Below are 70,689 nucleotides of genomic sequence, written 5' to 3' on the forward strand. Positions count from 1 at the left end.
GCTCTGTCATGTCTTTCCTTGTCTCTCCCCCCTGTGTCACGGTGTGGGTGCATCTCACTGCAGTCAGGAAACGTATCAGAATACCCTTATTTTATTGGCTAAACTGCATCACGTGACGTGATTTACAACGCATTGGTCGGTGTTTTTCCTGCACCGCTGAACAAGTGCCGTAAATGCTGGAAAGGAGCGTGAATAACTCCGCTGCATAAAGCAAAGTCCCGCGACCCACTGAAAACGGGTCCGCGACGAACCACCAGTTGAGAATCACTGGTCTACAGGATCGTGACGAGCAGTGAACAGCTGTTTGTGTGGCGTGTCTTCCGTCTCTTCCTGTTTCCTTCACCTACATTCCCCTGGGTCCTAAGCCCCTCCCTGTACAGCTTATTATCACCCTCTTTGCACCAATGTACATTTATAACAAATACCACGCATATTACACGGTAATCAGCGTTGCATATGTGTCAAACTCTATCGGTGCATCTCCGGTTCTTTAATGTAACTTAAGTGGAGCGACGAGCCTCTCCCAGCAGACTGTTGTGCTAGCAAGCAGGCTCGCTCGCGAGCTGTACCCAGCATGCAGTTCGGCGGTGAAATTTTATAAATGTACAATTATTAGTGTTACAAATTGTTTATGTGTCACAGACTGTTGTGTGCTGTTGTGTTTTTCTCTGTTAAAGAGCGTTAGTTGTGGGTTGTTAATTGTTGTGTTATAAAGTTATGACCATGACTAGGGTTCCCTCTCAATACATATAAGACAACTAGCGCTGACCACTGTACAGAAGCGGCAAAGAATACATTTAGCTGCCTGTTGAAAGCAGACAGCAGTTGTTTCGGATATGCACCAGTATAATGGTGTGTGAAGAATTCATATCATACGGGAAATTAAAACCGGTATACCACCCAGCCCTAGTCTTAATTATAATATGGACAATTTTGTACCAATATCTGACGGGCCGGATTAAAACGCCCAACGGGCCGTATCCGGCCCGCGGGCCGTAGTTTGCCCATGCCTGCTCTACCCCTACCCTATATCGATTTCATCCCTCGACCCCTTCCGCTTCTTGAATCTAACAATCATTCCACTATACAATAAACCTCTCAAAACTCATACTGTTATTGGCGTGGTCCTTGTTAGTGAAGTATAATTAAGGGGCCCAATCCCAATCTCCACATTAACGGACTCGCAGACTTTGAGGCAAATTCCCACAAAGTCTGTGAGGCTTTAGTTCTGTCCCACTGTTAAATCTTTGAGTGTTTGAGTCTCTCACAGACATGTTGAGCTCTTTATGAGCATTTCCCATAAGTCCACAATCCCACAGTCCAACAATTCATAATGTTGTGATGTTAAACACATGGTTACCAGGAGAAGCTAGCGACTTAAAATTTAAAAAATTTAAAAACGGTAAACTAAGAGGACGGCACATGGGTGTTCAGCCTAGCCTGGCATATTAAATTTACACAAACATTAATATTTGAGATGGAACATAACACATGAAATTAGAGGAATGAAGCACAAACTGTTTTACACACCTGGCTTGTTCATCAAATATTTCTTAAAATTTGTTATTAAAGCTGTTTTGACAAAAACGAGTAAATAGATTATTTGACATTAACGTCTCAACTCGTAAGGAAGGAGCGTGGAGAAATATTGACAATTTGTATAATTTTTTATTTCTATTTTCTATTTTCTGTGTCTCAAGGGGGGCGCCTTAGTGCCCTCTATTGACCAGTTGCCACTGGCTCACAATGTGTTTTTGTGATGAGATGAACTGAACTTAGAGGATCTCTGATTGAACCGTCTCCACTGGGGTGAATTTAATTTATATCTAAAGGTTTAAAGATTAGGGTCACATTGTGTCAAACATTAATCACATGTCAATACAATACACAACAGTGACAGATTTACAATACTTTATATATTTTGGGATGTTTTTCTAGACTTGTTGGAGAGTTCTTGTTCCAGGTTTTGGACTAAAGTCTTTTATATCTACTGTTTGAGATAATAAGCTGTACTAATAGAGTTGGTTTGACTTTACTTGAAGCAGTAGAAGAAGCAGCAATAGTTGTAGAAGAAGGAAGTGTTTGAAGCAGTGAGTTGAGCAGCCACTAGAGAGAAGCATTGTACAGGTTTACATCCTGACAGCAGCAGCTGTCTGTATATTAATATGGATATAAAGACAACAAAGATACAGCAGAACAGCATGGAGATATTTACCAAAGACACGTGGTAATAAACTAGACAAGAAACTCACAGAATCTATACAGGTTGATTTGATGAGGACAACATGTATAGAGGTTGTAGTCTGGTTTGTAGAGTAACGTGAACGGATCCCGCCCCGGGGAAAGCGGGACAGGCTTGCGCACCTAACACGGTGGTTACTCCTGACTGCTGTCCTTCCCGCGTGGGTTCGTTTCCTCACAGAGGTATCAGAACAGTACCATAGGCCTTTTATCTCACCCCGTGATTTCGGAATTATTGTCTTCCTGAGAGTCTTGTACGGCTACACCCTAGGCTCTCCCAGTAGGATGTAACCCTAACACCCAGTATGAATAGTTATGTTGAACGTCTGTACTTTACTATTGCCTATTGTGAACTTTTCACCATTTTATGACTAACACTACCAAGTCTTCACCCAGGGTACTCACCTTTTAGTTCCTCTGGTAGAGTCGGTCGTCACATCTGTATCACACGGATGATGGACAGGGGAGAGGGTCAAACTGTTCTATAGAACCTAGTCTCTAGTTTGTGTCCAGTCACTTACAAATGGTAAGGCTGTGGTTTTATTAAAGTTTTTCCAAAGCAATCACATAGAACAATTTAAATTCAATGAAACAATCTCAGTGGTATTAAAACTAGTGCTGACAATCCTGTTTGTTTTTCAGAGTCTCTCAGTCAGCTCTCACTGTGAGTTATTTCTTTTTTCTTCTTTTTCATGCTGTCTTCTCTCCCATCTCTGAGTGGGGAAGACAGCAGAAGGGTGTTCTACTCCCCGCTCAGGGGGCAAGACCCCTAAGGGTCTATTAAGGAAGTCTCTCCCAGTCTCTACGCTGGGGAAAAAGGAAGGGCAAAAAGGGCACATCTCACAGTTTTTCTGCTTCTTTTATGCTATTCTGACGAGTACCTCCCCTAATCACATGCGTCACACATACAGGAGGCATCTTGTACCAGAGTTAACAACAGAATGTAACTGGTTGTAACTGGTTTGGTCCTGTTAGAACCAGAAGTGCTTCATAAGGCTCAAGTGACTATGTTACATAAAGTGTCTCAGCAGTTTATATTCTAAATCACATTTAATATGAAATAAAACAGTTTATATTTTACGATGGTTATAAAGAGTAAGCAACTTCTATGTGGTGACAGTTATAAAAAGTGAACAAACTATATGTTGTAATGATTATGCTTTCATATTTTTCTACGGTCTCTCAACAGTATTGTAAAGTAAAGCAAGAGTGTGTGGAATACATGGAATAGTCTATTGATGAATAGATTTATATTCACAGTGTAGTCGTGTGTCTCTTCGTAGTCGTTTTCTGTCTTTTTGTAGTTTTGCTTTTGCATCTCTTTGTCGTCGTTATTTTGTAATCATATTTAGTCTCTTTGTAGTCATTTTGAATCTCTTAATATTAGCTTTGCATCTCTATGTGGTTTAATCTCTGTGTAGTTTATTTTGTAGTTGTTTTCTCTTTTTATGGTTATTTTGCTTTTTCATCTCTTTGTAGTCCTTTTGACTCACTATGTAGTCATGTTGAGGCTCTTCATAGTCATTTTGAGTCTCTGTAGTCATTTTGTGTCTTTTGTGCTAGTTATGAGTATCGTAGTTGTTTTGCATTTGCATCTCTTGTTATTGTGAGTCTCTTTAGTAAGTCTCTTTGCAGTTGTTTTTAATCTCTTTGTAGTCGTTTTGCTTTGACATCTCTTTTGTGGTCGTTTTCAATCTCTTTGTAGTCATTTTGCATCGTTGTGGTTTTGATTGTATTGTTGTTGTTTGCATTCACATCTCTTTTGTGGTCATTTAGAGAGTCATTTGGATCCCTCCCTACTGGAAAATCCAGCTTGAGCTGAAAGCTGGTCACCAGCTCAATACATTTTAAAAACTCACCAGTTTTTAAAATGTGTGGTGCACTCACCACACATGCACACTCATTGCACCTGAAACAATAAATAATGTGCTTTAATAATACAATTATTCCTGGCTTGAGATCTGGGCCCCGTTCCTCGTATGTGGCTAACTGAGTTAGCCGGATAATTTTCAGGATAAGATTACATAGATCAGGCTTTTCGGTTCCACGAAGCAAGTTTGCCAAAATCACCATGGCAACACATCCATAAGCTTGAACCTGCTCCAGCGCAGGCTAACGGAAGGTAGCTGGATAAGCTTGCTACTCCCCCGGAAAAAATGGCAGCTCCTGTCATATACGGTAGTCTAATGCGCTTGCGCATATACTGGGGGTTATACGGGAGTTCCGGAAATGCATGTAAAGTGAGACACACAGTGATCCATTAAAACCAGCTGAGCAAACTAAGAAGCCTCTATTGCATTAATGTACAGCTCCCTTCCTCAGAGATCCCACTGATGAAGGAGCGATATTAGTTAGATTACCGTTTTATAGGGAGAGAGTTCTTCCACATCGCCAAGATCCATTATCACATCATGATGACTTCTTATACGAGCACTATCGATTCTGCCGACAAGGAATCATTTATTTACAAGACCTTCTCGAGCCATACATTGAACACCACACGCCGCAGCCGAGCATTGACTGTCTCACAGACTGGATGCACAGCCTTGCGCTTTTTTGCGAGTGGTACATTTTTGTACAGTGTCGGCGATGTGGAGAACATGCATGCCGTGCTGTTCGTAAAGTTTATTTGGCACTTAATAAACTTATGGATGTGTTCATTACATTACCATGGCACATATTGTACTGACTCACCATTCTGAATAATGTGTTTGTGCTTAGTGTTTACTTGCTCCCATGTCCTCTTGATGGCTGGGTTGCAACTACATGGGGGTTGAAAGCACTCATAATTATATGACAGTGTTATTAGTATACCACAGCATATCATTATTGTAGAAAATGATTAAGGTGGACTCATGATAAGAATAGAGAGAATCACACACTATCTTTTCACTGCTTCAATTGATTGAATTTCTGATTATGAATAATACAAACATACATACTGATCCGCCCACACACAGATTCACACACACATATTCAAACTCCTAGTTCTATATGGTAATCTACACATACATGTATATACACATATATAGTAGGCTACATGATACATACGTGCATACAGTACATATATCCTCATATTAATTCGTATCAATTAGATACTCTTTGGGCTTGTTTTTATCTACTTATTCTGAAAGAGTTGAGATAATTATTTTCGCTATAAGATCTCATTGGATGATGCATTCCATTAAGTCTACTGCCAGCAGGCACATTTAAAGAAATATAATCTGATTGATTGGGGTGATGAGGCACTTAAAATTAGCCTATACATTTGCCCAACACTTACGCATTTAACTTGTTTGCGATATTTTGCCGTCTAGCCCTCGCAGCGGTGGCAGTGTCAGATTTTGCCGTGATTATGGTCTTGAATTCCTCATATGCGTTCATGATCATCTCCTGCTCGTCAGCGGAGTAAAAAGAGGCTCTTTCTTTGAGTTTATTTGCCATTATACTGTTAGAAAATCATGGTTTTGGTGATCGACGCTTCCCCCTTTTGAAGTAGGACGGACACGCGCAATTATCCTGATCCTGATCGTCTGGTTCGAATTAACGAGACTGTTTGAGAGCGGATCAGCCTTGGAGAAACCGAGATAGCCTGACATCAATCATCGGGTTAATTTCAGCTGGCTAATAGAACATTTGATCGACTTAGTTGAACCACGTACGAGGAACGGGGCCCCGATGGCCTAAAACAAATTGCTGCTTCACCTGCTAGTGCAAGCAACCAAAATAATACACAGGTGCAATATTAGTTTGTACTCATAAGTCCATGGGATGTGACCTGCAGGATGGGAGGGAAGACTGACAGCGGAGGAATGGTGGTGAAGGCTGTTTGCAGGTTTCAGGCTGGACGCTGTTTAACAGTCCAACAGGTGATCTGGCTGGTGGCAACAGTTCAGAACGAGGCTGTTTCAGGGGGAGACATGTCCTCCTCACAGGGTCCAAAGAGAGTTTCATGGTCCTCTTTGTCTGATGAGTACAAATGTCTCCTCAGTCTCTTTAATCAACCAGCAGCTCATATACTTTATCGTACAGAGGTAGTTTTAGCTTTAGGTCTCAGCTGACAACACCAAACACTCTCAATCCACAGTAACGTTGACCGATATCACACTGAGCGCTATACTAATGTATGAACATATATAAACCTATATCAAAGGCCCAGTCATGCAATAAAAATACAGTGAAATACTGTGAAACTGACCGATTTTTACCATGATATTGGTTTTTGGTCACAACCTCCAGCACTACAATTGCTCATGTTAATATTAATATAAATGAGTAAATAGGTAAAATGAAAGGTAAAACGTGCAGGTGGTTGGACCAACAAACTGTTTTCTGTTTTTTCCAGATCAGACTGAACGATGGACTCTGAAGGCAACCAGACGGTGGAAGTGGCGGCGCTCGGCCGACCTTTTAGCCTCGGCATGTTGTACGACTGCCGCAGAGATTCACTGGTCCCTGGTGAGGATTGAGATGTAAAGATACTCAATGCATTACAACCAAACGTTCTGTATTTAAAGTTATATTCAGCAATGTTTCATCTCAGATGTACAGTCTTGTAGGACCTAAGAACACCTTCTCCTGTCTGGTTGGTTCTGGAAGCTGAATTAGATTTTTTCTTTTTCTTTTGCAGCAATGACATTGTGGGACCGTGAGGACCTGAAAAGTCCTATTGATGAAAGACCACATAACTATAATGGTTTTGAGATAGTCGCATCTGAATCTATTGCAGATAAATCTTCAGCACTAAATGTTGAAGCATCACTGAAGGCCAGTTTCTTTAGTGGACTCGTGGAGGTTGGAGGATCGGCCAAATACCTGAACGACAGTAAGACTTCCAGAAATCAGGCCAGAGTAACACTGACCTACAAAGCTACCACAAAGGTCAAAGAACTGTCCATGAATCATCTTGGAAGAGACAATGTGAAGCATCCGTATGTGTTTGATAAAGGATTAGCAACACATGTAGTCACAGCTATTCTTTATGGGGCACAAGCCTTCTTTGTCTTTGACCGTGAGGTGTCTGAAAAGGAAGATCATCAAGACATTCAGGGTAACTTGAAGGTGATGATCAAGAAGATTCCCAACATTGTGATAGAAGGTGAAGGTTCCCTGAAGATGGAAGACAAGGACACAGAAAATGTTGAGAAATTCTCCTGCAAATTCCATGGAGACTTTTCTCTTGAAAAGAATCCCGTGTCCTTTCAGGATGCAGTAGAAGTCTACCAAAGTCTGCCAAGACTGTTGGGAGCCAACGGAGAAAATGCCATACCAATGAAGGTCTGGCTGTTGCCACTGACAAGTTTAGATTCTTCTGCTGCTAAACTTGTACGTCAGATAAGTATAAGATTAGTTCAAGAATCCCAGAGTGTCCTTGAGGACTTCAGTGAGCTGGAAATGAGGTGCAAAGATGCATTGAGAACCACCACTGCACAGCAGTTCCCACAGATTGGAAAAAATATTAAAACTTTTAAAGAGTTGTGCTCTGAGTTCAGACTGGAACTCCAACAAACCTTGGCAAAGAAACTTCCATCAATCCAAGGAGGAGGAGAAGAAGAGGATGTGCTCGCAGAGATCCTGAAGAAAAGACATTCTTCTCCTTTCAACAGCAACAACCTGAACGAGTGGATGGACTGTAAAGAGAGAGAAATCAACACGTTAAAGTCTTTCACCAACATGATGAAAAACACAAAGAACGTTCCATATCAAAATGATCTTTATGAAGAAAGTCTCAGTGCAGAACATGTGATGTGTTTTGTCTTCACCTCATTGGGAAGTGCTGAATCGTACCTCTCAACCTTATCAAAGTACTTAAGACAAACACCAGACAACTCTCAAGATGCTCACACTCAGGATGTAGAGAAGGACCAATGGTACGCCTCAAAAGAAGTCGCAGGAGCAATGAGGCATAAAGCAAAGCTCTTCAGTGATTTTGCAGAAGCTAACAAGGAGAACAAGAACATTAAGTTCTTGACCTTGGGATTAACAAATGAGGCACAGAAAGGTTCAAGCATCTACCTTTATAAAGACGGCTTTCCTGTCAGTGAGAACTTTGAGCCACCTTCAAAGCCTGAAACAGGAACAGTAAGTGACATAAACCACAACAGTGTGACGCTGAAGATTTCAACATCCAAATGTGGAGCAGAGAACATCACCTCCTACTCTGTTGAGTACTGTGTCAGTGGAGAGGATGGCTGGAAACAGAAGACAGCATCCAAAGATGAAGAAGTCACAGTGAGCAATCTGAGTCCTAATACAGAGTATGTGTTCAGATGCAGAGCAGTGACCTCAGCAGGTGTTGGGCCAGCCTATGAAGTCAGTGGTTCCATTAAAACCTTACCTTGCAGCCCTCCTGGAAAACCTCGAGTTGAACCAAACTCAAGTGAGATATCAGTCAGCTGGGAGAAACCTGCTGAGCTTGGACAAGATCTCCACATTTTGAGCTACATCATGGAGTACGCCGAGACAGACAACGGGGGGAAAGAGGAAGATCTCCAATGGAACCGAATGACGTCAACGGCTGAAAAGGCGATCATTTCAGGACTTCAGCCAGAGACAGAATATGCTGTCAGGGTCAGATGTGATTGTGGTGTAGCCGACAGAAGCAAAGAAAGCATCACTGTTAAAGTCTGCACAACAAAATATACACGACTCGCAGAAGTCCTCAAAAGAACCAGCGAAAAGATGAATTCTGAATCTCCCTCAGTTTACAAACTGACTCTGAAAGGAGAAGATGTGGATATCGATGGATGCAGAAGATTCAGTTTTGGCGAAGACAACATGAGGCAAAATCGCACTATTGTGCTCTTCAGAGTGACCGGATCAGGAAAGTCTACTCTGATCAATGGAATGATCAACTACATTGTTGGTGTGGAGTGGAAGGACGCTTTCAGATTTCAATTAGTTGATGAGGATCAGTCTAGATCACAAGCTGAAAGGCAGACCTCTGATCCTGATCCTGATTCTGATTCTGATCCTGATCCTGATTCTGATTCTGAAGTCACTGTGTACAAAATCAACCACCAGGAGGGATTTAAAATAGATCACTCTCTGACTATCGTTGATACTCCAGGTTTTGGAGAAACATTTGGCATAGCAAGAGACGAGGAGATCATCGAACATCTATGTAATCTCTTCTCTGCTGATCATGGTGTCAGTGACATTGACGCTGTGTGTTTCGTAGCTCTGGCTCCTTTAGCACGACTCACACCAACACAGAAATGTGTGTTTGATTCTGTGCTCTCAATCTTTGGCAAAGATGTCGCAGAAAACATCAGAATTCTGGTGACATTCGCAAACGGCCAGAATAGATCAGTTCTAGAGGCGATCAAAGCTTCAGGTGTCCCGTGTCCGAGAACAAAGAAAGGGCTGCCGATTCACTTCAAATTCAACAATTCAGCGTTGTTTGCAGACAACAAATTATCTGCAGCAGACGTGAGTGTTGATGATGAAGATGAAGATGCAGGCTTTGATCACATGTGTTGGAACATGGGGACAAAAAGCATGAAGAGCTTCTTTGTTGCTTTGAATGTCATAGAATCCAAAAGCTTGACAATGACGAAGGAGGTCCTCAGAGAGAGAAAGCAGCTCAAGGCTTTAATTGAATGTTTGCAGAAGCAGGTTAAACCTGGGTTAGCTATGGGTGAGGAGATAAAACGGAGAACTGAAAGAATAAAAGAGCGTGTGGGACAATACGGCACAAATTCGTTTATGTATCCACTTTTCATGACTTCTTTTCATTTATCGATTACACAACTGATGGCTGAATATAATCGTGTCCAGGATGATGTGGTGAAATTGATGCAGAGGCCTGCTGAGTGTCTAAACAGACTTAAAGAGATAGCACTGAAGCCAAATGCTCTCTCCACTCCAGAGAACATCAACATGCTCATTGAGGGAGAGAAATCTGAGGCCAAGTTAGGCTGGAAGCAACGAGTTCAGTCTCTGATAGACATGAGAGAAAAGGCAGAGCTCTTGACTAAAGTAGACAAAGGAGAGAAACTCCTCCATCCTCAATAATCTCAAGACCATGACGAGGTCTAAACTAATTCCATCAAGACCCAGAGGAGACCCACTCTGTATATAGAAATTAGAAATACACCAATCCGCCTTTTTCAGGCCCACTACCGATAAACTTATTAATACTTATTCTTGGGCATCGGCCGATGTCGAGTTCTGATCTGATACCAGTTTCTAACTAATAAGATGTATGCCTCACTATGTGGAAGTGACAAGGATCATTCTTTAATGTGTAAGAAACCATCAGGTCTGACTTAAACATTGCTTTATTAACTTTGTAAATCAAATGTAACAAATAAATACATAGATGGAAATGTACTGGATTTCTTTAAATCAACATAATGGTCACTGATACCAACCAGGCCCATTGTCTTCAATACCAGATCCAGCTGTTTGAGTCAGTATCAGACCGATATCACTGAGAGACAAACAAGAAAAGTTCAATAAACTTCACAGGTTTACATTCTGACATTGAAACCTTCAAATAATAACTAAGAGCATAACTAGATCTAAACAGATGCCACCAAGACAAAGAGGAGCTCCATTCAGACACAGATAATCAACAAAGAACCAAACAGGACGGAGATTTTAATGACTTTGATGAAGGAAAGCTAGAAGATGAACTTCAGAGATAAAGACTGAAACTTCTTCCAGTTATTTGCATGTTGTTAAAACCAAAAAGGAAAACACAGATGTACCATGTGTGGTGATGAATGTTTTAGTGAGAACACATTTTGTGCTGCAACCGTTATCTTCCTGACTCCATTATCACCAATGTAAACGTTTAAACCTGCAGATTTATTAACTTAGCCAACCTGAACAGTGAACAGTCATTTTATTTTGTATTACATCATTTAAATATTATTATTTTAACACTGCTTTACATTGTTCAATACAGTTTCTTTAATCATGAATATCAGCTTCTTAAGTGTTTCATTTGTTTTAACATTAAATGCTTTATTATATTGATGTGTATTGAATTACATGTTATTGTCCTGTAATGATAAGGAGGCTCTTACCGAACGATGGAGGAATTACAAATTGTTAAAAAAATATATTAAATCAGGAAAATATTATTGTAAAATATATTTTCATCAGAAGAATAATTTTGAGTAAAAAGAAGTTCAGGGAGAATGAAAGAAAGAAGCTGAACGCCTCAGAGACTAAAGACACATGTACACATGTACACAAGCTTGTAAAGATCAACTCACAACTATTACATCTTGTTGTATTTTTGAATTCTTCACAAAAACAGTTTTTTAATTATATTGGACCCAGTTTACATTGTTTTATCTAATATTAAGTTTAATTAATTGTAGATCTGAAAACATGAATCTTTTATTTTCTCCTCATACTGATGTGTTTTGACTCATATTCTGTTGTCCTGTAATGTGATGACTTCTACTGAAAGATGGAGAAATCATTAAATAATAAACAATAAATAAATGTTATTAAGCAGTTATTACCAAGTGTTGTCTGTTGTCACCTAAAATGTCTTATTCAGCATTCGGTTGTGTTGAGCTCCACCCAACAACATGATGGCGACGGCCAAAAACCAAGAGACTCGTTAGAGATGAATATTTAACGCTAAATTGTTACTATTAGTCTCATGTTGTGCAATGAAGGTTTATTCTGTTAAAAAAAGATATCTTGAGTGGTTGAAAATTATAATGAAGATTATTCATATATAACTTATCAAAACGAGCAGCAATAACAAAGTGTTTCACACAGCAGACATAAAAAGAATAAATGTACAACGGCAGCTACACACACACACTTGTATATGTGTGTATATATGTATGTGTGTGTGTGTACGTGTATGTATGTATATACATAAATCCTCACTGACTCCTGGCAGTTTGGGATTTGATGCTGGACACCGTCCAGTACTTGGCTGAGACCACTGGACATTGTTCGAGAGAAGTATCGGAGGACTCCGTCTCTGTTCACGGCAAAGAGAACACCGCTCGTGAGAAAGGATTGGCTGATGGATATTTTCCTGCCCCCCTGCTTGGAACTGGATGATAAAGGACACGGCTCTCTGACTTTGTACGGAGCCCAGAGGACGGCTAAACAAACTTTGTTGTCCATCGCTGAAGGAGGTGAGACCCAGCCAGGCCTCCACTCCTAAACCACAAAGGATCTATTACTGTTTTACCCAGCCTCGGCACAGTAGGAATTTAAAGTTGTAATAAGACCGTAATGAATTCAAGTAAAGTAGTAGTAATTGTGTGAGCTGTTGCTTTGCGCTTGCTAATTATCTTGCAATAAATATCTAAACTGCATTTTAAAGTAAATATTTCTGAGAGTTCATTCACCAAGTAGTAAAAGTACTCATGGCTGTAAAAAGTTAAAGTATAATTGTGTGCAATAATGATATAATATTGTACAAAGATACAAGCCAAAAGCCCCCACTCCACGAATGACCTCCGCCTGACAGACGAGCTGAACGAGTTCTACTGTCGTTTTGAAAGACAATGGGACAGTCCTGACTCCATCCCCCATGGCTCCATCAACCAGCCCCAGACCACCAGGTCCCCCCTCCCCCAGCCCAGCAGGGGCCCATGCCTCACCAAGCGTCAGCTTCCAAGCGCCAGGCAAAGGAAGGCAAGGGCGAACAAAGGCAACAGGGTGACTTTTTCAAGCCCGACTTCATCAAGCTAAGAATTCTCGAGCGTGTACTTTAGATGTGCTTGCATCCTATTTCTATCCGTTCCTCTGCTCGGTGGTCACGTAGACGTTGGGTCACTCCCAGGTGCCGTGACCCCACTAACCTCATCTATCCTATTGTCTCAGCTCATGGCGAGTAAGTGGTGGCAGGGGGGCTCTGGAATTGCCAGTCGGCAGTGCCGAAAGCTGAGTTCATCTCAGGCTACGCTTCCTTGCTCTCCCTTAATTGTCTTGCTCTAACTGAGACCTGGATCACACCAGAAAACACCACCACACCCACAGCTCTGTCAGATGTGTACTCTTTCTCTCACACTCCCAGAGCTGCGAGGCGAAGTGGTGGTACTGGCCTGCTAATCTCCCCAAAATGGAAATACTCTCCTGTCTCTGTTCCACATTTCTCCCCGTCCTCTTTCGAATTTAATGCGGTTACTGTCACTTATCCAGTCAAGCTCACCATTGCGGTTGTGTATCGCCCACCAGGCCCTCATGGTGAGTTGCTGGAGGAGCTCGTCACATTAGTCTCACACTTCCATGACGATGGCTCCGCACTCATCCTGCTCGGCGACATCAACATCCAGACTGATGAGTTACAACCTCTTCTCTCCTTCGACCTTTACCACTCCTCTTCTCCTCCTACCCACAAGGCCGGCAACCAGCTGGATCTTATCTTCACTAGACACTGCTCTACTGCTAACCTCTCCGTCACTCCCCTCCAGCTCTCTGACCATTATTTCATGGTCTCCCTCTCCTCCCCCCTACTAAAAGAAATACTAATTAAACAAGGTGTTTCACAAAACGACTATTGAGACGTTTGTTTGGGGTTAAATAAGTATGGAAACTTAGATTAAATTGTAATAGTTGATACTGCTATTTAGAGATTATACTGACATATTTAATTACCAGCACATTATAGAGTAGTTGGCATCACAAATATTTTTAATTTAACCCTGGTTGTTTTTGTATTTTCTCCCATTCTTTTAGATTCTAAAATACATGTTGCTCTCCTGCCTTCTGGGTAGCCGTTTAAATTAATACAGTGCCAAAAATAAAACTTAAGATATCCACTAAAGTTGAATATTTTGTTACTATATTGCTACACAAACATTATAAATAAAAACATCATGTTTCAGGAGACTGGTGTCTTCACTAAGTGGCCTGTTAATAGCCCTCCCCCACAACCTGAAAGCCATGCTCTAGGCCAGTGATTCTTAACCATGGGGCCGCGGCCCATGATGGGGCCGCGAACGCCACCTAGGCCGCAAAAAAAACTTTCAGTTTTGCACCTGTGGGCCGCGAGGGCCGCGGGACCGCATAGGTTATCAATTGAAGACACCAGAGATATTGCTGTTCTCCATGAGACGCTCAGTTACAATATAGCTTCCCACCACCCGGTGGCGGTAATGCATCAGTCAGTTGTTTAACAAGCTACAATAAGCAGAAGAAGACACTCAGCTAGCCGCTAGCCCAGACATGGGCAAACTACGGCCGTTGGACTTTTTAATCCAGGCCGTCAAATATTGGTGTTATAGTGTTAAATCATTTAATGAATCATAAACATTACACAATTTAACCACTAGAGGGCAGCAGTGTTCATTAATTTAATGAATCATAAACATTACACGATTTAACCACTAGAGGGCAGCAGTGTTAAATCATTGAATGAATCATAAACATTACACGATTTAACCACTAGAGGGCAGCAGTGTTAAATCATTTAATGAATCATAAACATTACATGATTTAACCACTAGAGGGCAGCAGTGTTACATCATTTAATGAATCATAAACATTACACGATTTAACCACTAGAGGGCAGCAGTGTTAAATCATTTAATGAATCATAAACATTACATGATTTAACCACTAGAGGGCAGCAGTGTTACATCATTTAATGAATCATAAACATTACATGATTTAACCACTAGAGGGCAGCAGTGTTACATCATTTAATGAATCATAAACATAACATGATTTAACCACTACACTGTAATGGTAGAAAAAATGAAGACGACAGTGGTGCCATACCCCCCCCCCCCCCCCCAAAAGTCTAAATGTGTGCGCAAGTACAATCCTGACTTTCTTAACACTTTCAGTGTGTGGAATGTGGGCTAATGCTATCAAACGAAACACTGAAGCCTTCAAAAATAAAGCGACACCTAGCGACGAAACATCCAACGCTCGTGGGAAAGCCTGGTGGGCTTCTTGTTGTGTATGCAGGTTTACATACACATGATAAATAAATGTCTTTGTGATCATCACATTGTATCATCTCATTTATTTGACAAGGGTTTTGCCTGTTCAACTCCGCGAGGACGCCGGCGTCCTCGATCCCCTCCCCTTCCGTTCTGTTCCGTTCCTACGGCTTGCTTGCGCAAACTACGTCACAAAACATGGCCGTGTTTGGTATCCCAGCATGCCCAAAACCCTCATCTTTGCAAAGAAATCATCGATTTTCTTTCATTTCTTATGGATTTTTCACAAAAGGAGCCCAAACACACACTGTCCAAAGTCGCCATAACCGCTGCAAGTCGGATCTTGCAGCATTTCGACGCAAAAAGACACATTACAGACCCAACAATGTGCTAGCGGATGTTACCATGGAGCTAGTAGCTTCAGAAAACGCTAGTACTTAAAGTACAAACTGTATCTTCATCTTCTATAAGCCGTCAACCACCATATAACCTTGCGTAACTGAGCTACCCTCATACTCGATCGTGCGCTCAGTCGCAGCCATTACGCACAGTAAGTCCGCTACTTACATACCACCACGTCTTCGACCATATATATATATATATAGTTCTTGCGAAGGCTAAAAATAAAAGGAAAATAATGTAATATCAAAATATATAGGGAGAAGCACCTTCAGTGTGTCAGAATATCATTTGGTTCCCATGTGTCCATTTGGGTCTCCGAATATCCTTTTAGAGCTCCGCCTGGATCTCTTCATGGAAGAAACACTGTAGAATCGTTATACTTTGTCCAATCTTCTTCAAATTTGAGGCAGTTGTTCACTGATAGTGTAGTTACAGCCATATACTGTCATTTACCTGTACAGATACAGCCACAGGCAGTTATTTATACTGAAATATACTTTTTTATTTTATGCGGACAAAAATCTTCAATTTTTACTGACTCCAAAGGCCCACTGCTCTGTTTCTATATGACCTACAGGTTTTCTTACACTTTTGATGCATATAGTCACAGTGGTTCAGAAGCTACAGCCATTTTAATTTGGGTATGTCATTTTAGGCGGTTTTGCTCCAAAATAGGGGTGGAGTTGAACAGGTAACAATATAGTTATTGAATACAAATCAAACCAAGAGTGAGATCAATTAGTTAAACTAATAGTGTTAATATTTGAATGGGCCCCGGGACACTTTGTACTTGAAAAGTTGGGCCCCGACGTCAAAAAGGTTAAGAACCCCTGCTCTAGGCTGCAAGCCACTCACACACACACTCTCACACACACACACACACACACACACACACCCTCTCATGCATGCGCAAAGCAGTTCAGTTTTCATACACCTCCCCTCCTGGCTCACCCCCCTCCCATACCTCATGGATGTCGCTTCATAGCTTTTTCTTCTTATATTATGAATCAACAAAATAAATTCCTGTAAATAATGATTGAGGACATAGATTCATTGTAAAATTGATGGAAATCCAGTACTTGTAAAATCGTTCAATGGCTAGTAAAAGTCTAAATATATTTTTAGCAATTTATAAAAAATTAAAAGAAAGGGATCCAAATGCTGACCGTTTTATTCCTAATTTCATCCTGTTTTTTGTTTTGTTTTCTCTTTTAGATTTTTAAGTTCTAATTACCTCCATGCCTTCTGAGTAACACTTCATTTTAATAGTGTCGATCTTGAAAATTGTTAAGCCATCCACTACAACTGAGCCTTTATATATATATATATATATATATATATATATATATATATTTTTTTTTTTTTCAAAAACATAATAACAAATCATGTTTGAAAAATAATATAGAATTATTTAGTTTAGATTATTTTTTCACAACTGCTTTTAATTTAGCTTATTTCTTTTCCATACATGGAGTTTTAATGTTACTCCATGCTGTCTAAGAGGGAACTTGTGTCGTTATTTACCAGCCAACGGTGGACCTCTGTCATTCCATAAGTGTGGACCTTTTTACTGTAATGTGAATCCAGAAACAAACTGCATTCCCATAAGTGTAGACTGAGCACACTAGTATATTGAAAAATTGATTTACATCCCGTGCTTGTGCAAATCGGTCAGGTAAGTATTTTAGAAAGGCTGATGACGAATCAGTTTTTAGTGAACTAAAACTGAAAAAAAGAATCTTATTCAGTATTTAGGTAGTGTTTTATTCTTAATTTAACCCTGGGTGTTTTTGTATTTTCTCCCATTCTTTTAGATTCTAAAATACATGTTGCTCTCCTGCCTTCTGGGTAGCCCTTTAAATTAATACAGTGCCAAAAATAAAACTTAAGATATCCACTAAAGTTGAATATTTTGTTACTATATTGCTACACAAACATCATAAATAAAAACATCATGTTTCAAGAGACTGGTGTCTTCACTAAGTGGCCTAATAGCCCTCCCCCATAGCCTGAAAGGCATGCCTTAGGCTGCAAGCCACACACACACACACACACACACACACACACACACACACACACACACACACACACACACTCCCTCTCATGAACGCGCAAAAAAGTTTTCACACACCTCCCCTCCTGGCCCCCCTCTAAGGGTGACACCCAGTGCCTCTACACAGTATGGGTCCCCCTCTGGAGGACCTAGACGCTGTTGCATCCGGACCCAGGACCTGAAACCGATAGATAATTCGGGGTTATACATATTAAGTTGAGAGTTTGGACTTTAACCGGCGCGTGTTATTCAGCCGTTACGGCCCTTGTTCAGCGGTGCATGAAACACATCAGGTGATGCAGCTCAGCCAGTCAAATATGGGTATTCTGACATGTTTCCTGAATCGAGCGAGGTTTACACACACCGTGACACACGGGGGAGAGACGAGGAAATAGAAAGAAGAGCAGGAAGATTGTGCTAATCTAAGAAGATATCTCACATGACGTTCTCCAAAAAGAGAAACGTGTTCAGAGAGAATAGAATTTATAAGCAGGAATGAACAGACTCTTATATGTTAATTCTTACCACAGGCCGTTAAAACCAGTATGTTTCAGAAACCGTAACTATTGATAAAAGAGGCAAATCAAGCGAACTACGAGGCAATGCACAACTCTTTTGAACAAACGTACCCACTCACATCTGAAATAAAGACACAGAAAATAAACCTAAGAGCCCAATATGATCAGAATCCTAACACGTTAATTCACTGTCCAACAATGATGTTAACAGAGAGAATAGAGCTGAAACAAGTGTTAATAACCACAGATAAAGTCCATGCTCACTAATTTATCTTTTTAGATGACAAAAATATAATATCGTGGCTTTTCTATTAACATCACTTCACACCTGTATGAACTGAATTTAAAGCTGCAGACAATTCAGTGAAATTGATTTTTCTAAAATGAATTACTTTATTTCAAGATGCACATTTTTGAAAAGTTTTCTGTTATGTCAGTTATTCTTTATTCCAGCCCTTATTGTACTTGAAATGAGAAGAACATTTATTTATGTATTATTTATAATCCATCCAGTTAATTTGAAGAGTGAGAATACTAATTGTTCAAATATAATTGATGTGTACTTTCTTTATTTGATTTGACAGTTGTTGACTACACAGAGACGTTGTTACTACTACTAGGCTTCTTGAATATATTTATATATGGCACTAAATAGCGCGAGTTAGATATTATTGTAATGTTTCAGACTTTTGCCTGAGGAGATTTTCTCAATCTGACCCTTTTGGAATTGTAGTTGAATACCCCTGATCTACAGTATGAGTAGGCCTAAATAAGTTTCAGTCTCACACACACTCCTCTACGTCCTCCTATACGCCCCTCTACGGACACACGCACCCTCATGTACGCGCAAAGCAGTTCAGTTTTCAGACCCCTCCCCTCCCTGCTCCCCTCCCTGCTCACACGTCTAAGGGGCACCATCCTCTACAGCTTAAAGGAGTAAATAAGTTTCAGTCTCACAAACACCCCTCTACGCACTCCCATACACACGCACTCTCATGTACGCGCAAAAAAGTTCAGTTTTCAGATCATTATGCAAATTATGCAAATTCGAAAAAAATAATATTTAAATTAGAAAAAGAAAAAATGCACGCGCCTCATGCACACTTGTTCACGTGTACGCGCATATTATTACACTTTACGGTGCACGCACATATATGTATAGTATATACTACTCATGACCAACTCTTCCTTGTCTAAAAGAGGCAAATGTCTTTTTCTTTCTTTTGTTATTATAGACAGTAGCAGCCTCAGCCCCCGACTTCAGAGGGATAATAACAATTAATATTCAGCCGTAGCTAAGTAACATCCTCGGCCCCACGACTCTATCATGAGCTCTCATGGCAAACTAACATCAGACATTATCACCAGAAAATATAACATTTAATTTTGAAATAGGCGTTTGGGGCATTCAATCTTCCGGTAGGTGAACCTCTGGTTGCCCTGAAATAGGTGACCACTCAGTGGCCGGTGAGTGCAGAGAGGACTGAATGAATGCATCCTTCATTGAGGAGAGGTGCACCTTCCCTGCGCCGCTGGCAACAGGTACGCAGGGAGGTAATGCGACAACTCTCATTACATTAGCGCGGTCGCGTTCTGCTGCGCTGGCTGCAGGCAGATTAGCCAGTCGATGAGCAATCCTCTTAAACAAGTCTGCATTAAGCCAAAGTGAGAGGATGGGTGGTGCTCTCTGTCCTCTGCCTGCCCCCAGCTCTTTGTCTGTGTCTTTCTCTGGCTGTGTCCTCCTCTCTTCCTCTCCTCTGGTTTTGCTTCTTTCACATCTCGTCTTCTCGTCCTCTAGTTCAGATCTTTTTGTCCACCTGCCTGTTGGCCTTGCGAAAAAGGGTCTTGATCTCCTCTGTTACCATTTCCTGCCAGTTGTCCCTAGTAAATACAGAGCGTGGAGTTCAGACCAATATTGTATTTCACAATGACATTTAGTTTTTAAGCAGAGCTCTGGCATTCAGAGGCCTAAAAACATCATGGAAGCATGCCACAAAGCAGAAAAAGAGAGAGAAACAAGAGCCAGCCAGCAACAATAAAAGCGAATGAATTAAACAAAGAGGGCTTTCCCCAATCTGTTTAAGAAGATGTAGGAGGTGATAAGATCAAGAGATTAATGAGACTAGTAGATCACAGATCCGGTAATCAACGAGAGGGGTCAGACTCAGAGGTTGGTCACATTGACTCTTTGACAGCCACAGTAACATTTCCACAACACAACACCAGCTGGCATGCAGGTCTCTACCTCCCATGTTTGGACTAAGAAGGTCAAGCCTTTTTCTCAGCTTTCTTTCTCCTGTACGCAGCTATGTCCTCAAGGTTCAGCCCGTGATTGTCTTCCCTGAAGCAACATTCAGATGAGTCGAAAACGTTTCAGTGGCGGGAGGCAGTTACATGTTGATAACACCAACGAAATGTAACATCTGCAACTTGAACTATAAGAAATTGTGATAAATTCTGGTCTGACTCATACCAAGAGAGATTTTTTAATCCCTACATACGAAATAATTTGTACACATTTAATTATTATTTTAGGATTCATCCATATGAAAGCTCTTACCCTGGTTTGATCTCCGGCGGTTTTGGCAAAGGCTTCGTAAAGTTTGTTTTCCCTACAAGCCAGTATGTCTCTTCAATACCTTTACCCTGAAACCCCCCCAAAAAAAGTATGTTTAATAGAACTTGAGACTGTCTCCTGTAAAATATTTGTCTCAATACCAAATACTGAGGTTAAATGATTGTAGACGTTACCTTCAGCTCTGTCTTGCCTCTGACATCTATTTTGTAACCCTCATTAAGAGAATGGAGGATCTTCACAGTGGTCATATTTACATGGATTCTATAAGCTGATGGAGAAAGAGAAGAGACGAAGGCATTAGACCAAAAACAAAAGATGAAGCAACACCACAAAGTGTGGTGGGTAGGTGTCCAGGGAAACTCACGCAGCCCAGTGGATTCCATACGAGAGGCAGTGTTGACGGTGTCGCCGAAAAGGCAGTACCGCGGCATAGTCAGACCTACCACCCCAGCAACGCAGGGCCCTGGAAATACAACAAAAACAATGATGAATTGTTCTGATGAGACACAGTAATCGATCAGCTGTATAGGCTTCACTGTGTTGTAGCTGTGCGCAAGTGTAAACAAGACCACCTAAACAAGTCAAGCCCACGGCCAGAGTTTGTCCGGTTTAAAGGTCCTCTATATGTTATTCAGAGCATTAATAAAGCAACAAACAACTCTTATCTATAGATGTAGTGGAGTAATGTCTATCTGAGCAGAGAATGAAGTCACTCTCCCTCCTTGTGTGTTGTAATCTGAGAATCTCTATGCTTTGTATAGCCGGGCCGGCCGCGCGTACTTTTAGTGCATGTGAGCGTACCCTACTTAGCTCATGGCCACCACTTTGCACTGCGTTCATTCGACAGTTACAGCTGTTAAGGTTGTCAAGGAAGTGTATCGTCCACCTTCATGCTAACATGGTTAGCCATGGTTAACATGGTTCCCCTTCATGCTAACACTGTTAGCTCTATCAGTAGGCCTACTGTTGCTGTGTTTGCAAAGTCAATGCTGTTAGCAAGGTTAGCTGCTAGCCGCAGGCTCAGCCATCATTATGTTGAGAGCCGTGTTGAGGCAATGGATAGGCCTATGCTCTGAATTTCATATTGAGCACAAGATGGATTCAACAGTAGGACTCTGAATGTAGTGAGACTTTTTTTGCTTGATGCACCACAGAGCAACTTTCATAGGAATGAGTAGGAATCCGCCTCCAACTCTGCATCTAGTTCTCTTCATACGTCCATCGTTGTCCCTAAGCGTAGTAGCCACAGTCTTTCCCAGCATGCATCAACACTGTCATTGACAATCTCAACATGTACGAGCTAAAAGTCTCTTCTGATTACGTTAAAAGAAATGGACATTTTTTAAACAAATGTTAAAAGAAGATCATTGATACCAAAAAAACTACTCGTTGCAGACAGTCCTGATTTTGACTGTTTGGGTGATATATGAGACCAAATGTCTTTTCTGTGGTGGAGCAGTATTAGACAACAAAATACAAATAATGTAGACAAGGCATTCAGTTGAAAAAAGCCCCACAGTTTCCCTCATATTCACTGATACTAATGAAGACTTTCTCACCTGAATGGATTCCTATGCGTATCCTGACGGGAACGTCTGGCATGTGGCGCATATGGAAGGTTCCTACTGAGCTGAGGATGTTCAGAGACATGTTGGCAATCTCAGCAGCATGCTTGTTGCCGTTTTTCTTTGGCAGACCCGATGCTACCATGTATGCATCACCAATGGTCTCCACCTAGATAGCGCCAACATATTTGTTCAGTTATGGGCACATCCGCGTTTGTCTATGTATGTGTCTAAATACTGAGCATGTTCTCTGACCTTGTAGACATCGTGGTTACTGAGCACGGCGTCAAACAGAGAGTAGAGGTCATTGAGGAGGTCGACCACCTCGATGGGATCACTGAGCGAGGAGATGGTGGTGAAACCTACAATGTCGCTGAAGTAGATTGTCACCTGGTCAAAGTACTCCGGCTCCACAGTGGCACCGGTCTTCAGGGCCTCAGCCACAGAACTGAAGACGGGCAGAAACGTTACAAGAACCACATACTCAGGCGTTTCCTTAAGATAAATGCAACATCATGTTTGGGTTTGCGTATGTGTGTACAAACTCACGGTGGTAGCATCTCTGACAGCAGCTTTTCTGTTCTCTGTTTTTCCACCTCCAGCTCCTCTGTTCTCTCTCTGATGAGGTCCTCCAGGTTGGAGCTGTACTGCTCCAGCATCCTCAGCATGGAGTCAATGATGTTGGTCTTCTTACCCTTGTTGATTATCTTGAACTGCTCAAACAAATAAATAGAGATTCTTGTTAAACCACCAAGTGGTTTATTTGAGTGGGATAACAATTGTAAGGTTGGAGACAACAAGGCCACGTGTCTCCAAAAGTGTACCCTGTCAAAGATCTCATCAAAATTTGGTCTGCGGTCAGGCATTTCGCTCCAGCACTGCTTCATCAGCTGGATACACTCCAGAGGAGCCTGGTCCGGTGCCACGGTGGGGCGGCACATCGGAGGAGGCTTCTTCACCTTACGGATGATTTCTGGTGAGCAGACGGAGGAGATTGGACAATCAAGTTTTAAAATCAAAATGTAGTGAATATCGGTGACATCTTCTTGAGCTCTACACATTTGTCTGTTTCTCTTCATCTACAACTCCTCTCCCTCGAGGGATACGCACCGACAGGCAGTAGACCCAGCATGCAATATGGCGACCCTCTGACCACCACCTCTTGAAGGATGATAGAGAAGCTGTACACATCTCCCTTGTAGGTGCCTTTACGTGAGTTTGCAAGGTCCCTTAAGAACTCTGGAGCTGTCCAGAATAAATCTGAGTGAAAAGGAGAAATGATAGGTTGGCAACATGATACCAGTCACTTCCAACTGTAATAAACGCATGGCTTTGCATAATCGCTAATGTTGTAGGCCTATGTAAAATAGTCATGAACAGTCATGAGACACTTTTTTCAGAGCAGAAGGTACCTTCAGGTGGAGGTTCTTCTATAACAGCTTTCTGAGACTCCAGCAGCTCATTGAAGCCATAGTCCGTAATCTTGAGGACAAAACGCCCGTCGACCACACAGTTACGAGATTTCAGTCTGCCGTGGGGGAATTCCCTGTGGTGAAGGTATTTCATACCCTGGAAGCACAATATGTTCAACAGTGGAGTTAATCCTAAAGGAAATATCAACAAGCCAACGGGGATATTAGCCGCAGCCAGTGAATCATTATAATATCGTGCATATCAGCGTTTACCTTGATGAGGTCGAGCAAAAGCGAGGACTTGAACATCCAGTCTAATTTGACGTCCTCGTTCCTCAGCAGGTCCTGCAGACTGCCCCGGGAGCAGTGCTCCGTCACCACTGCAAACATGGAGCAGTCCAAAAAGAAGCCAAGGAACGGATTCACATTCTCGTTTCTCAGGTCTTTCATCTGAGAAATAGCAGATGAACACGTTGATAGAATGATAGGAGGAAATAAGGTATGTTTTGATGATCAGCTTTTTTTTTTTGCTTTAACGCTGTATTTCTACAGGTCGAGACATGTTGCTCTACCTTTGTGAAAATCTTGGTGGTGCTCTGCTTCACTTCTTTAAATTGTCCCTCTTCAAATTTCTTCAGCCACACCCAGTCACCCTGGAAGAGAAGTTGTTATGTTGTTACAGTGGGATCAAATCTTTGTTTTGAGTATTGATGTCCACACACGATTTTTGGACATTTTATTTCCCTAAAGAGGTATTAAACTATCATAGATCATGTGTTTCTTTTACTTCCTATAACCATTTTGCTGCTGCCTGTTCATCCATCCAGCTACAATTTTCATGTGATGATCTGGGAGGTATTATTTTGAATCCTGATTAAATGTTGACCTTACAGAAAACTTTGGTTTGTCTGTAAAAGTCATTAAAGTCTTTTTTGAATTGGGACATATACAGACTCAACAGACATTGGAGAGTACAAAAAACATACATAAAGTCTTACTTTAAATGTAACTAAACCCCTCAACAAAAGGTTCAACCTGACCTTAACCCCCCCCCAAAATTGAATTTAAACACAACCATATAAATTGCACATTCAAACCAATGTTATGAAAAAAATGTTTCGACACTTTGTGGAGGATATGACAAGAAAATATGTTGCATTTTGTTGAATATTTAACATTAAAGTTAAGGGCCCGGACATGTGCTTCACAATGACACCCTTCCCTCCCTCACTTGCATACTTACTGCATTTTTAGATAATGCAAACACACGCAAGCCGAAGTAACAGGTGCAAAGACTCTTTCAGTGTTGCGTACCTCGTACACAGCTACATTGGTGGTCTCATGAGTTGCAGTCTGCAAGCTGTTCGCAGAGTGCGAGAGGTCTGCAGATTTCTCCTCTATAGCGCTCTTGGACTCGCTCAGATCCTCTAAAGTGATTTTCTGCGGGGCGTCAAACAGCAGGGGAAGATTTGATAGGAATGAGTTCCATCCGGAGAACATTATACTTTGTAAATGTGCAGAATTTCTCATATTCTGAACTAATTAAATGTGTTATTATGTCCAAGGCATGCAGGAAAGACATGGGCAACAGATGTATGTGCTAAAGGTTTTTCGTGTTGACGGCTGAGAGATGCTGATGCTGCTTACCTTTTTGCTAAGCTGAGGATTGATAAAAGTGAGATCCTCTAAGGTCAGGAGGATCCGATTGGGACCTTTGACCAGCTGGATTTGTTGGAGTCTCCTCCTGCCAATGAGATTTAGACAAAGATAAGGAAATCTGTTCAACCAATGGCAGTGAGTGTCCTAAAACCATCTCGAAGATCATCTTTGGGCCAGAGACGGATAAACAAGAAAAGCTTGTCCTTATATGAGAACTACTTCTAGTCTCCTGACACCAGTCACATGGCTCATGCTTTGGGGGATCTCTTTCTCAATCTTCCTCTCTCCCTCTCATTCATTATTGTGCACATCACATCATACAGTTTGGTGAACGCATCTTCTTTGTTACCAAAATCCCTTCAATTAAACTTTGTTGGAAAGACAGAGGAGTAAAGTACTGGAGAGAAACACAAGGTTAAATTTGTTTGACTTGGAAGAGAACTGTACCTGATATAAAGACTTATAACGAGCCCTACTACCGCCAGAGTGAAGATGACAGCAAACACCACTATGATGTAGGTAACCTCCACACCTGAGGATGACAACAGGTAACTTGATGTTGTGGGGAAAGGTATGGAGAACATGCCATATAACTGTGAGGACTTGAGGAAATGCATCCATACACCTCCATGTTCGCCAATATTCACGCTGAAGCGAAGCCTCTTACCTCCCGTGCAGATGGCCTTCTTGTCAAACCAACAGCTGGAGTCGGACGGCGGAGGATGTCCTCCTGGAAATTGAATGGACCTCCCAGCAAAGCGAAGCGTTCCGGACGTTAGGTCCAGCAGGTAGGTCTGGTACAGTTTGCTCCCGCTGTTGTCGGAGTCCAGGATGACATAGCTGGTCTTAACGTCCCCGTCGGTGTCCACCTTAACCTTCTGGTTGAAGCCGGTGAATGTTATGTTTTTTGTGAAGTACGCCAGGTTAGAGCCTGACAGCCGCATGCCTCCTCTCCTGGCATTGTGGATGGACTTGGCCAGCAGGTAGATGCTGTTATAAATGGTCCCAAAGAGTGGGTTAACCTGCAAAGGGCACAGGAAAGAAATATGAAGTTCACTCCTTATTTCCTATTTTCACGTCTTTAAATCATCCTCTCTAGATATGGTGAGCAACAAATTGTCACAAAGGTAACTTTTGGTATCTACAAGGAATATAATATTGACAGGCATTATACAATGCACAGAATAATAAGCTAATTTTGTTCTTTGTACATTTGGATAAACTATGTTTCTTATATTTGGGGAGCTGTGGTGGAGGGATAGAAAGGGAATGAGTGAATGATTTTTTAAATGACTGTACATGAATCTTGTTACACCGGACATTAGAGTCGCAGCAGGAAGTGATCACAGCAACAATGAACTTTTTCCATTTTACATGTGAGTTTTAAGACTTTTTAAGTCTTTAAGAGTTTTTAAGCCTTGGTTTCTACCTGCTCTGGCTGCACGGCTAGCGTTATTTCCTCACTCCTCTTCGCGGAAGCGAACGCCTCGTTGAAGGACAAAGGCTCAGAGGCTATGGTGATGGTGAGCACAGCATCATAGGCCTCCCTCAGCCTGCTGTTGTTTTGCAAGGGGAAGTAGGAGACGTTGGTGTAGGGCACGCTGTAGTGGAGGGCGTCGTAGGGAACAAACACATACTTCCCAGAAGTCAGGCCCATTTTCTGTGCTTTGAGAAGAAAGATGGCCTGCTGCTCCCCTCCAAACAGGATGGAGTGCATGCACATGATGATGACTGAGACAGACAAGGAAAAACACAGTGGGGTTCAAAATGTTTGTTTTATGGACATATGTCGAGTGATAACGCGACCAAACTCAGTATCATAACGATTTAGTGTGCCAGTCGGGGAAAATTGGACAAATGCAGCTTTGTACTTGCATTTGCTATTCAAGAGGACTGACCGTAATGTGCTCCAAAAGTTTACAACACACCTAATTAACTGACTGACAGGAGTTATTGTACTTTGTTTTAGTTGTTTGATTCATGAACAAATAGTTCTGATGTGACAAAGCATAACTATCCATCACCTTGTCACAAAGTCTTATTTCATATGTTTCTATAAATGTAATTTCAACTGAATGTCTGAAACTTAACCCCTGATTACTGATAAGTCAAAGTGCTCTGTAACTAAACCTCTTGTCAGCTCTTTTTACGCTCTAGTAAAGCCACAAAAATGCCAATGAATATGACTGATTATTAATTAAAACACAAATTAAGTTGCTGCCCCAGTTCACCTCAACTACAAGGTGAAATCTGTGTCAAAATGGCTTCCTGGTGGGATGGTGGAGGGATAAGCCAGCTGAAATGGAAGTGTACAGGATGTTTGAGCTGATGGTTTGATATTTTGCAGTTCTGCAAGTTGTTCACCTGTGATGTAATGCTGCCGTTATTACATGTATTATATCATCTATTTCCACAAAATTACTACTGAGGATTATTAATTAATTCACCTCCTCTGGTGTCACTTTAATGTGTAATAATCTTACATTTCATTACTGAAAGTCAGCTCCTGTGTTACTGTCAGCACAGACTCACCCCTGATCTCTCCTGCAGCCTGGATCTCCCTCAGTGTGCTCTCCACGACCGTCTCATTGATACCAATGGATGTAACCAGACCAACGCGAAGCCCCTTATTTCGGAGAGCAAGCGCCACTCTCCCAGCAGTGTCCCTCCAAATGTCCTCATTGGATGAGACCACCACAACGCTGGCCCACCTGAAGTGTTTCAAGACGGCGAACAACACATCAGTGGGAAACGGCACGGTCCGGGCAAAAGTCGGGTACCCGATGACCCGGTCCAGCTCGTAGTTAACACAGCCGTGGGAGAAGATGGCCTTATCCCAGTTCTTGGCCAGCAGAGAGGCTGCAACACAGTATCCCGGGTTGGTGGGGCCCACAAACGCATCCGCCATCTTCTCATTGTAAATGAACGCAGTGAGGGCTTTGGAGGTTTCGCAGGGCTCCTGCAGGACGATAAAGTCCATTTTGAGGCCCAGATCCAGGTTTACGTCTTTGTTTATCCTGTTTACGGCGAGCCTGGCGGCCGCAGCGGGCTGGGCCCTGTAGTATACAGGGTCGCAGTTCCAAGGCCCCAGGACCCCCACTTTGAATATCAAACAGCGGACACAGCAAGGGAACGTCAACACCCCGACGAGGACCCATAACAGAAAGTTATAAAAGGGCAGTGTCGTCAAAGTTGGTCTGCTTTTAATTATGGGCATACATGGATGGTTGGACTCCCACAGCGCCCCTTTGAAATGCGGATGAATATGTTGCATTGTCCTCCCAGGGTGTCCAAAGCAGTGAATATTTGTGTTCACTATTGAACTATCAATTAGACCAGTGACACCTGCAAAACAGCCATGAATAAAATAGTTTTATTCCTTTAATAATAAATATCTTGTATGAGTCATAATGAATTTAAACAATTACTTGCCGTTTATTTGTTGCCATCAGGACAGCTTCATGGTCCGAGGAGACAATCTCACAGGTGTCCTCTCGGATCTACTTCTCTGTATCCACATAAACCGTCACCTCACCATATCCCAAAACCTATATTCACCCCCGAGGATCCACGGTGTCGATCCGGAGGAGACACAGCCAAGTCATCGTGTTTGGATTATGGGCTAAAAGTGACAGGCAGAGAGAGCTCGTGCGCTGATGTCTGTCGCGTTTGGAGACGACTTCAGCACCCTGGAGAGCTACTTACGTCCCGCAGTCAGCGCCTCTGAAGGCTCCCGTGCGTTTCCACAAACACTTTTGTTCACAGGATGCATGTCTGGAGAAAGGACCAAAAAAAAAAAATCACATCTGGCCTAAATAGAGTCAAAATTAAAAATCCCCAAAAATGAGCAAACCTTCCTCCAAAAAAATGTGATGTTTGAAATTGGAAGAGTGTTTGATGTATTATCAATATAGGAAGCCAGTGTCTGCTACAGGCCCATTCAATCAAATCCCTCCAAAGTGACCCGGGGCCAAAACGTAGGTGTTAACCGTCTAATCCATTTTCAGTGAGGCACAATGTAAGAGGATTGACAGAAGGCCTTAGTCTATTCTAAAAGCCTCCGCTGGAGAGGCTGCAAGACCTCTCAGCCATCAGTTATACTCCTCTGGAAGTACAGTAACAAATCCTGTTTTATTAAATCATGATGATATAAAAAGTAAATGTCAACAAAAAAGATGCTCCTATAGCCTCAACCTTCACACGTGTATATAAAAATGAATGTTTAGTAAATAAATATTTCCTGATGTGCAGAGTGGGGTCATTTGTCTTGCCCTGGAGACACCTCAGCCACATTGCATGAAGACACCTGAACCGTGCTTTAATTGGTCTAACATGCCTGCAGCACAGCAGGTTCCACAGATTAAGTGGATTTGAACCCTGGTGGAGTGTGCTGAGTAATTAAAGATAACGAAGGGCTCTCCCTGTGGGTCCCCTGAGTTCTGCTGCCTGTTTTGCCTGCGTCAGTCTTTTCAGCTCTTTTTTTTACAAAAGACTCCGCCAGGTGAAGCAACCTTGCCTGGCAAATGAGTCCAGGTACAGCTGGTTGCCACAACACCAACCGTGGATGACAGCGTTGAAGGCAAAATATGGGCTGGGAGGATGACTTAACAGAACCATACCATGCAGAGGTTGTGATCAAACCAGTCCCTTTAAGAAACCAAGGTGAATACTTAAAATCAACATCAGGCTGTGGATGACTGCTGTTTCTGGTGTTTGTGTGTTTGTGTGTGTGTCTGTGTGTGTGTGTTTTGAGGACATGACATGTTAAAAAATCTCCCTTCAAACTGAATCCTGACAACAAGCCAGTAAATACACATTATGTTGCAGGAATATTCCATTAAATTGTGCACAAGGAGCTGGTAAGTGATTCCACCTTTGTTGACCTATATCCCACATAAGCTGATGAGCCTCTTAAACGTAACACCTTGACGCCGCTGTCCTGCATCCAGGAATAGAGAACAGAAAGAAATGACGACTCAGCGCTATATGTCTACCCAGTGAGCCGTGAACACAACACATCGGATGCTGCTCCTGAGACCAGCTCTGTGCTTTCTATTAGACACTGTGGAATGACACACAAGTCTCCACAAGCAAAAATAATAAAAACACATTTAAAAATACAGCCACCTGAAACATGTCTGCGTAGAACAAGGAGGATAGAAAATGCAGTGTGGGTACAATATAATAATACAATATATACTGTATATGATTAAAAAAAAGATAAACTATCTCTTAAACGCTTTTGTCCCTTTTGGGACTACAAATTCAACATGATTTGTGCAGGATCAATGTGAATCTCAGGCACTATATTGAGCATAATTTACATGGAGGTTTGTGAAGAGATAACCAAAATACAGTAACATGCTCAGGGTCACAAATACTGTGCAGGTCAAAGTTAGCACTGTTTGTTGTGATGCTATTAACTTTTGCAATATGGCACTGACCTCTTGTGTCTGCCAACTGTTTTTTTCATCTTCCAGTGAAAGCTCTCATGTGTTTAAAAGTAGGTTAGTTTCTCTGAATTGCTTCTGGAGCCCTCGCTGTGCAGGCGGTGACTTTATTAGAGGATGGCTTTAGCTCTGGGGCCATCTGGTGGGGAAAGAGCCTTACTGTATGGTACACAGGGATAAAGGGAGTGGATCTCTTAAAATGAACCTCTATGGATGCAAAAACTATTCAATAACTTCTTCTCTTTTCATAATGTTATAAAGCACAAATCAGTTAAGAAGAGCTGTGAAGTTCTGTCTAATAGGCATATTTGTCTAACTCTCTTAAGCAGCTAACATCCATTATATGGTTATCTTTTTTTTAAATTAAATCTTTGCAAAACTCTTCCACTTTGCAAAACTCTTCCACTATTAATCCTCTTTTGTTACTATCATCCACCCTTCTTGCTGGGCTACATTAAAACAAAGAGGTAATGTTTACTTTAGTAGGCCTTTGGTGCAGGAGTGACAGTTACTTCCACTTTATTGATCGACACATGATGGGTTCAGTGTGCTGTGACTGTCTGTGGCAAACTATACTTGAAGAATAAAAACTGTTGAAGCTACATTCTGGAATAATTTAACACGAGTGATGAGCTATTGTGTTTGAATGTATTTGTCCACTTTGGTCTTGTCTGCCTCAGGGTACTCACCATCATATATCAGGTTTTTCTTGCAGGTTCTGAGGTATTTTTGCTCCTTTCTTAGACTCATAGCTCTGCATTCCGCCTGCCTGTGTCCCTATCTTATCTTTACAGCCTTGAAGAATCCCAGACACTACAATATGCAAATGGTGTGCGTGTGTGTGTGGGTGTATACAAGTAGCTACATGTGTAACACCAAATGACATGTCAAATTACCTTCCCCTTTCTATCACAGCTTACTGTATGACGTGCATTTTTTCTTGAGAGAACATACAAGTGATCTTTTTTATTTTTCTTCAGAAAAACTATGCATGAGCCCTTGAGAGTGCACGTATGCATGTAGAAATGCATGCTGATACTGCCATGCTCTCGTGAGGAAAGCCATGGCGGAGGGTGCAGATGAAGAGTGTTTTGTGAGCTGCAACAGATGTTTACCACACTCTTGACCTCTGTGTTTCTGGCTCTTCTAGAGAACTTGTTATAATAATGTAACAGGGTGTAACCTAATGTTTCCATGGATTTGCGGATTAGAAGCTGGCCTTCTATAGGTTATGTTTTGCTCTCCTGCAGCCTAATATTAAACCTATTTGTCTAGAATAGTGTTTGGAAATACTGATAGTCAGAATTAAATTTTCACCCCTATAACACATTAATGACATGTGAAACTTTATTTAAAAAACGCCTACAGTTTTATATGATCTACTTAAACCTGCAGGATCTGTCTTTGCAAAACCTTCCTACCACACTAAACGCTCGTCTTTGTGAAGAATCATAAGCTGCGTGTGCAGCAACAGGAAAGGTCCGGGTTTCCGTTCACATTATGTTTTTTATCAGTTTCATCAAAATGTGTTTTTCATGCCAAACGAAGCAAACCGCCTTGTTGTGCAACGCTGTACTTAATTTTTCTTTTCATGTGGGTTTGTTTGCGGTGTCTCCACTAGAGTGTGCAGACACAGGCAGCGTCAAAACTACCTAAAAGAGTAGGTCCAAGACCGGAAGTTACACGCCTGCAAAAATAAAAAGATTTATAGAGGCAAATACAATTTGGCTATAAGCGACACCTCCTAACAATAGTATGCTAACACTACATTACTTTAAAATCACCATTAGCAACAGTCGCCAAAGAAAACACCAACTGACATGAACAGAACATTTAGCAGGCCTTTTATTTTGGAAAGCTATCAACCGGAAGTGCTCTCGTTTTGACCGTTGGTGGACTTGATGGTGGTAAAGAAACGAGCCGAAGCCAGGCAGGACTTTATGGGATGGGAACAGACGAGTGTGTCCCAGTGTTTCCAGCCTCCTGGCAGTTAATATACCGCACAGACACGCAGAGGGATCCAGTAGAGCTCATGTAGACCCGGCGGGACCGACTAAACCACCGGGACACGGCAGCGCTGCGGGGGGCGGGGGGGGGCTCTGGAAAATGGGAGCGGTGAAGTGAAGAGAAAAAAAAAACGGCCGAAAAAAGCTGACTCTGGATGAAAGGCACCAAAGTAAGTTACTCTAACTGACGAACGTATGACCGGTTTAAATATATACATATACATTCTACTCTTTTTTTTCTGTATGTCAGTGAGTTAAAAATCTTTGTCTATCAGCAGCGAAAAGTTTCGGACACAGAGCAGCGGACCGCTGTGGTCAGATCAGGTTTCACGTGTTTTAAGAGAACCGCCCCTGGTGTGTCTCCTCTGAGCTGACCAGGCGCTCTCTCCTGCAAACCATTCCGACGCAGAAAGTAACTTTTATGGAGTGCCGCAAACTTCGTGCGAACGATGCGCGGATAGTTGACATGTGGAGCTGTGATTGACAGCTGAAAAACCAGGGTGGGGGGGGGGGGGGGGGGGGGAATTGACGTTGTTTATTTATTGACGAACCTTGAGAGGTACACATGTGGGAGCCTACTGGGGCTTTTTGGGGGTTATTTTAATCCGAAAAAAAGGGCTCGGCTCTCCGGGGTTTGCCACGTACGGCTGGAAGAAATCTGATCTGTATACCGTTCACTTGTGTTAACTTGCCAGGGCCATGGCAGTGGTGCACTGTGGTAATGCAGACAGACACGTGTGTCACAGTTGGCACGACTCTTATATGACATAGGAGGAGAGAACATCTGGAACAACTGGCACTAAAAAGAAGAGCTCCATGACGGGATGGGTGCTGGTTGTATGATGGAAACAGTGGCGGAAGAAGTATTTAATATAAGAGAAAAAAACAATACTGTGATGGAAACAATATATATATTTTAAAATATTGCTTAATATGAAAAGCAAACTATAGGCCTGGTTAAGTTTTAAACGTATACTCTTTTGCAGCCATGTCAGTGTTATATCATGATATTTATATCCTCAATATAAACAATATATCCCTCTGAAATGTAGTGGAGAATAAGTATAAAGTAGCATAAAATGGAAAGTACCAGTACCTCAAAACTGTACTGAAGTACAGTACTGAGAGGGTTTGGCCCTTTTCTTTAATAGTAAGAATATAAACTTTGTCGTGTCAAATAACAGGAACAAACATATACCAGCATGTTGACATAATTGGTATTGACTAGTCTTAAACACGCAGCATAACCAAAGGTAAGTTCATGTACCTTTGTGTCAAAGCCCAGACTACAGTTAAACTACGACATGAGACTGTCTCGTTTACTAAAGTGGTCGTTATATTCAGTTCATGCAGTCAGCTCCACCCACAGAGAACTGTCTCTTCTAGCTCTGCTATTTATTTACTGTAACTGTAACAGTGTCGCCTAAAATGTTTCAAAACACTTAAGTAAGATCAGTTTAATTTAATCTCCGTGGCGTGCATTAATTTGGCTTAAAAAGATTAGCGTGGCATTCGTCTTCTAATTACACAGTTTTTTCGGCCTTCGACTTGAGGATTAAATTGTGACGGAGCGGACGCGGAGAATACATCACAACACTGCAGGGTGTTGAACAAAACGAGGGCTGAAAGTGCTGTTTGACGTAGATGCAGACATATGTGTTGAATGGGAGAACTAAGTAGATATTAGTGTTGGTATGTTAACTCTGTCCTCTGCTTTTCAATGTGCAGTTTTGCATGAATTTAGATAAAGAAAAGCCTGCTGGGGAAAAAAACATCTAAAGAATTTAGATAAGTGTGTTGCTTGTGGGCAATACAAGTGGTGCTTTTATTATGGATTTTGACACATATGATTGTGTTTACACTGATTACACACTATGGTGATTGGATTATCACAGCAAGAGAGTTTGGCAAAAACTCTGCATGTAGTTGTAGTTGCCGTGAAAAGTGATCTGTGCTGTATGCATCAGCTGGGGGGGGGAGGGTCAGTAAACAAATAAACTGATGGCGCTCAGAGGACGGCAGGATCCCAGGACTGAAGGTGTGAAAAGACCTCAGAAAGTGACCAGGTGTTTGGGGGCGTGATTTCACAGGCCTTTGCCAATTGTCCACTCAAGAGGGGTTCGCAGCTCTCACTGCGGTCGTTAGAATGTGTCTTGATTTGAAGGCAGCCGGCCGGCCGGCAGTAGTTTGCTGTGAGCTGAGATTTATTGCTGAGCGGTGGAGAGGAACACCTGGTGCAGGAAGTTCACGATCCTCCGCCGGAGCAACAGCTGGAGCAAAAGGATGCAGGAGAAAGAAAAGGGGGACGGACCAGTGTGGCTGCAAAACCGCACAGAGGTGACGAGCTGCTGAATACCAGTGTGGTAGACGTTAAAAACAAACTATATACTGTATATATATATGTGTGTAACCACTTGGTTTGACTGGCAGTTTCCCATGTTTAGTCTGTTATATGGCTGCTCTGGTTTCCCAACAAGGCGGTTCTCTTTGAGGCCTGCAGTTTGCTTGAGATGAAACAAAACGTGTAATTGCAGAGCGGGCCGAGAAGGACATGCCATTAATTATTTATATGACAGCTAATGATGGGATATGTACACACACACACACACACACACACACACACACACAATAAGAGTTTAAGACACTTTGCATGACACGTTTAAAAATGTAGAAGAAAATAAAAATAAAATGCATGTCAGTAAATCATAAAACCCTTCTGTGATCACGACTGCAGGTGACTGAGTCGGTGAGAATGAAATCATTCATTTGATACGATTATAAACTCATTCACTGCGTCACAAGCAGCCAGTTGTCGTCGGGGAGTTCAGGGGTCAGAACAAGAGAAACAGTGCACAGAGGTGATCGGCTCTGTCTCAGTAGACTTTGAGCCACGGTAATCAGTCTGCATACGTTCACTCATAAGTACCGTGCAGCGATGTATCCTCATCCTCTTACATAAGGAAAGATTAATACGTGTAACCCCCTGTTAGATACACCTGATAGCAGCATGTTTTCACTGCATGTTCCCAAAAACAAAAGTCCATCAGAGGATCAGGGAGGAGTATTATTTTTACCCTCACCCTCCCTTTCCTCTACGTTTTTCAGCATTGTGGGTAAATTTTGAATGAAAGTGCTCTCAGTTATGTCCCTTTAAGAAAGTTATGCTGTAAAACTCTGGGCTGTATCTTTAACACACGCTTTGCTGTGTCATGCCCGGGCCACTCGACCATGACTGTTCATTTCGTTACACAACTCTTAACCTCTGTCCAATTTTCAAACTCATGTCAGTGTTATGCGTGTGTGTGTGTGTGTGTGTGTGTGTGTACACACTGGGCACATTGCTAATGTTTTACTGGGTGAGGTTTATTCAGCTCTCATTTACACATAGAGGGACAACAGCAGCAGCTGCAGCAAAACTTGAGAAAAAGGTACGATAGGTTTTTATCTAAGACATGTACGATATGTGCACATGCTGCATTTTTAATCACTTCTTTGACTAGTTTTTGGTCTTAATGCTCAGTGGGCACATCCAATGTTTTCTTCGTTTTAAGACGGGACAGAGATATTTTTAGGGGCCTTGATTTACAATCGTTCGCTTTTACAACCACGCGTGCTCAATTCTAGTGAGTAAACTAAGAAAGTGCAAATTAACTCTTTTGATCAAAGAAATTAGGTCACACCCGTTGGGAAGCCAAGAGGGGAGGGAAGTTGTGGCTACCCAAGTAGCTCGAAGAAAAGCTTAAAGTCTTTTCATGAAGCTTAACAAATACCTTGAAGATGGCATTTGAGCAGGAACTGTTCCTCTAGTTTCTAAAAGCAGAAACAAAGTGTTCTTTTTAGGGTTAGGGACGAGGTGTACTGACCTGATCCGGCGATTGAGGTTGTGTACTTCTTATTTGAGCACGATAAAGACGGAGAACTTTTTAAACTTCTATGGGCGTGGCATGTTAAAAAAAGGTTTCAAATGTAAATATATATATTTTCTCTCTCTCTCTCTCTCTCTCTCTCTCTCTCTCTCTCCAGAGCACAATGGCACTCCTCCTGTGGCTCGGCCTGTCGCTGCTGGCCTCGGTCCAGTCCAGCGTCGTCAAGAACTGCCACCGCCGCTGCCGCTGTGAGGTGGAAAGCTTCGGCCTGTTCGACAGCTTCAGCCTGACCAGGGTGGACTGCCGAGGGCTGGGACCCGACACCTCCATGCCCATCCCCATCCCGCTGGACACGGCCCACCTGGACCTGTCCTCCAACGCCATGGGCCCGCTCAGTGACGCCATGCTGGCTGGTCCCGGCTACACCACTCTCGTCAGCTTGGACCTGAGCAGCAACCTTATAACAGAGGTGAGTGTTCAGAGGAGCTCAAGTAGACACCTCCTGGTCTGTAATGAGGCTTTTTAACCTTCTGAATGAAACAGTTACTCATCCTTACACATCATGCAGATGAAAGGTTGAGTTGAGGTTTTGGCGATACAGTGTTAGCCAGTGTTAGCTAACTTTGTGTGTGTAGAAAGCAGCTGTTTTCAGGAGACAAAGCTCTAACACCCCACTTGAGATAACTTAAAATGTTTTCTCTCTATCTCTCTCCCTTTTATTTACATTACCAGGTAACACCCAATGCTTTGTCTAAGCTGCGTTACCTGGAGACTCTGGATCTGAGCCACAACAAGTTGCAGAGCCTCTCCCCGAGCTGCTTCGCGGGCCTCCCTCTGGTTGACGTTGACCTCAGCCACAACGGCTTCCAAGAGTTCGACATGGACGTCTTCGCCACGAAAGTTAACGGTGAACCTGTCAGCGTGGATCTGTCTCATAACAAGCTCGCGTCCGTCTCAACGACTCTGCATGGACGAGTTTTACACATCCAGAGCTTAAATCTGTCATCAAACCGGCTGTCGAGCGTACCGAGGCTGGCGGGGCTCTCGCTGAGGTACCTCAATGTGGACGGAAACCCCATCGCACGGATCAAGGATGGAGCTTTTGCTCAGCTGAAAGATCTGGTTTATTTGTCCATCAGCGGCCTCCACGAGCTCCAGGAGATCGAGCCAAACAGCTTCAAAGGCCTCCAGAGCCTGCAAGTTCTGGATCTGTCGAACAACCCGGAGCTTAAGACTCTGAGCCCGGCGGTTTTCAGCGGACTGGACTCCCTGCAGGAGCTGAATTTGTCTGGCTCTGGTGTGGCGTCCTTGCCAAGTAACATGCTGACCCATCTGCCCAGTATTAAGAGTATTACACTGGGACAAAGCGTTCACTGCTGGAGGACCCAGAAACAGGGACAGTTCCACCGGCAACTGGGCCAGGTCCAACACAACGAGGTGCTGAACTGTGATGTGGAAGGCATTGTGTTGTGAAACTTTGGAAATGGACCACACCTTAAGAGGGCCGGTCTACTCCATCAGGAGTGCTTGTCGGATGGTTAAATGGTTTCGGAGACCCCCCTCCCCCAAACAATACTTTTGATTTCCAGCACGGTCGTACAACCAAGTTCTGAAAGAGTATACCTGATGCCAGAGATGTGCCTTATCTGCTTTGATATGCAAAACACTTCTTTTTTGTGTGTGTTACTTTCACTCAATTACCTCTGTGCCACGGTGTGCCTTTTGGAGTATGTCTTAAAGGTTTACAGTAGACGTCATGATCTCTCGACAGACGTATCCGTACCTTTTAGAGCATTCCACACAACACACATCCATTTCTTCCACATCTCAACACGTCTCCTAAACTGGTAGAGAACCGTTTTCAATTTTAAGTATTTTTGGTGTGTTATGTACATCGTTTAAAGTGGGACCATATTAAGAGCTATTTGCACTTATTCCAGTTGCAATGGTTTTTTTTAAACAACGTACGTACACGTGGCCTGAACGTCATCCAATATGAAAACCTTCAGTGCTTTGCTCATAATATCCACACTGAAGTTGACTGTTGACCACTACGATTTATTGTTTGACTTTGAATGTGATGCTTTATTGAAATCATTAAAGGGACAGTTAGGCCTTTTCAGCTGTCCCCCCCCCCCCCCCCCCCCCCCCCCTGTTTCTCAATGCTGAACTTATTTACTGTCTGTAGCTTTATGCGTGCATACAGACATGAGAGTGGTATCAATCGTCTTATTTAGCTCCCGCCAAAGCGAGCTAATGTGGGTATTATATATTATTGTGTTACATATATATACGTATCCCAAAAATGTCGATCTGTACAATCCAAGAACCAGAGGTCTCAGGAGTGAAACTTCCAGTTCCGTCTGTAACGGTTGAGGGCAAAGATCTTTTCCTTGGGACCATTTCATTACTTGACTTTAGTTCTTCGACCACCAGCCCAAACCTGACGTTCCACAATTACCCTTCATACTCACGGACATGGACGGATTAGGTCCACGAAGCCTCTGACACGGTGCTCACTGATCTGTGTTCTGTTTTGTTTTCTTGACATTACACAACAGGAGTAAACAAGCTGTGACCACGTTGACCGGGAGTGTATTTTGACCCGCTGTCAAATCGATGTCCAGTTGAACGGGACAACTTTGGCATGATTGGTAAACGAAGCAATGCCGGTGTCCGGTCGGTGTTTTAAAACACCAAGCCGCACTGTGCTGTCATGTGTGACTTCACCTCTGCATTCCTGCGGTGTGTCTGTGGACGGTCAGGGTTGCAGTGAAGGCCTGCAGTGTTCTGGTCGTGCGTTTTTTTTAACGGAAATCCACCTTTTCAGTTGGTTGATTGAAAGTCAGATGAGCTCAGTCTTGGTGTGGACATTTATATTTGTATGTATGTAACTATATTGTATATAACTTTATATATATATATATATATATATATATATATATATATATATATATATATATATATATGAATCATATGTGTAATAAAGTGACTCTTGAGACTCTTGTGGTTTGACTGTGTTTGTCCTGTGTGACGTGTCGACAGAGGAGCACAAACACATTAAATATTAAGTCTACACAAGGAAGGATTGCATCCATTTTGACACTGTAACATTTGCTCGTAATCCAGTTTTTCAAAGCGGTGTGTGATTTTTGTCTCCATGTACGGGACTGACTCATAGCAGGGTGTGTCTTTAGATCTCAGTGGTTTTCCCTCACAGCACTTTCTTCACTTTTTTGCTGCTCAGCTACGTCTTGTGTTTGAAACTCTTCTTGCTTTATTTACTTGAAAATGTCTGGCTACACACACTTGTGGTCTTGAATGGTCCATAAAAAACCCCACTGAAGTGGACAGACATGCCAGGGCTTTGGAAGAATACTGTGCTACACTGGTGACCTGCCAAGGAGGTGACTGGGAAGGAGACGAGTAGAGAAAGGAGAAGGAGGGAGAGAGAGCCGGGGTTCAGTCATGGCGACTTACAGATCTCCTGTGTGTGTGTCTGGCGATGAGTGGTTTCTTTTCCTGTGAGACAGAGGAGACATTTCTTCCTTTCTGTGACACATCTTTAGACCTGAAAGACAAAATAAGGCTGACTAACAGGGTTTCTCACAGATTGCACCATAGCTGTACTGTAAATGTTACATCCTGGACATTAAGCATAGGAAAATAGGTTTTAAACAAAGCACACATCTTTCCAGTTTATCTGAGTTTACCAACTCTTTTGTGTGTGTGAATGCAACTATAGTCGCTTCAAGTAGGTAGGAGGCTGTCTGAGAGCCCTTAGCGGATTGACCCCATTGCCCAAAACACTTCCAGATGTTTGTGCTTTTATGTCTGTCTCCTGAAGCGCTGGCATGCTGACGCCCCAAAGGAACCAGCCATCCTTCAGTAGCGCTGAGAAACACGCTCACTACGACACTGTCAAATCGCAAAGACATTCGGGGAATGCAGCAGCACAACAAATCAGGTCACAGATCAAAAGGGGGGGGGGATTTTTCTTTCCCCCCCTTTGGTCCCACTATTGTAGACCTTCATGTCTGATGAAAAGTCCAGTTTGAATTATGAAATTATATAAATATAAATACAGTGCAGTAGGAGGGTAGTAATCAGGGGAACAAGAGACACTTTTCTAGTGCATAGAGACACCAGGTCAACAGAGACATTGAGTGAGTGAGCCATGTTTTCAGTCAGCTGACGTCTGCAAAAAAACCAACAGTATTGGCATATATATCTTATGTGCACATATCTTTAGTGTCATCGCTACCGAACAAACGTCAGTTTGCTTTGATGCAGGCTGGAACAAGATTTACCAAGATGTATATCTTGCCTCAGCTTTTCCTGAATAAAACAACTTTATCTACCCGTTTGTCTTGTTCCTGTGTTGTTTCCCAAAGCACACCAACAGCAAAAAAAGATTATTTTAAACATCATAATATATTTTCTTTTACCTAAAAACAACATAATTTGGCCGTGCCGTTTGCGTTATGGCAGTGTGGGACATGTGGGAGCGAAGAAATCAAAAGGTAATCACTCGCTTCTCTGCAGTGGTCTGGCTCTGAGCTGTAATTACTTCAAAAGCAGAAGGGAAGCTTTGAACTGTGTATAATTAATTCAGGCAAGCAGAAGCAGGGTGTCTTTATTAAGTGTTCTGTTCTTGCATGAACAACTATGAAACAAATGTAATTTGACCGTCCCCGGATAGATCTTCTCTGGAGGATCAGACTATCCAGGCAGCTAATTCACTTTGCTTGAAGAATGAGTCCAATACTACTGCGAACACTGCAAGGTTTAACTTTTCAGTCCCGCAGGAGGTCGACACCCAGGAATGTTTTTCACAAACCAGTTTAATATAATCTTTTGAATGTAAGAGTGAATGATTGTTTCTTAAGTGGAACATTACCTGTTTATTGTGTATTACTGGCACTGAAGCACTTAGTTTCCCGTTGACAGCGGTGATATTGACCTATTGATGTTACGAATGCCCTCTAGCTTGTCGTGCTGCCGTGACACCAGACACCAAGGCACTGTGTCAGCGTACTGCAGCTCAGCACAGAGGTTTTGTTTTTCAGACAAACAAAAGATCAGCTCAACTTGTCACAGGCCACAAAGATGTACTTGTTTTTCTAAAGAGCTACTAAAGCTGTTAAAGTGTGTACCATTGTATTGCATGGCTACGCATCCTAAAGACAAATGGGCTTAAACAATGACAATGCAACACATTCATTTAGGTTTTATAATGTGGCTGACCTACATGTAGGATACAAGTCAAAATGCTCACGTACATCTTACTCAGACAGTCTGCTATAAATAATTCTATATTTTTACGCGTCTCTCTTCAATATCAGTGACAGTGTGACGCGTCCACGTATCAGAATAACTCATGGAACAGGTTGCGAATGGAGCCGGAGCTTTATTTCCCTTCACATTGCTGTTTGTTAAAGGAGGTCTTGAGACAGTTTCAGGTTATCTGTATCTACGGCGTGTGACGTGAGGTATGTGAGAGAAAAGCATGACTTAGCTTGACAGGGAACAAATCCTGGATGGTGTTTCTCATTTTGGCCGACACTGTTCAGACACAGAGTATATAAAACCTATTGATACAAAATGACAGTTGTTCATGGAAACACCATGTGGGCTACTGGTAAAAACTGTTTTATAATCTTCATTAATACAACTGATTTCTTTCAAGCATTCCAGTTACACTTTTTAAAAACGTATATATGCCGTAAAGTGTTCTTGAATACAAAATATTTTGCTCTTTACACTATATAAATCTTAAAATATTTAGGGGGTCTTTTAACCAACTACTTCTTTTCCTAACTAATAAGTTTTAGGGAAAGACTTAAATGTGTTCTTGACAAAGGCCTCGCCTGCACTTCTCAACAAATGACCAATTATTAATAATCTTCTGAACGCTTTAAATTGCAGCTTTTTAAAAAAAAACATTAGAGCACTGAAATCCTGAAATCCTGAAATCCTGAAATCCTGAAATCCTGCTCCAAGGTCTGTTGACGAACCAAAGAGATGAACTCTTTTACTGAACTTACCGGTCACGTTTACGACACAGCTCTGTCTGCCTCTGGGTCGTACCTGGTCAGGATGACCTACATATGGGTCAACACTGAGCAGAGCCTGGCTTTCTCCACATTCCAGCAAATATAGGAGGAAGAAACACTTTCAGTGGAGCGCTGGCTGCTTTACAAACACCCCCCCCCCCCCCTATTCTATTCAGGGAAAAGGAAGAATAACAACAGGCAGACGAGACAAGAAGGACACAGAAGGCAACGGAAAATAAATAGATACACCCAGAAGGATGATACTATCTGCTATCAACACTGAGAGTTCAAATTGAGTTGAACATCAAAACACTACCTGTCCGGCACTTACGGCCCACCTGCACTCTGAAAATGTGTTTGTCTATTCATAGCTTTTGAAAGATACTAATAAAAGAAGATTTCCCTGCCCTCTCCGTCAGTCTCCTCCATCTGGTTTCCATCAGGAGCTGCTGGGCTGGACTAGGTTTTCTCAAAGGATCCTACATCTGTATTTACACCAAAGTGCTGTAGTGCTTGAACAGAGCGCAAACAAAAAAGTGATGAGAAATATGATTTTGAAGTAGAATTAGGAAAAAGGAAAAAGGTGGATGAGATCATTGTGGTTAAACTTCAAGGAGTTCATTCCAGTCTAGGAGCACTGATGGTCAGAGCCTTACCCTCCTTGTTTTGAGTCTTGGCTGCAGGGCAGTGCATGCTCTGTAATGTGTTGACCTGGCTGAACTTGTGGATGGATAGATATTAAAATTCAGGGTTCATGATTTTTCTTTCCTTGGCTCCAGTTTGCTCGTTTTTGAACGGTTTGAAAGAGTCAGATATGGTAATGACTTTTGACTGGGGCAGGAACAGGGAGAGGTGCCCGACTGTGACTGGAATGAGATGGAGGAAAAAAATAAATTTACATGACCTCTAAATCCACATGGGGCTAAAAGTGTTTGACTTTTTGAAGCCTCTCTGTTGAAGTGCTTTAAAAAAAAGTCCAAAGTTAACTCGATACCAAGAGTTGCTCAATTTCTGCAAACCGCAGAGGGAGCGAGAGCATGTCAATAGCAAATATTTAGAGACAAGAGACTGACTTGTTCACTTTCCAAGAAGAGGGTAAACTCATCCAAGTATCGGAGAAAAAAAGTGACCCTCTCACTGGAATACACATGCATTAGAGAAAGCTTTAAATGTGACATCAGCTGTATTTTAATGTGAGTGCTTCTTCCATCTTGGCAAAACTGGATCGGCTTTCTCGCGGGCCACAAATCTCTAAAGATAATAAACATGAAGGTAAAGTTACAGGAAGAGGGAGGATGTGAGACCATTTTCAGCAGAGGCCTGAAGACAGCTGCATAGTGGTTACCGAGCCTCCCTCAGCCTCTGGTGTTTGCCAAACACAAGAGCTCTCTTGTTTGAATGTTTCCTTTGTCACGTCCCCTCCCCTTGTTTCGAATTGCCCACTGCGAAAAATTACAGAATTTCTATTCAAAACACAGGAACTCTGTGGCAAACTGAAGGGGAAGTATCATTTCTGACACATGCAAATGACATGCTAATCTCCATTTGATTGAAAAAAGAGCTTATATGTAAAAGACGTGTTACTTTCAGATAAACCATCTGTGAGACACTCACAGCCGACATCGGTGATGAACACACCGGATTTGTGAAGAGGTGAGGCAGCCTGCACCACGCAACACCCTCGGAAATGAGCAAATGAGGTGACTGCTTCACTGCATTGTAATTACATCCACAGGATTGGGCCTGTGGATTACGCTGCATTGGCTCAGGCTTCACTGTTTCCTTAACTTCAGCGAGAGACACTGACCTTTCAGCAGACGGCTCACACAATTTCATCACCTTCACAAAACATCCCAGATGTTCCCTAAAATGTTCTGTTCAGATAATTGGATAATTGGAATAGTATGCTGGAGGATGGAGATACTGTGTGTAATGGACCTTTACTAATTAGTCTGTATCTAGGTTCGGATGTTCGGATGTTCGGATCTAATGAGGCCGGAGCCAAAGATTTTCCCCCAACATTTGTTGTGCCAATGAAGCGTACACTCATTTTTTCCCTTTCCAAACAAGGAATGGATTGAGACACCTGGTGGTGAAGAGACCTGACACCGCAGCAGTGGAATGTTGTTGTTGTTGTTGATGTTTCATATATCTCGTGTGCTATTTCATTTTCCTTAACCTGTCCCAGAACTGTCACGTTAAAGCAGGACCTTCACATACCTTCACATACTCAAACTGTTGATAGGAGCGCCCTCTAGTGGAGAACGTGGACAACTACATGTACATGACCCAGTTTATTGGCAGTATTATGGAAGTCCCATAACAGTGCTACAGTGTCTGACTGAAATGAGGTGCATGTGGTATTTTTTAAATATGTTTTTTAAAGCTATAAATGAGCTTATGTAGAACCAAGAGTCCAGTTGCTTTAAGATTATTCCAATCTCACTTCACACACAAACAAATCATTTACAAACAAGGTTTGAGTTAAAATACGTTGTACCGAACACAGACAGCTTAATTTGTCCTGATCAAAGACCACACCCGTTGCTTTAGTTTCCTTACATTTTATTTATTCTTTTACTTTTTAATTTCAACCATTTTTTAAAGGATTTTGAAAATACAGACCAAAATTACCACATATGTCAAAAATGTACCTTCAGTGCTACAAAGACATCTGGTTAAAGCCGTGTGTTAAGAAATCTGGTTTGAGTAAGTAGATCTTTCATACACAGTCACATTCATGTGATGTGTTAAACCTCTGATTTGGCACAATATGAAATACTTTAAATGAAATCTTGTCCCTAAAAATGCCACTAAATGGTACATCATCACTTTACGTTCAGCTCTTCAGCACAGGATCTTAATTTCACTGCTTTTAATACAATTCACAAAACTTACAAAAATCAAAAAAACAAACAAAGAATATATTAAACTGCCAAGCTCTTAAAATACTAACGTTAGTGAAACATGTACACTGGTCAAATATTGAGCTCAGCCAAACTGTTACTGACAGGAAACTTAACCTGCTAAGGATCTTGCCATTCATAGTGAAACTTTTAGTACAAATATAGAGATGTGAAATAAATATAAATAAAATAATCGAAGGAAATACATTTCTGAGAAATACTCCAGCATTCTGTGTCTGACAAATGATACTGTATGACCTACAGGTGTCCAGCACTAGTAATAATAAACTTTAACAGGTCAACCCTGCATGGCTCCATCTCCTCTGCTCATTCAATGAACTGCATCTTCCTATGTCTCATTTTTTAACATGTGTGTTTGCTTGTATTCAGGTTTTTGTGCTGATGTTGTGTGCCATGCAGTCACATATATTATTAAGACATCGTTGACGGTTGCAGACGTCATCAGCAGTTGAGAATGGAGTTGGTCCTCATGATGCGAATGACCTTCCTTGAGGTGTAGCTGTACTCGTACTGAATGTGTTCGTGGAAGAAATTCAAGAATCCTGAAAGACAACAGAGTGGAATACCAGTTAGGAAAAAACAGTAAAGTGGTAGCGCTGGAAAATCCTACTTTTGCATGTTTTAACTATACTGAAAATGTGACAATTTGAGGCTTCACCATAGTGATACACAGCTGCGTCGACCTCGTCATCCATCCCAGGAAAATCCTCCTCGATGGATCGCGGGTAACCGCTGTCCATGGTGGCTGTTGCTTCATCGTAGCTGTGGGTGACAAACAAAAGCAAAAACAATGTTGATGAAATACAAAATAGTATTATAGAAGATCGTGTGCTTGTTTGAAGACTGAGACATGTGATACTCATCATCACATACCTCCAATACTGCCCATCGGTAAAGAACAGAGTTTTCCCGGTGTCTCCGATGTGCACTGCCGCATCTATTTCCCTTATTTTCTTGGGAAGACCAAGTGTGTGTATGTACTTTGGGTAACCGTCCACGAGGGTGTATCCATTCAAAGCCCACATTCGGATCCCTGTTGAAACACAGAGTTTTGGTCCATATCTGATATCTAATGACACAATATAATGGCAATAAATAAGTATGTATGACCCACCACTGAATATGATGACTTGATCCTTCTCTGGGTACTCGTATGCTGCGTCCACCTTGTTGGGGATGGTGGGCCACGTGGACTTGATCAGGGTCTGCTCAGGCTCCGGCATCTGAGCATGGAGACGCCAGTAGAATCTGCAACGGAACAAGCGGCGTGTTGACAAAACACAGCATAAAATACTGATCTCAGTACTTTAGAGTAAGTTGTTTGAGTCACAGAATAATCAACTCTTCCTCACAGTCAATGATGATGAAGATGAGTTCATGTCGATCTTAATCAACTTTTATTATCACACACAATCACACAACACAGCACAACATAATGGAATTTAGTCTGTATTTAACCCATCCTAGTATAAGGAGCGGTGGGCAGCCACAATGCAGCGCCAGGGGAGCAGGTTGGGGATTCGGCACCTTGCTCAAGGGCACCTCCGGCACTCCTCCAGCTGCCGATCCACACTCCATGCTTGGTCTGTTCGGGAGCTTAACCCATGCATGAAACATTATGGTTCTTACTGTACCTGTCTTTGAAGATGATGGTTTCCCCTCTGAGCTCTGTGACGGCATCAAAACTTAACATGGGGTCACATTTGTTGGGTGCGTCCGGCTTTGGCTTCACTTTCCTTGAGTTTGGGTTTGGGCCTGTGATTGAACATCTGGCATTAATGCACAGTTCACATAATATTTCCCTGAACAAATAAAGACCCAGTCGCATGCTACAAAAAAGCAGGGTGTCGCTTTCTGATTTGACTCGTGATCTTGTATTTTCCCACCGTAGAGAGCTTGAATGCCTTCGATGTCATCCTCAGCCAGCGGGTAGCCTGTAGCGTACGAGTAGACGGGATACATCAGGGCGCCCGCGTCTGTGGAATGGGCCATGCCGAGGGCGTGGCCCAACTCATGGGCCGCCACTATAAACAGGTTGTAAGCTGTGGAGAAAAGATATTCAGTGTTAATCATCAGGATACAGTTTAGGGACTTGTGCTGCACTTTGTTTGTGCAAAGCTCTTACCTGATGAATCTTTGCTCCAGTGTTCATCCTCATCAAAGTGAGTGTCTCCTCCGATGCCTTGGCCCGGTGGGTAGGCATGAGCAAGCAATCCGTTAGGCCCATCAAAGGGGTTATAGTCTCCATGCTCTACAGAATAAAGCATAGGTATTTTTAAAAATATGTTGAGCAGAATGTGCACCGTTATAATTCTTTAGAGCATGTGATTAGCAGTGTAGAAATACTCACATCCGTATTTTTGTGTGTGTTTTCAGAGGACATGCAACAGTATGTCAGAATTACCTTTACTTCCAAAGCTGATCATAATGTCAGCGATGCCCTCGCGCAGCTTCTTAAAGGTCAGAGGGGTGACATCAGACCAAACGTTCAGCGCATTGCGGATGGCTCTGTCTACATCAGACTTCTGCAGATCTGGTGTATAATTCACTATCCTGCAGCATCAGGGGATTTAAGACAAGGAGAAGGACTGAACAAATGATACTGGTGTTCACTTTCCGAGTAGTTCAAATACTTTACTTTACTATACTTTATTATTGTGATGCATACCTGAATGTGATATTGTTGTTTTGCCATTTGAGGTCTCGAGGGAAGTGGTTGTACTCCCCGACGTCAGGGACGCCACATCTGGCCTGTTTCATCAGCTCCAGAGTGTTGTCGTCCACATTCCCCGTCACCTTCAAGAGGCAGAAGAGGTGGAAAAAAAATATGTTACACGGGTAACTCAACCCAATTAAACCTCCTTCCCACAAAAAACAAAGCTTTTTAAAGTTTTAATGTAAACCGAAATGTTATCTACACTTCCACATTTGCACAAGAGGAGCACAAAAGGAGGTTCCCCTCAAGCTAATATCACACTAAAAGATCTTAAGGTGCCCCACCAACAATATGTTGAAGCTCCAGACTCATTATTCTCCTCTCTTATTCAACTACTGATAAAACCTACTCAAACTAAGAATATTTACAAAACAGCTGCTCATTTACAGCACCAGCATCGGATTAATAACTAGCACTCACCTTGAGTTTGAAGAATCTCTGCATCTCCGTGATCTTAGTCTGAAAGGCACCTGAGGACCTCTGTCTACCTTGGAGACCAGCTGGGAGGCCATAGAACCGACGAAGGTACTTCTGTTTGTTGAAAGAGAACAGAAGCTGGATGACATTCATAACAAATAGGCGTGCGATTACTTCATAACAAAGAAAAATGTGGCAAAGAAAAAGCCACCTGAAAACCAGCTCAGAAGATTAAACAACGTCTGAATTAGAGAGCTCAGATCTTACCTCTGCTAAAAGCAAGCTGTCTTTGTCCCCGGACGGCAGAGGCAGAGCAAAGGAGTGGGCGACCAGCGCCAGGAGCAGAAAAGCTATCATTGTTGTTGCCTCCGTGTCGTCCAAACCAGTTATTGTGATCAAGAAGCTCTGAGAGGTATTTATAGTGTTTTGGGTCCATTTTTTTAAAGGGTCTCGGTGAATCATGTAAAAGCACCTAGCCACTTCCTCTTTTCTTAAGAATGTGCTTGTATTTGTAAAACTGCTGTCTGTGGTTTCAGTGTACTCCTTTGAACCCACTTAAAATGCTTAGATGAAGCGTTTCCCTGTTTTCAAATGGTCATCCAGGGAAACAAACAAGAATAACATGACCGTCTTTAGATTTAGAAGGGGATGGTCCTTTTTAGCAGATATACACTAAGACATCTTTCCTTCATAAGGATTTCACATCATTAGTTATTATCTGTACATCCTGTACGGTTGAAAAAAAGAAATTAAGCAATGACATAGTATAAAAAGTAGGGAATTTTGGGAATTATTTCATTCTGTGTCTTGTTATTTTGGGTGAGGGCGTTTCAGGATATGTGACTAACAAACACACATCAGAACACAGAGAGAGATGATGAAAGCAGGATGTATAAATGTACATGTCCCTTTGCATATCATGGTTTATATGAGTGCATTCGACATGATGCTTCTCACAAACAATGAGACAAACAAATGACATGTGTGGGTTTTTGTCTGGTATTAATTGAAATCAGCTCTTCCTGATTCAGGTTTTTCCCATGTTGCCCTATACAGGAGTAAGTGATTCAGTCACCAGGATAACACAGAGCATAAATGGCTAATTTAATATGTGAATGATCGTATTTTGCTTAGTTATGGGGAACTGAAGTCCGCCACAGGCTCTATGGATGACAACGTCAGTCTACATGTGTTCACCACTTTGGTCCAGAATGAAACATCATCGTCATGAACTTTTGTACACACATTTATGGTGCCAAATTAGTTAGTTAACAGAAACATCTGGTTTGGGGTTAAAATAAGTACATAAACCCGTCACTAACATATCTTCACAATAACACTTTGGGACACGGAAACAGGTCTCCTGGTTGAAAGTTCTGTGTTTTTCCCCTCCCATCAACCATAAGTAGTCTTTCTCACGATGCATATTCATGTGGATATATTAAATTTGTTACATTTATATTTTAAGTACATACTGCAGCTGCCCTTACAAAGTACCTACTGTTGCATGTAGTATGCATAAATTGAGATATACTACTTCGTCATAACATTACACCTTGAACTTTAACCTTCTTGATCGTATATCCGTGTATATCGTATATATCGTATATATATCGTAGGCAAGGCTGAAGGAGGGGAACTGCACACCTGGATGGATTTTTATAGAAAATAACAATTCTTCTCGAAGAGACGTATTATAATAATTTCAATGAAGAGATTCTAACAAGTTTGAGTCACTCTTCGGTTTGGCATTGCAGCAGTGATGATGTTTACAAATGGCATTTGGCATTAAAAGACCTTGAGAGTATTGTTCCAGACAATAGGTAAACTGCAGTTATTTGCAGGTCTTTTGAGTCACGGCAGGTAAAGACATGCTGTCTATTAGTGCGTCTACTACAGCACTGTCTGAAACAACAATGCTATATAATTATTTGCTCCTGCAACAACAATGTAATTCCTTAACTTCTTTTCAAATTATTTACACTCACCCAATTCAAATCATTCACGTAATAACATCGTCTGCTACGTGCTTGTGGAGTTAACTTAAATTGCCGCTCTGACAACAATAAGGAGATGTCAGACATTTGACAGAATGATTTGTCACAGTCTCAGCTCGCGGTATTATCGACATACTAAAAACTAACGCTCATCTGCGTCCATTAGTGACAGCATGTGTAAAGTGTAACAAACATTGTGTCTGTCTAAACACTTGAGACAAATATTTCTGGACTAACATCATTGCTTAGACGGTGGTTGACAGAGTGCTCCTGACTCATGCCAGGGGAAGTTAGCAGCTAGGGGGATTTTTGCTGTTATTTAAAAATATAACCGAGAAACACACACAAACATCTGATCTGTGTTGTGGCCCACAATTTATTTATACAAGATTCAAAAGATAAAGATTTTGTGTTGTATGACCTATATTGAAGTGGGAGGTTTTAACACCTGTGAACCACAAATTCACACATTATATATTCCCGTTCCAGAAGAAAGATGATCTCAGGTTTCGGAAGTAAGCAGCATCTTCAGTCTGTCTGTAATAGAAATGTGTTTTTTTCCTAATTATGAGATATTAAAAATAGTCTACAGCCACGCTAGCAGTCCCACGAGGCTTCAATGCTCATAAAAGGAGCTGTATTAAACATTCTGAACATTAATATAGTAGCAAAAAACCCCATGTTGTATATCAAATGTTTTTGAACATTTCAGACTCAGCGTTGTGTTATCAGGCTAAGCTCAACATCAACCTCCACGTTTCTGAGCATGCATCTATACACTCTTATACCTGGAAGGATGTGTTCTGATGTCTGCTGTTGTGCTGCCAGCTGTTGATTATTAAATCATATTCAGTTGAGTATTTTTAACATACATACCTAATGTGATGGTATAGCTGCAAACAGCTATGTTGAATATGCCAGATGTGTTTCTGCCTCTATTTATAGACAGCACGTTGCTCCCGTGTCATGTATTTTTTTTATTTATGAGGCTACAATGACAACCAGAAAGAAATGCACACAAAAGAACAACTCACAGACAAAATGTACGAGAAAAAGTCTTTACTTGGCAAAAACACAGAAAAGTACACACTGGATGAAGACAGACAGCGTTACTAAATACTAGAAAACTATTCAGACATAACCGCTGGAAAGCTCTCTAAACAGTTAAGACAAACTGGTACAGACTTAAGAGAGCACACTAAATACACAAAGTGATTAATGTGAGGTAGGTAATTGCATTGGCAGGAAGGAGAGTACCAAAATAAAACAGGAAATAACAAAAATGGGCCGGAATGTAACTGTATTGCTATCAGCTGTTAGAATTAGAGTTCATTCACAGGTATTGGTCGTGTGATTGTGTTACTTGGTGGTTTGTTGCTTTCATTCCATTTTGAGATCTTCTTCGCTGCTTTCAGGACACATCAGCACTTTGCTGACATCCAACCCAAAGCATTTTAGTTTTTGTTGTTATTGTTCCCACTGCCTGGAAACGGCCCACATCATGTCGGCAAAATCCACTCTTGAAATGTCACTGTTGTTCTACTTGGTCATGGTATTTTGGCATTGGAAGATGCAAAAGGGACTGTACAGGGATGACGCGAGGTGTGATGAAATCAACCACTTCCCTGGTGTGTCAGAGGAAAGCTGATGAATGAGCTCTAGCAACAAACAAACATTGGTGATCTGCATCCTTATTGGGACTGACTCCTTGCCTTTTTCCACATGAAGCGGGATTCATTTCACTTGGTTGTTTTCACGGTTGCATCATGCAAATCAGTTCATTGTTTTATTTGAATTGTTGTGACCAAATCATTTTTTACTAGTATTTTACAGTAAAAGGAAAATAGTGTTGTATTTCAGCCTTGATGTGGCCTTTCTTAGCAGAGTCAGCGAATCAGTTAATCGCCTCCACTTTGTTCAGGAAGTGAGTCATGAAGCTGCTTAAATTACATTTAGCCGATTCTACATTTCTGTAGGTATTAATTGAGTGACTAACTGAATGTTTGCTGTGTGACTGTAGCGCCTTCAAACGAGCTTCAAAATAAAAGCGCCACAGGAGAAGCACTTAGAGGATCTGTTTTTTTGTTTCGTTTTTTTGTTTCGACAATTTTCTCATTTTGTGATCCATTTCAATTAATTAATTTAAAATAAAGCAACACATTCAGTTAATTCAGAGGAAGGCTTCAATAGTAACTGTTTTATGCAAAAATAAAAATGTGTGGTCAGAAAATTTGGACCCAAATGCTGTAAAAACTGACGCTTCCGTAACAATTATACCTGTTCCTAACATGGTATAATTATATTTGTTTGCTAACATGTTAGCCTTTAACTTAGAATGAAAACTGGAAGACTCTGTACAACGTGACAAATGTGATGAGGCCGAATAAGCATTGACATTTAAACCTTTTAAAGTAGAAGTACGGAACATTTATTGCAAGCCTCTTTGGACAAAAGCAAAGGTCAGTGAGTCAAAATATGAATCAGCTAGTTTACAGTAAAGAGATGATTTAGATCACTGCGAAAGATGTATCGGAAATAGTATTGAAACTGTAATTTAACCGAACCCTCCCCAAATCAAACACCGAAAAGGGCTTAAATTAAAGTGCTGAGCAACTGCAACTGCCGAACAACTGCAGAGATTCAAACCACAGTGACTGCCGTGGTGTAAGGTCAGGCCCACTCAGCAACATTTAGAAGCCGCATTGTGTTGGAGAGAAACCACAGGGGGGCAGCAGAGGCTGATTTGGAGTGGGAGCACACAAACACTTTCTGGACTCACTGGTCCCTTGCATGTCTCCCATCATGCACCAGTGTTACCTCAACCTCATGCTGACGCTCATCAAAAGAGCTTATAAAAACACATTTCTACATGTTTTTCTGAAACAAAGTATCAGTATCACTACAAATGTACCTGCTATCTAGTCTCATCTGTTACTTTTTGGCTGTTTTGTACTGATGGCAAGCAAATATAGTTGTCAGCTTTACCACACATTGTACAATGAGGTGCACGTGCACGTCTTACATTCCTTCTCTGGCTCACTCGGCCTTCAGCTACATATTTTGAAAGATCTTAGAGAAACTAAACTTTAATCATCACAGAGCGTGTACCGCTCCATCCAAAATGTTGTTTATAGCCACTACGAATAGAAACATGTGCGTGAATATAGATTCTTTAGATTTATTCTCATGGGTTCCTTATTTTTGCAGAAAAATAGTCCCAGCTGAAATGACTGCAGTTTAGATGTTGCTTTCACTCATTCGTCTCAATTTAGATAGGGAGGCTGCACTGTGCCTCAGTGACATTATTTGACACTGGCATGACACTACCATGAGGGGGAGACAAAGTCTGAAATGTGCAAATTTAACACATCGTGGCTTCAACTGTACCATCATTTGTTTCAGTTTTGTTGAGAGTCTATTTCTCATAAAGGATATGCTGCTGAACTGTATCAGTCCCTCATTCTTTGGCTTCTGCTGTCATTTGCCTTTTTTCACCAATTCATTTGAGCTGAATGAGTTGATTGGAGGGTTATTCAGATCACCTGTTGCACAGGGTGTGGGGATTGGCTCCTGATAAAGAATTGAGAGCAGCTTGGAGCACTAACCCTTTTGGCCTATCAGTGCATTATGAAGATCTTTCTTCATGACTTGAACTAGGCAGAGAACTGCACACCCAGGGCATTCTGGTCCTTCCTCAACTATAAAGAACAGTGTGTAAATGAGTGTGACCTTTTTTCATTAGTGTATAATAACCTGAAACTAAGAACTGTTGTGTTTTTGTTAAATTAGAATGAGCAGCTTATATATATATATATATATAAGTATGGAGCAGGCCCTCTTCACAGAGTCCGCCATGTTGCACAGCCATGTTTTTGAAGAAGCCCAGAACAAACAAACCAAACACTGGCTCCATCTAGGGCGCTTAGCATTCTTACTTTACCTGAAGGCCACCACATGTCTCTGACAGGCTTGGAAAGAGAGGCGTGAGCAGAGGGGTTGCAATCTGCAACCTCACCTCTAGATGCTACTAAATATTACACACTGCTTCTTTAATGCAGGCCTAGTTTTAGCAGATTCAACCAGAAACTCTGATCTTTGACTTCTTTGTTGTCTTAACTTGACTTTTCATCATTAAGGAAGCATTTTTTTTCATTGCGAAGACACTAGTGAGATTTGTTTGTCCAAGTGAATATTTCGTTGTAGGGTGTTTGGAAACTGGCTCTCCAAGTCTTCTTCCTGATCAGCGGAAATCTGGGGAATCAGTACTGCAACATAGATTTAACACAAAACTGCATTGTCATGTTTACGATATAGATAATGATATTTTTCAAAATACCATAACAGAAATCAGACGGGGGGGAAAGCTAAAACAATTTTGAGCTTTTTCAGAACTTGTTGTGATTCTTTGGGACAAGAAACACAGAAAGAAGGAATTCTCAGGTTTGATGGGTGTCAGGATTGACTTTTCAATGAAGTGAAGGAAAATGAACGGTGAAGTGAAACGGTTGCTTTTAACTGAGGTCTCCCAGGACAGGATAAAGTGTTTAGGAACAAATTAAAGTAATCTCAGCAACTTGTTCTGTAACATCTCTGGCACTGTGTCAGCGTGAAAGTGTATGTTCGGGGCAAAACACAGACATTTCTGCTGGTTTAATTATCACAGCGGTTGCAGCTTGTGTCCTTGCAGCTCCAAAATACACTCAGTCATCACTCTGGCTTAAATGACTTCATGACCCCGTCTGTACTCAGACCATAAAACCAGAGCGACAGGGAAAAAGCACGGCGTATTCTGGAAAAGTTGGCCCATGTTGCCCTGCAGAGGACCGCTGTTGTTCCCATCAAGCTCCACAATGACCAGTCAACCGTAATTGTACCCTGAATGTGCCGCGGCACCAACCTTGCCAGTCTCGGCGGCTTGGCTGGCGGCCATTTTCTTTTTGGAAAGCCTTGAATCCCCCCCCTGCAATTTCAGCTCCCTCTCAGCCAACTCTCTCATTGAAGCTTACAATGCTTTGGTGCTAAAACGGGACACAAATGGGCTTTGCTGGGGATATTTCGGGAGCCCTTGCAGAATCCGTGGGTGGGACTGAGCGGTGCCACCCAGCTCATTTGCGTTGCATCAGTCCGGAGAGAGTTAAGTTGAGGTTCCCCTACAGGACTGAAGAAACCATTTACTCAATATCAGAGCTGCCTGGATTTTAATGGTGGGAATATCAACATGTTTATGCAAAACATAATCATAGTTACAGCAATGAGCACATCTTGCAGAGAGAATCTCCTTCTGTGCTGTGTGTTGCCTCAGGTTGTAGGTTCACCACTTGTTTGGGATTATCTGCCAGTCAGCAGAAAGCACTCTAAAACTCCCAGTGTAAATTTTGTGTCTTATTCTTATTGTCACTTTAATCGTTATCGAAACAATTTCAGTCCTAAACGTGCAATGAATATGAATACGATGTTGAGATTGAAACCACCCACTGAATAGGTATTCCATTTACATCGTCATTGCAGCAAACATGTCACGTGACCAAAAACTGTCCAAATGTCATTTCTTTCTTTCCTCGTTTTGCTGTCCTTGGCTCTCTGCAAACCCCTCCCTAATTCCATTGCACTGTCCGAGGCTTTCTTTGGATTTGCAAGTGGTATGAGTCACAATGACCATTTAAAAGGCTTTCTCATTAACCTGAACTTCCATCTCCATGTGCTTAAACTAGGCCACTCCAATTCATGTCTTGTTAAGTCTGTGAAATGCATGTCATGCTGCTTTCTTGCTGTGTCTTGGTCTTGCTTGTGCCCGGTCCGTGTTTTACGGCGCCCACATTCATGCCAGCGGGAGACAGCTCTCCTTCCACTGAACCACAGGTTGACTTGAAGCTGGCCACAGTAAGTGCATAATTGCATGAGGTGCATTACAAAAGTTTGAAATTGAACTGCATGTGACTTAACCTCTTGAACAATGCCAAAAGCATGCCAATTTGAAGGTATTTCTATCGAAGGAAGGACATTGCAAGGACCCCTTCTCGTATATGTGTGGGATGTAGAGATAACATTTTTAATTATTTTGTTTTTGTGTGGGTGGGGGGCGGAGGTAAGTAACTGCACTGCCCTCGGAGTCCTTGTAATTTGTTGAATTGCATGCTTAAACTGATTTTTCTCTCTCTCCCTAATTTCCTGTCATACATGTATTTCTTGTTTTCTGTTGAAGGAGTTGTTGTGAAAGACAATCTACATGGGAATGATTACCAATGTTTGCAAAGTCTTTATTCAGTTTATTGTTTTGAAGGATTTTATTTCTAATTAGAGACAGTGTAATGGACATTTGATGCTGTAAATCTGATCACCCAAGGGCGCAGATTTATAGTAGATGTTATGAATGAACGTAATATGCAATGTGATGGATGCTACAAAGTATGACGATAATGTTTAGTCTACTTTAATGCATGAATGCAAAAAAAAGGATCCACAGAGGGAATACCTTCCACCTTGGCATTCACTGAGTTATGCAGGACCAGTTGATTTACCTGGCTCTTCAGTGCAACATGATATCTGATTTGCAGCTCGAATCTACTCGTAGGAATACCTCCAACAGTACTACAACCTGCAAGAGGAGCCTATGGGGCGCATGAAGCGGAGCGGGCCCTCCTTCACCTCCAAGGTGAAGGACATGCAGATGTTCTTTGGTCTCAATGCGACAGGCGTGCTGGACTCAAACACGCTGGAGACGATGAGCAGCCCTCGATGTGGCGTTCCAGATGTGGAGGAGTACAGCCACATCCAGGGGACACGGTGGAACAAGAACGTCATCACCTACAGGTATCTATGTGGTCTTGATGTTTAGTGATCAAGATTTTATTGCTGTTAAAGTGGAGTAGAATTACAGTCTGAACCATATGTCTGTAAATGAATAATGTAGGCTTGTCTGACCCAGGCTGAACTTGCCAAAAATATAGCGGTCTGGTTGTCCATAGAATGCAAATCCCGCCAATACGTGGGAAACATTGTGAGGCAGCAGGCAATAAAACCTTTGGCAGAAATAGGGAATAAGCAGCTGTCACAAATCATTGTGGTTAACAGATTTCTTTGGGGTTTGGGATTCCTGCCTCTGAGCATTATTATGGGCTTGTTATAGTGTCAAGTTCACCATACATGCTTGAACTTATGTAACACTGTCTGGAACGTCCTGATCCAGTTCTTCGTTAGTCCTGTCTGAGGCACGTCTGCTGGGTCACATACAGAATAGATGCATAATTAGAGAGAAACTACGACAGGCAGTAAAGTCTGTACAACCATTTGAATCATAAAAGTTTTATGGACTATCTATGGACTTTATTGGCTATTATTCTTTGATTTATATTTAGGGACCACTGTGTCTTGTTTCAGCATTGGCAGGTACACCAGAGATTTGCCTCGCAACACTGTGGACTCTCTGGTTGAGTCAGCTTTCAGCGTTTGGGCCCGAGCCAGCAGTCTGACGTTCGTCAGGTCGCACACCCGCAACGCTGACATCATGGTGGAGTTTGTGACCCATGGTGGGTTTGTCTTCTCTGCTTCACACAGGGCAGGTGTAGGTGACATTTGGAAGTGCATGGAGCAGCTTGAGTCACAGGATGAAACGTGCACTTTTCAGTGATATAACAAGCATCGTGTATAAAACACAATCACATTTAGACGAACGGAGACCCGTAATTTTCTTTTGGCTTAAAAGAAAATTGTGTTCTCTGTGGGTTTCTGTTTCATGTTTGGCCTGGATTGTGTCGTTAAGCGCATGGTGACTTGTATCCGTTTGACGGACCCAGAGGCACACTGGCTCACGCTTTCGGTCCAGGGCTGGGCGTTGGAGGGGACACGCACTTTGACGACGATGAGCACTGGACAGCAGGAGAAACAGGTGCTGAACTGGATAATGCTGCCACTCCACTATGATACTGAAGAATATCACTTATTTGGATGCACTTTCTTTGTGCTATTGCAGGTTTTAATCTGTTTGTTGTAGCTGCACATGAATTCGGCCATGCGTTGGGCCTGAAGCACTCCAGAAACCCAGAGTCACTGATGTACCCGACCTACAAACCCTCCCGTTCAGCCAACCTATTATCCGGAGAAGATGTAGCAAATATCAACGCACTTTACAGTAACCAAGCTCTATCTATTTACAGCTATACATTTATTGTGCTGACAGTAACATTGATAAAGTTTAGTTACATTTTTAAATCCTGAGTGTTAAATCAAGTGGATGTGTGTTATAGGTCCAGTAACAGGTCGTCCGCATTACTTTTCGAGGTTTGGCTGGAGCTCTCAGCAAAACCCCCGGCAGTCAGGATCTCCGTTTCCTCAACTCATGCAGAACAAATGTGCTTCAGACCTGACCTTTGACGCCGTGTCCACTCTTGGGGATGCCACCTTCTTTTTCAGAGAAAGGTGTGTTGATGATTATTCTTCCTTTATTTATTCACAACTATATATGTTTAGTTCATGGAAAATGTTGGTTAAGCAGTTGCCCCGAGCAGTCACATTACATGCTGTTTAGCACTCCCTCAATACTGCACCGATTTTTTAAAATGTCCCGATTAGACGATAAGGTCAAGGTTTTAATGTTTCGACTTAAGCGACAATGTTTTTCCCACAAGATACCTCTGGATTAAACACAATGAGCATTATGACATCAAAGAAGGTCCCATCTCCAACTTTATGCCCAAGATTGAAACCAGCATCGATGCGGCCTTCTGGGTGCCCCGCAGATCCACCGCTTACCTCATTCACGGTGACAGTTTTTAATAATTCAGTACCTAAAAATATAAATAATTTCACCTCTCATTTATGAAAAGAAAACTCCACTGAATTGTATTTCTTTGTGTCGACAGAGTCCACGTTCTGGACAGTGAAAGGCTCTCTTGTGAAGGGAAAGCCTCGAGCACTCAGCCACTTTGGATTTCCAGCCTGGGTCCAGGACGTTGACGCAGCAGTGCACATAGTGAAAACAGGACGCACCCTTTTCTTTATGCATGATATTTACTGGAGGTAAGGCAACAACATTAATACATTCGTTTTAAAATATCTTTACTTTTGTTATATATGTGTTATGGCAATGTTCCAGTCTTATAAACTTGTGACCAGTGCTGGACTCAAGTTGAAATCAGCCATGATAGCATTTGCACTCCCTTAAAGGACCACTTTTCTTTGCCTGCACTCACCTACAGAGCATTTTGCATTCTTTTTTTCTGAAATTGTCCAACATCGTGCATTAGCCAAAGTCACATAACAAAGTCATGTACGCGTGTACTACAGACTGATTGAATTGAATAAAATCATACCGTTGGCCTACTTTTTTTATGCTTCAATTAACTACTTTTTTGAAAATCGTATTATATTAAATGGAAGTGTTGTGGCATAACCGAGGCAAATGACAAAGCACCGCTAGGTAGGGACTTGCACATTTAAAAATGTTGACTCAGATCTGACTGAGATGTTTCGTTCGTCATTTGGACCTCACACAGAGAGCAAAGGGCTCAAATTGGATTTTCACGATGTGACCGTATCAGCCAAGAACAAATGTCTGAGCTTTGAAAGAGGAACAGAGGATCATGAGTCATGACTTCTGACGAACATTGTTTGTATCGTGTCTTTTCCAGTTACAATGAAAACCGAAGGGTTATGGATTTTGGTTACCCAAAGTACATCAGCGAGGACTTTCCTGGAGTCAACACAACAATAAATGCCGCCGTTCATAAAGATGGTGAGCCAGCGTAATTATTATTGCCCACTTTATATGTTTGAAATGTAAGTTAAGTTGTTTGTTCACTTGAATGTTACTCAAATCTAAAAATGTTCCTCAACAAGCCGCATAACTAGAGTCGACAAATAGGGTGATGTCCTTATTTGAAAGAGCAGTAACCTTGTCTCGGGTTAGGAGGTAGTATACTTCTGTCTGTAGCCTGAAAGGGCTTTTGCAAGTTGTATTGTTATTAGTAGCACAGGAATGCTTATTTACATGCAACATCAGCTGAGTGTAGTGACGTTTTTACAGAGCATGTGGATCCCCTCTAGGATTTAAACTGTATAATTTACCCACTTTACCACTCAAATGCCTTCATTTGATATACTGTCATTTCAGCTGTGAGCAAAAGTGGATACTTAAGTTCAGAAAGACGCTCATCATCACGATCATCAACAACAAACAGCAAAAACATTCCAGACAACACAACATGATAAAGGTTAAATATGTGAATCAGCTTGTTTGTTTCTTGAACATTTGATTTTTTTCCCCCCCCTCATCTCAGGTTTTATCTACTTCTTTGTCGGACCAGAAGTCTACCAATACGACTACACCCAGAAACACGTTGTCGGAGTTGAGAAGGCAAATTCCTGGCTCGGATGTTGAAATATTGTGAATCCATGAACATGCAGAGAGCAAAATGTCCTGAAAGCCTTGATTAAATTAAATTATGAAAAGTAAAATAAAACACTGTGCTTCTTCACTTCCGAGTGGAGTTTTATTTATCAGTCAATGTTTGTCAAAATAAAATAATTACTATTCAAACCTGATAACGCATGTGTGTGTGCTTTGTATATGCATCCCACAGTAACATGCTACCAGCATCAGCTCTCGTGGTTAGTTCAAATCTTTTTATCTAATCTGCACATCACAGTGGTGAACACATAAAGATATGACGAGTGTTTGCCTCACTAATGCCTGCAGGTTTTGACTTGTGAGTAGAATGTTCCACAATTCACAAATAGCACTTTCGGCTTATGGTTTCTGTACGATAAAACACGCTGTACACACTCGTCGTTCCCCATAACAGACAGCAAGCCTCGACGTTTTATGGAGACGTTCATTGGGAGGTTTTAACCGCAAAAGCTCGGGGCAGGTAGACCCAGCTGTAACTACCATGATTCTGTGCTTTTGTGTCATGTGATTGCCCAACTGCCCCTGAGAATATTCCCCAATAAAAAAAGTGAAGCTTGGCGGAATGTGCATTTAAAACATGGAGTTGCTCTGGCTGTGGATACCTGTTTTGGGCTCTCTGGTGTTAGCAGAAGACTTGTGGACTCTACCCATCGATCAGGATCAGTGGCCGAGGCCTGAGGATGTGGAGCTGGCTGAGGTTTGTAGGTGGACGACTGCCTTTATGGTTTATATTAGACAAAGATATCCCTTTGAAATGTTGCCGCTAATGCATATTGACATACATAATTATGAACGTGACTTTGGTTGTGCAGGACATTTTGCAAACTGCAGCCAAGCAATGCTTTGCTATTGTGCATTTATTTAAAAGGGTAATATATTACTACAGCTTAATGCAGGAGTTTGTACTTACATTACAATGTATGCATCTATTTCTATTTCCTAATATACCACTATTGAAACAAATATACCAATAATCTTTCCTTTTTTTAAATGCTTATTTTTGAACTGTAAAGACTTTTTTTAAACAAACTCTTTTGTGATTGTCAGAGAGGTAATTGGTCAACTGTCAATTAATTATATTGCACATAGTGGAACCACAACACATACTAATATAAATACTAATAATTTCCAAGTATGGCTGTATCTCAATGTGACCAGTTGGACAGAGAAACACTAAATACGGGGTATCCCTATGGCTTTAAATTGCAGCTCCTTCTGCAAATCCTCATCTCCCTCTTTTAATTGACATAATTAACTGTACATTTAATACGGTCAGTGAGGGATAATCCATACTTTTTACTTCACCTCATCTGTCTTTCATGAAATTAATCACCAAATTAGAAAAAAATAACATTGCTGAAAAATGGCAACACAATTTAGTAGTTGTAATTGAGGGGGAAATGATTTGTATTGATAATTAGTAATCCCTTGTAAGTCTAGTTTGTCTTTGCATCTGAAAAAAAAAATGCACCTTTAACCTCACCTCAAACATAGATCATATCCCGATACTGTAACTAGAGAAAACACCTTTAAGACCTGATCCTCCCGATCTGCACTCCTCTCAACAACAGGGCTACCTCAGGAGGTTTCACAACCCGAGCCCCGGAGGCAGCGTGTCAGGGAGAAGTTTCAGGTCCACGTCGTCAACCATGGAGGAGAAGATCAGAGAAATGCAAACCTTCTTTGGTCTGAGAGAGACAGGTGGTCTGGACTCTACCACCCTGGCTGTGATGAGGGAGCCCAGGTGTGGTGTTCCAGATGTGGAAAACTTCAGCTTTTACCCCGAAAAGCCTAAATGGAAGAACAACACCATCACGTACATGTGAGATGTTTTGTTTTTACTGATTACCGTAATATTCTAAAATGAGTATTTTCTTGCAGATTTAATTTAGACAACAGATGATATGTTACGGGAGCTGCAGCTGTGGAACTTGTTGTTCCTACTGTCTCACGTTTGTGCGTCCGTCTTTGGCCCTGCAGGATAGCCAAATACACTCCGGACATGAAGAGAGAGGACGTGGAAAAGTCCTTTCGTTCAGCCCTGAAGATGTGGAGTGATGCTGCACCGCTGAGGTTCATCAAAGTCAACCATGGCAAAGCTGATATCGTCTTCTCCTTCGCCCGCAGAAGTAAATCTGAAAATCCCTTCTCAAGAATTACCATTCATTGTTAATAATAATACACAAAGAAAGAGTCCTCTCCAAATCCAAGAAGTGTATTTTCTGTTGCAGCTCATGGAGATGTCTTTCCCTTTGATGGACCCCGGGGAGTGCTGGCTCACGCCTTTCAGCCAGGAGAGGGGATAGGAGGAGACGTGCACTTTGATGAAGATGAAACATGGACCAGAGGGAGGCAAGGTTTGTCAGAATGAAACACAAAAGATTACACTATAATTCCATATCTACTGTATGTTCTATATCTTAGCTTCCGTCGCATAAAAACTAAGCTATGAAATGTTCTTCTACATTTTAGAGGGAATCATTGTTTCTTTCACTCCACTTTACAGTTTTAGTTACATTAAGGATATACAAACAACGATCAACTCAAGCATACAATTCTATGCATTGTTATATCATTAAATTACTGAATAGTATATAACATTAGCTGCACCCCATCGATAGCTACCGAACACACTACGGGATACATAATAAGTAACCAAAATATGCTATAATAATGTCATTGGGGAAATTTCCTGCACAATGAGTATTTTTCCTTTTGATACTTTAGGGACATTTTTGCAAGCCTTTTACTTATTTTTTACATTTTAGTATTTGTACTTCTACTTAAAGGCGAAATTCTCCACCTTTTACGTTGATGTCCTATCACTGCTGATCTTGCATTTTGTGCTATATTGACTGAGAAAGCTGATCTCTCCTGCTGCGGAGCCAGGCCGGTTGTGCTTACATGTACCAGGATGCATTACACTCAGGCGGCGATTGTGCTGTGTCTGACAAATAAACAAAATAAACCCACCAAACATTGGCACTGACATTCATTACAGCAGACTGATTCAGTTTCTGTTGAAATCAGAGGGCAAGTTTGTATTTGCTCTCGGCAGCTCAGAGTCTTGAGGTGTCTCCGCTGTTCATATACGGATGAACATCTGGGTCAGCCAAAACACTGTAAAATCGAAAGACCTTGTCCATAACATCCTCTGCACTCTTATGGTGGGATGTAATTTTCTCCGTTGGAAACGTAACACAAAGGAACGACAACAAGGACATTTTTTAACCTCATTGTGCCCCACATAGAAGCACTCTGTAGTTCTTCCTCATACTGTGATGAAGAAGAACACATTTTCAGCATAATTATGTGAGGATTTACCAGGCAAATGTACTAATAGGACTTGTCTGTTGCTGTGTTTCAGGTTACAGCCTGTTCGCTGTTGCAGCTCATGAGCTCGGACACTCACTGGGTTTGACCCACTCAAAAGACCCCTCTGCTATCATGTACCCCAACTACAGGTATAAAAGCAGCACGCAGTACTCTCTATCCAACGACGATGTGCTTGGGATCCAAACACTGTATGGTGAGGAGCAAATTAAAAGTGTGCAGTGACTGTTTGCGCAAAATGGAAATAAAACGATCAGAGAGGAGTGCACCGCTATGGGCAATGCCATATCTAATGCATTCTGTCCCAACGCTTCTTAGGAAAAGAAACAAGAAAAGTTGAAACACAACCAGCTCCCAAAAAGTGTGACCCCAACCTTTCTTTTGATGCAGCAGTTATGATCCAAAACGAGATAGTTTTCTTTAAGAACAGGTACATAATATGTCAAATATGTTTTATATTATGATTGCAACAGACCTTCAAAGATGCAACTGAGTCTGCCTATTGTTTCAACCCAGGTAGATGTGGATGAGAACAACGCAGACAACTTATTGGAATCGCCTGAGAGAGCCACAGCAGCACATATTTACCCAGCATCAGCTCTCACGTGGATGCCGTGTATGACATCGCTGCCAAAGGCGTGGCGTACATATTCACTGGTAGAGTAATGGACAGTCTGCAAAGCATCACTTAGGGTTTGTCAGCATGACATTGCTGGATTTCCAGTGGGGAAGGAGGGGGGGGGGGGGGACACAAAATGCGACCAAATTACAGCCTTGTGCAACTTAAGTGATGTAGTCCCTGCAAGAGGCTAATTGAGTTTGGCAACACTTGTGGTATGTTGCTGTTTTTCATAGTGTCCCAAAATGCAGTGACACGGCTGTGTTTTTCCAGGTCATAAGTACTGGGTGGTTCGAGAGCTTAAGATGAAAAGTCATGCTGGCTCCATCTACGAGTACGGCTTCTCCTCCCAAGTCAGGCAGGTTGACGCTGCCGTGCATATCAGTGAATCTGGGAAGACGGTCTTCTTCACAGGAGAGGTTTATTACAGGTGACTTGTTCTGTTGCTAACTTGCTTCACATTTGAACATTATTTTCTGTTTCGATCCTGTATATTTTACATGAAAAGGAAAACCCATCAAAATGAATGAATAAATACATTATCCATATCTACACTGCACCTATAACACCCATTCAAAGGCAGTACATGAGTTTGTATAACTATTAAATTACCTGCCAGACCAAAAGGAAATGGTAATCAACAAACACATTATTTTAAAATATTGAGCTGGATGCACTATACTAACTATACATACTAACATTCCCGCACTGAAAAAGACACGAATAATCAATGTATTAATAATAATAATCCAATCTCAGGTATGATGAGCGCAGGAGAAGGATGGACCCCAGACTCATCCAAACAGACTGGCCTGGAATACCGTGAAGGGTCGACGCTGCCTTCAAGTTAGATGGTAAACAGAAAGAGAAAAACTGTCACACTTTTCGGCCATGAACTTTGTATAATATAGACCTAAGCAGCAGGATACAAATAGAGCACAACTGAAATAGAAGTTGTAATTTCTTGTTTTTACCGTGTTTAGGTGGTAGACGGGTGGGGCTTACCGCACTGGACACACTTTTATACTGAAAACGCCATTCGACCCAGTTTTGGAACAATGTGTTAGTCAAGTAGGAATCCTGTGTTTGCAGCTAAACTTTTTTGTTCACATTTCAGCTCATTTGCTTTGAAACAACACCAAGTGCTAACACACTTTTTGTATGATGTTCTGTTGACAGGTAGCATCTTCCTCTTCAGCGGGACAAAATCCTACCAGTATGACTTCAAACAAAACCGGGTGGTGAATATTATTCCAGCAAATTCTTGGCTAGGATGTTGATACAGTCAATACAGTGGTGGGCAAGTTTCTGAGAAAACATCCTTGAACTGCTATAGTTGTAAATCTGAGATAAAAAGTAACGTCATGTATTCGACTGAATTGTTACGGTTTAGATTTGTGGGGCATGTGTGTACCTGTATGACAATTACATCTTTGATCGCCCTCTCGGGTACAATGACATGTATACATCTTCTTATATGAAAGGATGTACAGTACTGAGAACATATAATGTGAATATCAAACTAAAAGTGTATCATTTTTTTTACAAATATCTTGGATTTTTTTCCCTGGATGTTTGTCCTCAGATGTACATTCAGTACCATTTAATAACCTCCTAATGTTAGTGTAGACGTAGCTTTGAGCTTTGTAAATATGAATATAAATGAACAGGATGTGTCTTAATAAACTGGACAGTAAAATGTAATTTTTGTCCATAAATCTCAGATGCTTTTGTACAGCACAGCTGTTTCATCTTTGATCTTCAATGCAGTGGTGGAAGATTCTTTAGCTCCAATGTAAACATACCCCACTAAGAGTTAAAGTCTTGCATTCAAAATTCCACTTGAGTAAAACATGTACAGGTATTATTAACAAAATATACTCTAAGAATAAAAGTGCTCAGTATGCAGAATATAAAATGGCCTCTGTCCGTGTTGCATTATTTTATATAATATTATTATTTTCTAAGATGCATTAACATGTGAGCAGCATTTCAATCCTGTTGCTGGTCGCGATGTTTTTAGATGCTCATCATAGATTCTGAAAATTTTAATCTGCAAAGTAAACCATTAATTACAGCTGCCAAATACATGTAATGGTGTAAAATGTGCAATATGTAAAAAAGAACAAGTATAAAGTCACATAAAATGAAAATACCCAGGTACATCAGAATTCTAGAGTACTTACAGTGACCACCCATCTTTTTTTTTCTCTTTGCAAGCAATAAGGATTGTATTTTTTTACTTGACAAAACATACGTATATAAGTCGTCAGGAAGGTGCAAATGAGCAGTTTCTGTCCACTCAGTCAGTTGTAACATGAGCTGAAGTGTCCCTGTGATGTTGAAGTCCGTGCAATGCGACTTTAGCAACATTGGCGTCCCCAAATAGCAGTGAGAGGTAGTTCCAGCCTCCACCAGTGGACCTCAGTGCCTTGAAAGAAAGTCATGTGATGTTAGTTAAATGCACTCGCTCATGTTTACCCACCAAACTGGACTATGGTCCCTGTAAATCGAACGTTATAAGAAAGTACATGAAAACACTGAAAACAACTAAATGTTGGCAAATAATTTTTCTGGATGAGTGACAGATTGTGGGTTCCTGCTTTTCCACCAAACACCAGAATTTAAGAAGGATAAACGAAGCAAATCAGTGTCATTTAATTGAGACGCTTGTTTGCAGCTCAGCGTTTGACTTTGGCTCTCATATTACTGTATACTGTACATTACTCTTGTCTAGTTTAGTGCACTGTGCGCATGTGACAGAATATACAAACGCATCAGAAGGTGAATCATAAAGGTGGGATGAAAAGAGGTGCACGAAGGCATCTCATTAAAAGAAATGGTGAAGAACAGAAGAAAACAATAAAAACTGCTTCACAGATGTTTCATGAGTGAAGTTGAGATCCTCCTACTGTGTTATCAGAGGGGCCACTATTTACTCCCCCCACCCCCCTCTGGCACAGGGCCTTGTGTTAACATTTACTAAAGGGGACACTGCATACTCTTATTCAGCTTATACAATACACACCTCAGCCTGCCAAAGCTGTCTTTATAAGAGGAGAGTGGACTGAAAGAAGATTTTTTTAAATATGTCTCTTGCTTATTTTTGGATTGTGCTGCTGGGTTGTTTAGCCCTTAGTCATGCAGCACCTACCATCGCTCCAACAGTTTCACCAGAGGACGAAGACCTGGCGGAGGTAATGCAGAATATATCCTAATATCCTCCATAAATATTAGTGGTAAGAAGTGTCTGGACCGGCCAGGTGATTACAGGGGAACATCTTGCATTTAAAGACACTAGTGATGAGAGAGATGAGACAGGTTGTGAGAAGTCTCTAAATTTGTGTAGACGGGAAATAAGCTCTGCCATAGTCAGATTAAATGAACTATGAATTGCTTGCAATGAAATCATTGTCTTCTTCTGTTATCAGGGATACCTCTCTCGCTTCTACGCTGATGTTGGCGTGACAAACTCCTCAGTGCAGAGAATCGTTAAGAGCTCCTTCAGCCAGGATCTAGAGACCATGCAGGCTTTCTTTGGCCTCGAGGTAATTACCACGAATTGAAAGCTTTGAAGTCTAGGTCTGCACTCTTGTAATCAAAGAAATTGTGACTGCTTATAACTGACAAAGGATTGATCGTGTGGCAAATGGCAAAATGTTCTCAGTTTTTCGTCTGACCATCAGGTGACGGGTGTGTTGAATAATGAGACTGTGGAGGCGATGAAGGCACCCAGGTGCGGTGTGTCAGACATCAGCCGTTATGGACACTTCGCTGGGAAACCCAAATGGGGGAAAAGGCTGATAACATACAGGTAGCTGGTATAGGAGTGTGTTGTTATTGTTAATATTTACGTCACTCAGTTCGTATTTTTGTTGGTTGAAATATAAATAAAGATGATGATGATGATAACAACATGCTGTATGATGTGATTTCAACAGGATCACTCAGTACACTCAAGATCTCACCCAGAGTCAGGTGGATGCTACCATTGCTCAGGCCTTCCAGCTCTACAGCGATGTCATCCCTCTGGACTTCAAACAGGTCAACAGCGGTGCTGCGGACATCATGATCCTCTTCAAGGGGGGATGTGAGTCTGGATTGAACGAGAGATGCTCAGAGAGTCTGCTGATGTGAATCCTTTTCTCTGAATGCAATTAAAGATTGTTTGTGCTATTGCAGATCACGGGGACTTTTACCCTTTTGACGGGGCGAATGGAGTCTTGGCTCATGCTAACTCTCCTGGACTGGGTCAGGGAGGAGACACACATTTTGATGATGATGAAAGGTGGACTCTCACCCAAAGAGGTAAAGTGTAATATCTGTGCAGTTCCCACAGAGGTATACTGTATAATCTCTCTCTATATAAATACTATATACAAATGTACTTCCTTATAGAACAGACATTATTAGATAAGTTAATGTACTGTATACAAAACTGGTCTAACATTGTAACCTGCTGTGTTGAGGTGTGAATCTGCTGCTGGTGGCGGCCCATGAGTTTGGCCACGCTTTGGGCCTGGATCACTCCAGGGACAGACGTGCACTAATGTATCCCAATTATCATTATGTCAACACAAACGGATACAGGCTGCCAGACGATGACAAGCGTGGGGTTCAAGCCCTTTATGGTGAGCAAAACATCAGACACCACACAGTCTTTGACATTAAAATTGGATTAAATTAGGATCAGACAATCTTCAATTAAAACTTTTCAAGGTGGATATTGCAAAACTAAGGCCAAGCCAATTTTTTCTGAGCAACATCGCAAAATCTTCTATTCAACCAGTAAACAACTGACATATAAATGAATATCTTGTGCTGTAGTTTGTAATTTTCAACTTCACATTTGGATGGAATGAACTGCATTGGAATTACTCTGGATCTATTTTATATTCATTGTGGTTTGTATGCTTGAGAGTCAGACTAGCTTTAAACATGGGTTTAAGGCCCAAGCATAAATACATGTTTCTAAAAGTGCATCTTTTAGTTTTTATGTTGATAGTCATTTGCCATATGATGACTGAAGATTCTAGATGAGTCAATTCTGATGTTGCTAATCCATCTCTCAGGCAGCCGTACATCAGTGCCCACAACAGCACCAAAACCTGAACCACCTCCTGGCCCAGACCCTGGACCAGAACCAGAGGAACCAACAGAGGATCCGAACCCAGACCCTCTGCCCAACCCACGAAATGAGCAGTGCAGCCGCGACCTGGTGTTTGACGCTGCTACATCCATCAGGGGAGACATGTTCTTCTTCAAAAACGGGTACATTTTGATTATTATCTTGTTTGAATGGGACATACGTAATTACATATTTTTACATTTCAATTTCCAAATCCTTACTAGATACTATTGGAGGAAGAGTTCAACTGCCAGAGGAATCCGTTTCACGAAAGTGAACACAAAATGGTCACAAATCAACTCTGTCGATGCTGCCTTTGAAGTCCCATCCAAGGATGTGGTGTATCTTTTTGAAGGTAATGTTCATAAGGGTTTTGTTAGGTTTTAATGTTGAATATACTTTTTAGTACTTAATTAGTACTGTGAAGACGTAGGCAACCACACGATATAATTACCTCCAAATG

The 70,689-nt window shown here is 41.7% G+C and overlaps 6 protein-coding genes across 7 annotated transcripts in view; 4 read left to right on the forward strand and 2 right to left on the reverse strand.

Annotated features, from left to right (window-relative positions):
• Window positions 1-6,574: 6,574 nt before the first annotated feature.
• Window positions 6,575-11,382, forward strand: LOC142959482 (uncharacterized). 2 transcript variants are annotated; one of them, XM_076100765.1, is made up of 2 exons: window positions 6,575-6,699; window positions 6,872-11,382. In XM_076100765.1, exons 1-2 carry the CDS (start codon window positions 6,600-6,602, stop codon window positions 10,255-10,257), a joined length of 3,486 nt encoding a protein of 1,161 aa, XP_075956880.1. In that variant the 5' UTR covers window positions 6,575-6,599; the 3' UTR covers window positions 10,258-11,382. The 2 variants fall into 2 exon arrangements, with proteins under 2 accessions (XP_075956880.1, XP_075956881.1); XM_076100766.1 differs by having other exon boundaries at window positions 6,613-6,713.
• Window positions 11,383-19,891: 8,509 nt separating this feature from the next.
• On the reverse strand, window positions 19,892-29,427 carry gucy2f (guanylate cyclase 2F, retinal). Its single transcript, XM_076100374.1, has 18 exons — window positions 27,839-29,427; window positions 26,736-27,037; window positions 25,974-26,328; window positions 25,754-25,838; window positions 25,295-25,391; window positions 24,962-25,087; window positions 24,220-24,300; window positions 23,921-24,097; window positions 23,648-23,804; window positions 23,346-23,495; window positions 23,060-23,208; window positions 22,785-22,948; window positions 22,491-22,683; window positions 22,230-22,404; window positions 21,035-21,133; window positions 20,844-20,938; window positions 20,653-20,738; window positions 19,892-19,973 (listed from the first exon to the last, which is right to left on the reverse strand). Exons 1-18 carry the CDS (start codon window positions 28,578-28,580, stop codon window positions 19,892-19,894), a joined length of 3,315 nt encoding a protein of 1,104 aa, XP_075956489.1. The 5' UTR covers window positions 28,581-29,427.
• Window positions 29,428-32,687: 3,260 nt separating this feature from the next.
• tsku (tsukushi small leucine rich proteoglycan homolog (Xenopus laevis)) lies at window positions 32,688-38,724 on the forward strand. The gene is made up of 3 exons (XM_076100889.1): window positions 32,688-32,932; window positions 36,786-37,097; window positions 37,361-38,724. The coding sequence occupies exons 1-3, from the start codon at window positions 32,918-32,920 to the stop codon at window positions 38,099-38,101; spliced, it is 1,068 nt and encodes a 355-aa protein (XP_075957004.1). The 5' UTR covers window positions 32,688-32,917; the 3' UTR covers window positions 38,102-38,724.
• Window positions 38,725-45,261: 6,537 nt separating this feature from the next.
• mmp13b (matrix metallopeptidase 13b) lies at window positions 45,262-49,114 on the reverse strand. Its single transcript, XM_076100368.1, has 11 exons — window positions 49,012-49,114; window positions 48,748-48,858; window positions 48,280-48,407; window positions 48,016-48,164; window positions 47,737-47,862; window positions 47,498-47,653; window positions 47,246-47,366; window positions 46,726-46,859; window positions 46,485-46,644; window positions 46,270-46,373; window positions 45,262-46,153 (listed from the first exon to the last, which is right to left on the reverse strand). Exons 1-11 carry the CDS (start codon window positions 49,099-49,101, stop codon window positions 46,053-46,055), a joined length of 1,380 nt encoding a protein of 459 aa, XP_075956483.1. The 5' UTR covers window positions 49,102-49,114; the 3' UTR covers window positions 45,262-46,052.
• A 7,372-nt stretch (window positions 49,115-56,486) lies between these two features.
• On the forward strand, window positions 56,487-61,116 carry mmp20b (matrix metallopeptidase 20b (enamelysin)). The gene is made up of 10 exons (XM_076100210.1): window positions 56,487-56,621; window positions 57,313-57,551; window positions 58,119-58,267; window positions 58,501-58,626; window positions 58,711-58,869; window positions 58,985-59,156; window positions 59,366-59,499; window positions 59,600-59,756; window positions 60,368-60,471; window positions 61,016-61,116. Exons 1-10 carry the CDS (start codon window positions 56,487-56,489, stop codon window positions 61,114-61,116), a joined length of 1,476 nt encoding a protein of 491 aa, XP_075956325.1.
• A 607-nt stretch (window positions 61,117-61,723) lies between these two features.
• Window positions 61,724-70,689, forward strand: part of tbrg1 (transforming growth factor beta regulator 1) — an 18,639-nt gene continuing 9,673 nt past the window's right edge. Inside the window, 18 exon segments of the mRNA XM_076100207.1 lie at window positions 61,724-61,843; window positions 62,718-62,968; window positions 63,127-63,275; window positions 63,378-63,503; window positions 64,514-64,675; window positions 64,798-64,909; window positions 64,996-65,046; window positions 65,048-65,136; window positions 65,372-65,528; window positions 65,858-65,952; window positions 68,246-68,295; window positions 68,530-68,646; window positions 68,785-68,912; window positions 69,040-69,188; window positions 69,281-69,406; window positions 69,568-69,729; window positions 70,171-70,369; window positions 70,451-70,581. Coding sequence (XP_075956322.1) covers window positions 61,724-61,843; window positions 62,718-62,968; window positions 63,127-63,275; window positions 63,378-63,503; window positions 64,514-64,675; window positions 64,798-64,909; window positions 64,996-65,046; window positions 65,048-65,136; window positions 65,372-65,528; window positions 65,858-65,952; window positions 68,246-68,295; window positions 68,530-68,646; window positions 68,785-68,912; window positions 69,040-69,188; window positions 69,281-69,406; window positions 69,568-69,729; window positions 70,171-70,369; window positions 70,451-70,581 — 2,374 coding nt within the window.

The sequence above is a fragment of the Anarhichas minor genome, unplaced genomic scaffold, assembly GCF_050575085.1.
Source record: "Anarhichas minor isolate MPS153535 unplaced genomic scaffold, ASM5057508v1 ptg000026l, whole genome shotgun sequence".
Lineage (NCBI taxonomy): Eukaryota > Metazoa > Chordata > Actinopteri > Perciformes > Anarhichadidae > Anarhichas > Anarhichas minor.

Bases quoted from the DNA above. Each gene is read 5' to 3' on its own strand.
- gucy2f (XM_076100374.1), bottom strand. From the start codon at position 28,580: ATGCAACATATTCATCCGCATTTCAAAGGGGCGCTGTGGGAGTCCAAC. The intron at 23,209-23,345 runs GTGCGTATCCCT...TCTGCTCACCAG, and splicing joins GCTGGGTCTACTGCCTGTCG to AAATCATCCGTAAGGTGAAG. The intron at 22,684-22,784 runs GTGAGTTTGTAC...GCCCGTCTTCAG, and splicing joins CTGTCAGAGATGCTACCACC to TTCTGTGGCTGAGGCCCTGA.
- LOC142959482 (XM_076100765.1), top strand. From the start codon at position 6,600: ATGGACTCTGAAGGCAACCAGACGGTGGAAGTGGCGGCGCTCGGCCGA. The intron at 6,700-6,871 runs GTGAGGATTGAG...TTTCTTTTGCAG, and splicing joins CAGAGATTCACTGGTCCCTG to CAATGACATTGTGGGACCGT.
- mmp20b (XM_076100210.1), top strand. From the start codon at position 56,487: ATGCATGTCATGCTGCTTTCTTGCTGTGTCTTGGTCTTGCTTGTGCCC. The intron at 56,622-57,312 runs GTAAGTGCATAA...ATCTACTCGTAG, and splicing joins TTGACTTGAAGCTGGCCACA to GAATACCTCCAACAGTACTA. The intron at 59,757-60,367 runs GTAAGGCAACAA...TGTCTTTTCCAG, and splicing joins ATGCATGATATTTACTGGAG to TTACAATGAAAACCGAAGGG.
- tsku (XM_076100889.1), top strand. The intron at 37,098-37,360 runs GTGAGTGTTCAG...TTACATTACCAG, and splicing joins GCAGCAACCTTATAACAGAG to GTAACACCCAATGCTTTGTC.
- mmp13b (XM_076100368.1), bottom strand. From the start codon at position 49,101: ATGATAGCTTTTCTGCTCCTGGCGCTGGTCGCCCACTCCTTTGCTCTG. The intron at 46,645-46,725 runs GTGGGTCATACA...GTGTTTCAACAG, and splicing joins TCAAGTCATCATATTCAGTG to GGATCCGAATGTGGGCTTTG. The intron at 46,374-46,484 runs GTATGTGATGAT...TGTCACCCACAG, and splicing joins ACCGATGGGCAGTATTGGAG to CTACGATGAAGCAACAGCCA.